This window comes from Eurytemora carolleeae, unplaced genomic scaffold (genome assembly GCF_000591075.1).
Source record: "Eurytemora carolleeae unplaced genomic scaffold, Eaff_2.0 scaffold79, whole genome shotgun sequence".
Lineage (NCBI taxonomy): Eukaryota > Metazoa > Arthropoda > Copepoda > Calanoida > Temoridae > Eurytemora > Eurytemora carolleeae.
The window spans coordinates 356034-428122 of record NW_019396020.1 but is presented as its reverse complement, the minus strand read 5'-3'; the positions used below and the strand labels follow the sequence as shown (position 1 = coordinate 428122).

The 72089-nt window shown below is 32.9% G+C and overlaps 2 protein-coding genes and 1 pseudogene across 3 annotated transcripts; 1 reads left to right on the top strand and 2 right to left on the bottom strand.

The window, feature by feature from the left end:
* Positions 1–32378: 32378 nt before the first annotated feature.
* LOC111703061 (melatonin receptor type 1C) lies at positions 32379–56579 on the top strand. 2 transcript variants are annotated; one of them, XM_023475283.1, is made up of 8 exons: positions 32379–32795; positions 43265–43341; positions 43522–43641; positions 45714–45841; positions 47082–47228; positions 49652–50382; positions 50852–50987; positions 53210–56579. In XM_023475283.1, exons 2-7 carry the CDS (start codon positions 43297–43299, stop codon positions 50962–50964), a joined length of 1284 nt encoding a protein of 427 aa, XP_023331051.1. In that variant the 5' UTR covers positions 32379–32795; positions 43265–43296; the 3' UTR covers positions 50965–50987; positions 53210–56579. The 2 variants fall into 2 exon arrangements, with proteins under 2 accessions (XP_023331051.1, XP_023331799.1); XM_023476031.1 differs by lacking the exon at positions 32379–32795 and adding an exon at positions 32961–32985.
* Positions 56580–58614: 2035 nt separating this feature from the next.
* On the bottom strand, positions 58615–66619 carry LOC111701391 (lysine--tRNA ligase). Its single transcript, XM_023473041.1, has 10 exons — positions 66503–66619; positions 65526–65623; positions 65282–65390; positions 64465–64581; positions 63566–64284; positions 62713–62802; positions 62341–62467; positions 61216–61306; positions 59259–59424; positions 58615–58785 (listed from the first exon to the last, which is right to left on the bottom strand). The coding sequence occupies exons 1-10, from the start codon at positions 66593–66595 to the stop codon at positions 58659–58661; spliced, it is 1737 nt and encodes a 578-aa protein (XP_023328809.1). The 5' UTR covers positions 66596–66619; the 3' UTR covers positions 58615–58658.
* A 311-nt stretch (positions 66620–66930) lies between these two features.
* LOC111712781 (dolichyl-diphosphooligosaccharide--protein glycosyltransferase 48 kDa subunit pseudogene) lies at positions 66931–68181 on the bottom strand (annotated as a pseudogene).
* Positions 68182–72089: the final 3908 nt, after the last annotated feature.

The following is a 72089-nucleotide window of genomic DNA, read 5'->3' as shown; positions in this document are numbered from 1 at the left end:
CTTAATCATTGATTTGAAAGAATCAAGTTAACAGTTACAGGGAACCATGAATGCAAAGAAACAGACAGTTTAAATTTTGTAAACCCGTCTCTGAAGCCAATTCATTTTTTAGTTAACCCTGTATGTATGAAAACAGAAAGATATTCGACATTTTGCTCATTTAAAGGGACAGTAAAGGAAAAATGAAAGGGGGTATAGGCTGAAAGCTAATCACTTTAGCTCTTGATCGCGACCCATGAAAGTTTTATCTGATGTTCCTGTCTCGAGAAATTGATATAAAACTGTCTTATAATTATACGAAAATTCATATATGCAAAATTTTGAAAATCTGAAACTTAAATCACGTGACCAGAACTATCACCAATGACAGAACAGTATACTGGTCACGTGTCTCCGCCTGTATCACGTGACCACTTTACTGCACTGCCATTGGTGGAATTTCTGGTCAAGTAATACGGACGTAAAAATAATATTATGAATGAAATCTATTGAAAATAGAAACAACAAATATAAAAGTAAACCTAAATTACAATTAGCTTTCTCTGGGATATAATCTTTTTCAGATTGGTTGCTGTTTTTCTGAGCATGGTCTGTTTAAACCTACTATTTCTATACGAAATTGTATATATATGCATTTTCGTATAAGTTTGAAACAGCTTTATATCAACTCTCGAGTTAGGAACTTCAGATAGGCGTCTCAAGGGTCTTGATGAAAAGCTAAAGTGATTAGCATTCAGCCTATACCCCCTTTCATTTTTCCTTTACTGTCCCTTTAAATGACAAGGTATTAGAAGTAAAAACCTAAGGAAACCCACACAAATCGTCCAGGCAGTCTAACCCATAACCTTGTCAGACACCAAACCTACGCATTCTGACTGACAGTCGAACATATGAATATATTTTCGGATACATGAACAGATTTCGAAGCAGGATGAAAAACTTCCATACCTTCCATACCACCCAGACAATTCAATCCTTGGCAGATAAACAAACCCACAGTCAAACCAATCTTTTATAATATCTTTTTTAATCAGAAAAGATGTGTAATGTATGTATATAGTGGATACAAACATTTAAATTTTGCATGCACATTCAACACAGCACAACCCACACTTGCCCATTTGCATCACATAAAATACAAGCCTTCATTTACAAGAGAATAGACTTTCAGCATCTTCTCTTTAGAGTGTATTGCTTTCTTCAAAGAGACTTTTACGATACCTCCACATCTTGCGTTGGAGTTATTTCATCCTTTTAACCCATAAATACATGCCAAGTCGTCAAGATGTTTAAATGTTTGAATGTCAGTAGAAATTGTTTGTTTGCTTCTATTGGAGTCTAGAGGGTATTCCTTGACCCTAAACGTTTGGAATGACCTCCCTAATGGAGGGGAGAATTCACGGGATAGTCTGCAATTATTCTGATTACAGCATAAACATCATGAAACTACCAGAATACAGAGAAGTTTATCTTTTATGAAACTACGAGAATAAAGTAGAGTTTATTCTTTTTGAAACTACCAGAATACAGTAGAGCTTATTCATTATGAAACTACCAAAATACAGAGGAGTTTATTCTTTCTGGAACTACCAGAATACAGAGAAGTTTATTCTTTATGAAACTACCAGAATACAGAGAAGTTTATCCTTTATGAAACTACAAGAATAAAGTAGAATTTATTCATTATGAAACTACCAGAATACAGAGAAGTTACTTTAAGAAACTACCAGAATACAGAGGAGTATATACTTCATGAAACTACCTAAATATTCATTCATTCATATATTTATTCAACTAAAGAGGAGTTTATTCTTTATGAAACAACCAGAATACAGAGAAGTTTATCTTTTATGGAACTACCAGAATACAGAATACAGAATGTTTAGAAGTTTATCCTTTATGAAACTACCAGAACACAGAGAAGTTTATCCTTTAGGAAAATTATCAGAATACAGTAGAGTTTATTCATTATGAAACTACCAGAATACAGAGAAGTTTATTCTTTATGAAACTACCAGAATACAGAGAAGTTTATTCTTTATGAAACTACCAGAGTACAGAGAAGTTTTTATACTCCTTTCAATGTTAGAAGATAGGGTAGTGTATACTACATTATTTATGAGAAGAACACAGATATATGAATATTCTAAAACCATGAAAATATGTAAGTTATTAAACGAACATTTGACTGTTAAAAATCTGAACCCTAAACTCTGAATAGAGAATTTGATTTTTATCTCTAAAACTCTATATTAACATAATCCTGGGTGTAACCGGCTCTATACCTTCAAATATAATGAATACAATATACATCGGTCTAGCAAGTTTCTTATTCTTGAACCAATCCATTGTCATTGGTTTCAAATTAGTATTCAGCTACTTATATATTCCTTCATTATCTTGGCTCTAATGATTTTGTATTTTAGCATATTCAATACAAAGGAATTAACTGTACACCTGTAAGGCCTGTAAATACCAATTGTATTTTAGTATTTCAATGAGGATTTTTCTTACTCAATTTAAATCTTCGTTCTGTAGGGTGTGAACTGCTGGATATAAGCGCGTGTGTTAAATAAAAGATTTGTTCCCAGTTATGAATAAAATGAAGTTTATGAAGTTTACGACTACACAGACTAAATATGCAAACTATCTACCGAATACAAACTTTAAAATTTCCTACAATAACTTTGCACAAAAATCCTAAGCGCTACAACTACCCTGTGAAGTGTACCTAAATGCCTAATCATGAATATTTAATTTAGGTTGTAAAATACCTTTTTTTCTCTGGATGATTAGCTTCTCACGGATTATAGAGAAACCACCCTTGAACTGTATTCTGTCTACGGAGAAACTTGGTTTTTGATAAGGTCCCATAACTGGTTTATTCTGGGCTGAATTAAAAAGCGTACATTTGGTCGTCAATGGGTTTAAGTAATCCGTGAAATTGTAATTTAGAATTTATGTAATGTATGTATGGATTTTTTAATATATGAAAATAGAATGACAAAGTCGAATTGTACAACTTGGAACCTAATATTGATAATGTCATACCAAATACTAAATTTGAGGGTTTTCATATTGCTGCAGATATAAAGAATTGTGTTCAATTTATTACATTATAAGAAAACTCCCTGAAGGAACTTAAGGAGCTCTTTATTTATAACCCATTATTTTGGAAACCTGATCGGTAAACCTTTGTTATTTCAAACTGTGAATATTTTATTTTGTTAAATTAATAGTTAGTTTGAAATGTCAAATGTCTGCAACATCAGGTTGAAAAGATGTATCGATTTAAAAAAAATCTTCAGAAGAGTAATCTGCTGTTGTCCGATATTCCATTCATTTATGATTCAGAGAAGATGGACTAACAGTTGAGAAAGTTCTAGAGCCCATCTATTACGTTGATTTGATGCAATGGATCTGATTATTTGCTACAAACTCTAATTCTAATTCTAATGAACCATATCCTTTTGATATTTGAAATCATGAAATTTGCTTGATCAAATAATCAAAGTTAAAAATATCTAAAGGTTTACACCATTAGATTGCAGAGTTAGTTACAAGAAAATTAAGTTTGTTGCGAGTAATCAGTACTTTTCGTTTGATTCTTAGTTTATATTTGTTCTTCCTTTACGTTACCTAAAGTAACGGTGAGTTACTAAGAAATGATGAATATTCTAAAAATCAATATTTGATAAACCAAGAAGGAGGAATCTGAGAAGAAAACCTTGATTTCCAAATCCGTTAAGTTGAGATGATGGATTAGTCAGCTTCTCAGGGTGGTCCAATCCACAACAGAAATAATTCTTAATCAAATAAGATCAAAGGAACTGAGTTTTTGCCACAAACTCAAATTTGTTAACATCCTGATAGTGTACACCTTTGCTATTTCAAACTTAGATTATTAAATCTAACAGAATTTATAGTTTGAAATATTAAAGGTCAACAACATAACTGCAAAGATAATTGCCTAGATAACTATTTTACTTTGTATTAATTTTGGTATTTAAGTGTAAAAACGAAAATTTAAATAAAATTGTACTCTTTTCAAATATCTCTAGTAGATGAAAATGTCGAAGAAAACAGACATAAAAAAGATCCGTTTGCGATTTTACTTTCTTAAAGTTTATTTGATAACGTATTAAAGTAGCCCTTTACCAGGATCCAAAACCAGAGAAATTACTACATTTCTGTTTTATCTATAAATATTGAATACAGATTAGTCTGGTATAGATGATGCAGCAAAGAGAGATGCGTGGATAATTCCTGACACTTTCTACATATTTTAGAAAATTATTAAATTTCTAATCGTTCCATCAAACCCTAAACTAACAAGATGTATACTTTTCTGCTCCTAGTCCTAGACTAGTTATAAATAGATATACTATTATATATATATATACCTAGTTAATAATATTTCCTTCATTTAAATATTTAGTATGCTATATATAATATATGCATAAGGTTGGGAGGGTTCAATTGTTTTCAGTCAGGAGAAGTTAGACTCTACTAAATTGAAAACTGTAAATTCGTTCAGATATTTATTTTTGCTCAAAGTTTTTTTTATGAAAACTAAAAGTTAGATTTTGTTCTTTATGTAAATATTCTAACAAATATCATTTCAAGGTTGCATTCCTATATTCAAATCATTCTTATTTTATATTTAACTATTGTATTTGTATTAATTACGATTTGTGTAGTTTTAGTTTTATTTTTGTATTTGCTTCTAAGGTTTTGACCTACAAAATCAATGAAATTTTCATTTTATATATAATTAAACATGGGTTCCTTTAAGAACAATTTTGTTTTGGAACCCTTGGTATAAGAAAGTTTCCAGAACTGCTCTGTAAAGTAGTTGTAAATATTTTTTAAGATTGTTTAACTGTTCAAGCCATTTTTTATTTTTGTGAATCTCTAAGTCGATATATTGGCTGATTTCTCTCTCAATCCCTGCCATCAGAATCAACTTTTCCGGGTTTAACTTTAATTTTCTCCATCACGACTTTAAACACTAAGCCATATAACAGACCCATCCTAGATAATATCCCACCATTCATTTTCTACAGATCCTTTCTTCTAACCCTTCTCCAGTAATCTATCCTACAGTCTGCCAACTAGTGAGCATAAATACTAACCGGGATAGAAAGCGCAATTAACAATCCTTGAGCATGAAGCACGTCTCTAAATATATTTTCTTGTTTCTAATCTCTAGCGAACTGTTGGTATGTTGAGCCAATTTATATCTCAATTTGCAGTTGTCTGTTAGTAGGTCTGGTAATATCGATAATTAGAATGTTATTTCTTGGTTCAGATTATGGATTTGAAATATACAGGGTTTAGAGACATTCTGTACATTTAAGGAACCTCTATCTGCTTATCAAAATATGAATACAAAGGAACTGAGTTTTAGCCACAAATTCTGATTTTCTATACCCTGTATCTTGGCAACCGGACCCAATGTCGTAGACCTTTGATATTTCAAACCATTAATTATTTTAGACCAAAAAATCTCAGTTTAAAATATTAAAGGTCTACCCCATCAGATTGCAAAGATAATATAAATAAATATTAGAAAATTTGAGTTGGTGGGAAAAACTCAGTTTCTTTTAACTGTTTAAGAATGTATAATGTTCAAGAAGAAAAGTCTAGCTTTTGTAAAAATAATTATTATTGATTTTGAGTTCAGCATAAAAGGAATTGAGTCTTTGCCACAAACTTGAAACTCTAATTTTCTAATCCCTTTACCCAATGTCGTAGACCTTTGATATTTGAGTTAGATTAAATAATTTAAGTTTGAAATATCTAAGGTTTACATCATTAGGTTGGAACAATATAGGAATTAGAAAATTTTAGTTTGTGGGAAATACTCAATTCCTTTATTGAAATATATGTTTTTGGCCTGCACTAGATTTACAAATTATGAAACAGCTAATTAGGAAATCAAGACATCTACTATTAAAATTTGTTTTACAAATTTTTTTCAACCGAATTTTAATATGTTTTCTACATGTTTTTTTTTGGTGATTTTTACATCTGTTTATTCGAGGATATATATGATGATTAGAAGATCGAAGCGTTTTTTATAGTCTTTATATCCAAATTGAATCTATAAACTATCCAAGAATATCCAAGGATATATATTGTATGTAAATAAAGCTGGAACTGTCTATATTTGTAAGAATGAGTAGTATGAAACAAGAATAGATGTATCGGATACTGTCTCACCAGGAGGTCTGGAGAAATTACAAAGTTTCAACACGTTTCTCTCCCAGTCTTCTCCTAAGGCCGGAATTAATTAAATCTTTAAACTATGTTTTCTAGTCTTCTAGACTTTTAAAATACATTTCTTATTCTGTCATTCTTATCCTGTCATAACTCCCATACTCCCCGCTCCTTACACTGTCCTATCCCCCACCCCTTTGCCTCTTATCTTTTCATCACTTCCCTCCCTGACATGCCCTAACCCCTTTCCTCCTTATTATGTCATGCTCCCACCCCTCCAATCCATATTCGGCCATGCCCCCCATCCAATCCTTATCCTGTCATGCCCCCCCCATCCAATCCTTATCCTGTCATGCCCCCAACCTTTCCACTTCCCATCATACTTCCTTTCTCTCCTTATCATATTAGACCCCCCCCCCTTAAATCTATATCCTGTCATGCCCTTACCTCTCCAACCCTTATCCTGTCATACCCGCACCCCAGCAATCCTTATCCTGTCATGCCCCCGCTTCTCCACTCCTTATCCGGTCATGCTCCCCCCTCCACTCCTTATCCTGTCATGCCCTTACCTCTCCAACCATTATCCTGTCATACCCGCACCCCAGCAATCTTTATCTTTTATCTTTGTCATGCCCCCGCTTCTCCACTCCTTATCCGGTCATGCTCCCCCCTCCACTCCTTATCCTGTCATGCCCCCCCACCATCCAATCCTTATCCTTTCATGCCCCGAGTCCTGACTGTTATCTCTGTCATGTTTCTACCCCTCCAGGCTCCATTCCTTATCCCGTCCCTAGCCCTTCCATTTCTAATCCTATCATGCCCAGCCTCCTTTAATTATATAAATACTGTTCCGTTCCCTCCAGGATCTATTCCTAATCATGTAATGCACCATCCCTTCTCTGCTCCTTCTCTATCATGCACCATCCCTTCTCTGCTCCTTCTCTTATCATGCACCATCCCTTCTCTGCTCCTTCTCTTATCATGGCCCCAAGTTTATCTTATTCTGTATTTTGACTCCCTCCCCCGTCTCTACACACTGTTACACCCTGTCCTACTTTTATAAACTTGAATTCTGCCACATTTATGATTTAAACTATTAGCTTATGTTCACGAACTCCTAACGTATCGATACAGCATCACTTGGTTCTCGCCCGTTTTATGTATATATATATAAACTTATATATTTCAGATACAATAAAAGAGGTACCATTCATTATTTTGATTTTTCTGGATAAGGGTGACCGACTGGAAAGAATAAGTGCTTGCTCCCTTTAAAATAATGGAATGATATGAATACTGAATGAAATAATATAATGTATCCCTGAGATACTGGACTTTATGGAAACCCCTTCTTGGTTTAAGATGATAACCTCTAGATAACCTAATAAACAAAGCCTGATAAACCCATAATCTCAGCCCATATATTTATTTGAAACATTTGTATTGTTTTCGTCTACTCAATTTATTAAACAAAATAACGATAAACAAATAAATGTTTTATGAATAAAGGTTTGTTGCTTTATTTTACATTGACTCTAAAATCTAGGAAAAATAATTTCTATTGAATCATTACATATAAATATATACTGTATTTACTGTAAATGTCACATCAATTTCAGAGCTTTCAGCTGTCACAATTGCAAGCAACTAGTATACAGAATATACACGTTTAGGTGGCTGAAGCTCTCAGGCCTTGTAGTGTGTTCTAGCCGCGGCGTGGCCCAGAAATTGTTTTGACACAACCTGTTCACCAATTTTTAATCTATAATGGAATCGTATTCTAGGTCAAAGCCTATATTGGAATTGTATAGTGGATTCTAAAGTGGAATCGTATTCCAGTGGAATCTAGAGTGGAATCGTATAGTAGAATCGTATTCTAGGTTAAAGCCTACAGTAGAATCGTTTACTGGAAATGTATTCTAGGTCAAACCCTATTTTGGAATCGAATGGTGGATTCCAAAGTGTAATCTTATTCTAGTGGAATTGTATTCTAGTGGAATTTTATTCTAGTGGAATTTTATTCTATTGGAATTAATAGTGGAGTCGTATTCTAGGCCTAAGAAAAAATATACATTTCTGACAAGATTGTCCCCCGAAAGAGCCGATCCAACTGAAAATACTCAGGCATGAGGTTGCGTGAATTTCTAAACTCAAAAATGGAATAAGTTAATCCTAAAACCTGAATTAAGGTTCATTAATTTAAATCTATTTTGACAGAAATCAGCTCCCCCCCTGGACTAGTGGAGATATTGCATGTTATATATTTGATCAAATCTTTGTTCTCAAGCTTACGATTAATTAGATATCTGTCAATACATTGACAAGTAATAAGAAGTCTAAGTTTAAACCTCAGTATTTACAAGGAGGTCAAAATTAAGAGGCGTTAAGTTTTATAGAGGTATATGAGATGAAAACAAAAAAAAAACCCTCAACCCCCTCCCCCTTTCCCTTCTCATAGTTGCGCCTATACTTTGATAAAACCGTGTAGTAATTAAAAACTGAAAACCTGTCAACCATCTGCACCTTCAATCAAAGCTGTTTTTGTTTTTGTTGATAACGCCAACAAGTAATGTTGCTGATACAAGCACAAGAAGGATTATTATCAAATTTAGTTAGTTACTACATCACGGTAAACGAAACTAGTTAGTACCTATACCAAGCTACAGGTAACTAGTTAGTTACTACATAACGCTACATGAAACTAGTTAGTTACTACATCACGCTACATGAAACTAGTTAGTTACTACATCACGCTACATGAAACTAGTTAGTTGCTACCCCACGCTACATGAAACTAGTTAGTTTCTACATCACGCTACATGAAACTAGTTAGCTACTACATCACGCTACATGAAACTAGTTAGTTACTATACCACACTATATGTAACTAGTTAGTTACTATATCACGCTACATGAAACTAGTTAGTTAATACATCACGCTACATGAAACTAGTTAGTTACTACCCCACGCTACATGAAACTAGTTAGTTACTACATCACGCTACAGGAAACTAGTTAGTTTCTATACTACACTATATGTAACTAGTTAGTTACTACCCAACGCTACATGTAACTAGTTAGTTACTATACAACGCTACATGAAACTAGTTAGTTACTATACCACGCTAAATGTAACTAGTTAGTTAGTATACCACGCTACATGAAACTAGTTAGTTACTATACCACGCTATATGTAACTAGTTAGTTACTGTACCACGCTACATGTAACTAGTTAGTTACTATACCACACTACATGAAACTAGTTAGTTACTATACCACGCTACATGAAACTAGTTAGTTACTATACCGCGCTACATGTAACTAGTTAGTTACCACGCTATATGTAACTAGTTAGTTACTATACCACGCTACATGTAACTAGTTAGTTATTATATCACGCTACATGAAACTAGTTAGTTACTATACCACGCTACATGTAACTGGTTAGTTACTATACCACACTATATTCAACTAATAAGTTACTACATCACGCTACATGTAACTAGTTAGTTACTATACCACACTATATTCAACTAATAAGTTACTATAAAACGCTAGATTAAACCACGAGATACCAAGCAAGATACTAGTTACTTACTAAATCACGCTAGATTTTACTTTCTGTCAATCTTTTTTTGCCAAATATCTAGATACCGTTTAAGATTGTCACTTGTTCTGACATAACTGCTTTGACAAATTTATCCCCCCCCCCTCCCCCCAATACTTGTGTTACTAAAGTGCTATATATATCTTTTCGTTATTTAGTTAAATTCAACCTTAAACTTTAAACAACACTTCACAAACATCTTCTTTGTTGAGAGTTTTATTTAATTTAAGTTTTGCTTGATCAATTAATAAAAGATGAAAACCATCCGTAAACTTTCTTAAATTCTTTTGGAAAAAGATCAATGTATAGTAAGTAATATATGTAATATGAATATTATATGTAATTCTTATAAACAAAGATATGTGAGTGCGTGGTTTATCATCCTAGACGAAAAAGTTTTGTAAACAAAAATATTTGTCAACAGGACGATTTCAGACACAATACACGGATAAAAAGTGTTGACTGTTGATGGTAAACAACTTTTTCGTTCCTTGCGTACTGCGTACTGCGTATATCTATTTATCGCTGTTTCTAGATTATGAAAATTAATAAGGTCAAAAGTACCTAATTTTTCAGCATATGCTGATATTAGTGTTTTAACACGATTTTTTTCAAAGTTGGTTATTTTAAGAGATGTTGGTGATTAAATATTTTAGGAAAAGAAATTCTTTAAACTTATTGAAACTTATGAAATCATTATCTCCTTTCATTTATAGAAATGCAGATTGTTGAAGTTTAGTTTGGCAAAAATCAGCAAGGGACAATATAGTTTTATGAACAACTAGCTCAAGTGCCCGGTGTTGCCCGGGTAATTTAAAAACACTTTTGAAAAAAATGAATTTTGAAAAAATAATTTTTTTTTTATTTTTTGTAGAAAAATATAATTTAGATATAATGTTATTTCCGGAGTAGTCATGGTTTCCTTCAAAATATTTCAGTTTTTTGTCCAGCCATTTGGCCAACTATAGAAATATATATATGAGCGAAGAGCTTTATTATATAAAGATTAAATTGCAGGATGTATATGCAGTTGCCAAAATTCCTCTCTGGTTTATTAGAATTCAGAAATGTTTTGAGAGTTTTAATGTTATAAAAATATTTTTAATATACAATCTCCAAGAAATATGCTCTTAAAAATATCTAAAAGGTTAAGTTCGTATATTTATTATATAATATTCACGTAATGACATCATATAACTCTTTTTGCTGTTCTATGTACAAATTACAATAAACACAGTTAAACGAGATATTGTCTTGTCATACATGAACTAAAATTAAAATCTAATGTATAATATACACTTAACAGGGTTTAGAATATGCTTGTCCTTTTTAGTTTTTTACTAAAACAATATTTGAATAAAAGATTTACTTTTATTTATTGAAAAGTTAGTGAAAAAAAATCTGTTTTTCTATAAATTAAAAACTCCTGTAAATTAATTGCGTGAAATATTTTAAAACAAACTAAATGCTTCTACATTATTATAAAAAAATTATTTTAAATTAAAATTCATCTGCTGTGTTTTCAGTTTTGTAGCCAGGTTAAGTTTTCAATAAAAGTCGTCATTCTCAGCACATCTCCTTACTTTAAAGGAATAGAGACGTAACATACCAATAGCTAAGCATGCCTGGATAATACTAGGATTCAACTTTAATAACATGGATTATATACAGGATAAGGATAGAATTAAAATCAGTTTACTAGGGCGTATACTAGACAAGGAATTAAATATACCATCTACCAAACACCTTTCTCAGGCAACAAATTAATTTGAAAGATATATATACGCCAGGGCTTGATAAGATAGACGTCAGAAATTTAAAAGTTTGAAATCATGAATTTATAAAATATACGTCAGGAATTTACAAAATAGACGTCAGGAATTTACAAAATATAGACATGTGGAATTTAAAAAATAGACGTCAGAAATTTACAAAATAGACGTCAGGAATTTACAACAAAGAAAACAGGAATTTACAAAATAGACGTCAGGGATTTACAAAATAGACATCAGGAATTTACAAAATAGACATAAGGAATTTACAAAATAGACGTCAGGAATTTACAAAAAAGAAAACAGGAATTTACAAAATAGACGTCAGGGATTTACAAAATAGACTAAGAAATTTACAAAATAGATGTCAGAATTTACAAAATGGAATTTACAAAATAGACGTCAGGAATTTACAAAATAGACGTCAGAATTCACAAAATTGAATTTACAAAATAGACGTCAGGAATTTACAAAATTGAATTTACAAAATAGACGTCATGAATTTACAAAATTGACATCAGAATTTATCAGATAGATGTTTAAAATACATTATGACTTAACATGACGGACGGCAAGACTAAAATATGGATGACGTGATTTTGGCAAGATATACGCCAGGACTTTGCTAGATAGACTTATAAAGATGTTGAGATGTATTAGACATAAAACCTTCATGTATCTAGCTAAAAAAAATGTTTCTTCACATTTACCAATTATCTTAGTCGTCAGTTAGCCTAATCAAAACTATATGATCGCCACAGGCTACTTGGACTGAAATTTGTGATTTTTCCCCATGCAAATATCTGAACATAGACAGTAAAACAGGGGTACCACATCCCGTTTTTCAAATTTCTGTTTTAAAGTACCCTTTTTAAAGGACTTTTCAGAAAAGGTCGGAAAAATTTCCACATTTTACTCCAAAACCCTAGGAGCAATTCCAAAACCCTGAAAGCAGCCACCCCTCCCTCCGTCAGGACTTTACGAGCTGGACGCCAGAACTTTACGAGACGGACGTTAGGGCCTGGCCAGGACTTTACAAAATATCACATACCTAATCTACAAATTGGACCAAGACATTTTTTCTAGGAATTATGATATTCACTCAATTAATCTATAGCTAGAGAAAATGCAATACGGAATGCAATAAACTAGGAAAATGCACTTGTAAAATTTACAATTGCAAGAGGTCATGATGTTAAAAGATACAATCAAGGAATTTACACGATGCTTTTAGAAGATCAAAAGCTTAAAACTTCTGGACATCAGGCTTCTGAGAATAAACCCTGCACCTTGTCAAATCAGAAACAGCCAAACCGGGCACGCATACAATTAACAAGAATAAAATAATTATTTATATTTAATGCTTTCTGGATATTTTGGTTGTAGTTATCTACGAAATGTCAAATTGTATTGTGAGCCGCTAATTAGTATGGGGTGTGTCCAGTAAGGTTGGTTGTATCTCTGTGACAGGGCAAATATACCAGATTTATATTGGGTGTAAACTTGTAATATTGTTAATATAAAATAATTCCATCCCACCCCATTGAGAAAATTTCATAGTTTAAGAATTAAAGAGTAACACTATTTGAGTTTTCTGTAAATTGTAAAAACACATCATTGTTAACCATTAATTTAAAACCTCTATAAAATGTCGTCTTCAACTTGAATCTCCTGTCGGAGACAGCCAAACCAAATTTTCAGCCCGCATTTCCCTTTGTCCTCCTCCGACGGAGCTTAAAATATTTTCGTTGTTGTGAAATCATTAAAGTTAAGCAAAATATTTTCATAAGAAGCATTAGTGAATTTCGTTTAATATTCAACTGTAATTTTTCAGAAGTTAAAAAAAAAACGTATTTCAATACTGATCAACAATAAGTCACCCCCGACCATCCTTAAATAATTCGTAAGATTTTTTCTACTATTAATATTCATTATAACATTGTACAAGTAACCATGACCTATAATTTATGTTATTTTTTAGGAAATAAAGATTTTGTTATCGAATTTCTGAGACGGGGTTACTCTGTTGTGTGTATTTGTGCGGCCTATCGGGAAAGAATTGTCCGGGGAAAATAAACATCCCCCACCAGAATCCCAACCGGCCTATTATCCTGATTTGTCTAGCGTGTTGCTGTTTTCCGTCAACAATCATATACAAAGAAGGGATTGAGTTATTAAAACAAACTTAAATTTTTTAATTCCTATATATTTGTAACCTTTAATATTTCAAACTCAGATTATTTGATCTAAGAGAATTCATAAATATTTGCAAGAACTCGGTTCCTTTGCCGAAATGTGTTTACCTTTTCATTCCTTTCTTTATCTCTTATTAGTGTTTCACGTTTACATTTTCTAAATTATTAGTTAGTTCGTATAAACTTTAAGGTTATCATGTACACAATTCATTGAATATTTTAATTCGGAAAATAAATGATAGGATGATAGGAATATTGATATTTGAGATTACTTGATCGAGGATAATGATTGTATTCCTTGAGTTTGATAGTTGAATTCCTTCTCTATGTTTTTTGTATGTGAGTTTACGGTATACATTGAACCAAGTTAAATTTTAACCCTGATATTCTAACCGTTGAGCGTATTAAATTATCCACCCTGAGCTAAATACAGCAATCCTTTCATCCCCTACACTTTTCATACTATAAATACACACTAAAATCATCCACCCTAAACTCCTCCTATTTCCTTACAGGGCTCAACTCGCCTTATAGAATCCTGTAAAAGGAGTTCCAAATAAACATGAGAATCAGAGGACGAAATTATATCCTTCTTTGATAGTAATCCAAAATTATGTTGGAAAGTATTTAAGAGTTTTTCAGATGCAATCAAACTAACTACGTTATTGGAGGCAGATATGTAAGATTTAGAAAATTTTACTAATGAATTTAAATTGAGCTATACCATTTTAATAGCTAAGTTTGACAAGTCAATTTTGCTTTGTTTAATCGGATTTTAATAATTTTACAGAAATAAGTTTTATATAGAATGGAAATGCTAAGCTTAGTTTCATGTTTTAGGATAACTGTTTCTTCATATTTATCGACCCCTGTCTTTAGCTCTTGCTCCGTATTGACGTAAGAAATGCATTCCTTAACCTGACAAACAAATTTGTTCACCCTGCCAGAATACCAAGTTTTGTTAAAAGATGAAAAACAATCCTGGCTCCCGCAGCTAGAAATAATTCAAAGTTTTTCTTCCAGTATTTAGTTCGTTCCGTGGGTCCACGTCTTCCAAAGTTTTTGTTCGAATAACCACCAGGTTTTAAATATATGAAGCGGGTGGTATACAAGCGTGCTAAGATATAATGATAACGGCTTATTCAACATATTTAGATCGTAAACAAGTATTTAGTTTTATATATGCTCAGTGCTAAGTTTTTGCTCAGTGCTCTATGTTCTGTATACTCCCAGCTGTTTTTGCTTTGCTCTATACTTTTTACTCTCTGCTCCGAACTCCCTTTAGGTTGCTCTTTGTTCCTTGTTGCTCCTCCATCTGCTCTCTGCTTCACCCAATCTACTTATCTGCTCCCTTCTCTCTACTCTCTAGTCCTGGCTAAATGTTCTTTACTCAATTCTCTATGCTCTCTGATCAGCTATCCGTTCACTACTTTCCTTTATTTCCTCCACTCTCCACCAAGCTATCCATTCACTACTTTCCTTTTTTTCCTCCACTCTCCACCCAGCTGTACTGCACTCTTCTTCCCTCTATCTACTCTCTACTCTCATCTATCTACTCCCTGCTCCCCTCTATCTACTCTCTACTCCCCTCTATCTAGACTCTGCTTCCTACTATCTACTCCCTGCTCCCCTATATCTACTCTCTGCTCCCCTCTATCTACTCTCTACTCCCCTCTATCTACTCACTACTCCCCTCTACTCTCTACTCTCTACTTCCTTCAATCTTCTCTTTACTCTCTACTTCCCTCCCTTTACTCTCTGCTCCCCTATATCTACTCTCTGCTTCCCTATATCTACTCTCTGCTCCCCTATATCTACTCTCTGCTACCCTATATCTACTCACTCCTACCCTATATCTACTTTCTGCTACCCTATATCTACTTTCTACTCCCATCTATCTACTCACAGCTACCCAATATCTACTTTCTGCTCCCCTCTATCTACTCTCTGCACCCCTATATCTACTCTCTGCTTCCCTGTATCTACTCTTTACTCCCCACTATCTATTCTCTACTCTGTACTCTCTACTTCCTTCAATCTACTCTCTACTCTCTACTCCCCTCTATTTACTCTCTGCTCCCCTATATCTACTCTCTGCTCCCCTATATCTACTGTTTACTCCCCACTATCTACTCTCTGCTCCCCTATATCTACTCTTTACTCCCCACTATCTGCTCTCTGCTCTTTACTAAATCCACTGTACTCCTTGGTTATTATGTTGCCCAATATTTTTCCATTATATCATATTGGTGTATTGGATAGAAAAAGAAAATACTAAAAGTAAAAACAGATCTATGGGGAGACCATATTGTCGGATTAGATTAGATTCTAATAAAGAATATAAAGCTACATAATAAGTTGATATCTATATATAAATTTGGCTTGTTTGTCTGTTTTGGTGTTTGTTTGTTTGTTTGCCTGTCTGTTTGTATCCAATAAACGTCAAAACGGCTGAACCGATCGGGCTCAAATTTGTTGGTACCCCAAGGAAGGTTTATGAATGATTGAAATTTTAAATATTTGTCTGTATCAAAATTCGATCTTCATTAAATTTTTTAAAATTTTGAAAATCCACGAAATTTTTTGTGAAAATCCGCGAATTATTTTTGTTTTGTTTTACGATGTACACAAAGAGAACATATCCACAATTAATTTAGAAGATGGGCGCGAAGCGCCCTCTAAGGCTAGTAACATATACTTCACTTTTCACAAATAATATTCCTTGAATATTGAAATATTTTTTTAAATCGTAAATGACAGTTTTCACAAAAGCTTGCTGCGGTCTTTTGAATTTAGTATCAAATCACTATATAATTTGAATTGCTTGATGAATAAAAGAAAAAGAAAATTCAAAATTCGTAATTTTTCTAAAATATTGAAATTGAAAGCTGTAGAGCTTGTGAAGTTATTGCTTATAAGAAATTTTGTTTGTGTTATCTCTAGAAATGTTAAGTTTTGTTAATTATATTTTCTTTTTCTTGTTCTGACAAGAGAACAAGGATTTATTGTTTGGATTTTAAGTTGACTTCCTAAATCTCTTAAGTACAAATTTTGTTAATTAAAGGGACTGTTGACGTTATTCAAAGTGATTCTTAACATATGAAGATTGCACATGTATCCTTACACGTCTGATCGATGATAAACAAGATATCCTTATTGGTCTAGCTAAAAGTTGATTATTTTTAATTGTGGTTTCTCTATATAAATGATTTGCAAATTAATATGGAATTCAATACGATATCTTCCTTATTGTTATTCAGATAAAATTTTAAAAAGTACCGTTTAGGATACAACACCAAAATACTAAACTCTTTTTATAGACTAGAATAAGGACCAGGATCCTAAGCTTCCAAGGTTTAGGATAAACACCAAAATACTAAACCCTTTTTATAGACCAGAATAAGGACCAGGATCCTAAACTTCCAAGGTTTGGGATACAATGCCAATAAAACACTAAATTACTGAACCTGAGACTGAGACCTACCCGGAGAGAAACGGATGTATAAAGTAAAGAATTTAATCTTGGCCACAAACTAAAATTTTCTAATCCCTATATTTTATTCAATTTTGAGAGAATTTTTATCCCGCATTTTTACTCACAATTTCATAATCTTGGGTTCCTTATTTGTTCCGAGGCAAATAAGTAACAATTAATACCGGCTAAACAGATTTCCTTTAATTTCCCGGATTTTTACTTTTTTGTTTGTTTAAGGTTTAAATTCAAGATTTTTAATCCTGAACCCTAAACAAAAAACATAATTTCCCAAATAGATATTTGCAACGTGGTTTTGTAAACTTTTGATATCTTAATTAATTTTGATCTTACAGAATTCGTTGTTTGAAATATCTAAGATCTACGACATTGAGTAGCGAAGATAAGAAAATCAGCATGTATGGCAATGACTCAATAAAATAGGGCGGATTTTTAAATCCGGAATTGACTATCTTTCTATCTCTATGTTTCTATGTTTACTGATTGCTCTCAAAATTGTTATCTCCAGTTTGAATATCTGTTAAACAAACGTGAACAAGCTTTAACAGTCATTACACGAGATTTAACTGGTTTACACAATACACGCTCAATATTATTCAAAATACTTTATCTTTCAACAATAATGAAGAAAATGTTTATTTGAAGGCGGGTAAAGTTCATTTTTACTTGACTTTGTAAAAATACCATCAAATTTGTATTTTTAAAATGAATTTTTTTTAACCATCAGGGGTGTTTTTTGGTTTCAAATTTAACAGTTTAATTATATATATTATAAAGCTCTTCGCTCATATATATATTTGTAAGCATACATGTATGTAGATATATATATTAATCAGCCATAGCCGGCCAAACGGATGGACCGAATGGGCTGACATTATTTGAGGGAACCCTTGAGTTCCCCGAGGGTAATATAGGCTAAAAGTTTGAGTTTTTTCTTTCAAAATTCGGATTTTTATTCAGAAATCGATTTTTAAAAGTATTCGATTTAAAAAGAAGTCCACGGGCAACGCCGGGCACTTCAGCTAGTATATGATAAACTCAGAAACAAACATTTTGAAAAATTACTAAAAATCATCTTTTGTATGTGTGAAAATTGGTTCGAAAGGAAAGGCTTGCCCTGGCATTGAATTCTAAAGATAGGATCTGTGCTCAATTTATCTAAGCTTATTACCCAGTTGTCTTACTGGAAATATACCAACGTTTGTACGGTTTAAGATCTGTCTGATAAGACCTAATTTATATATATTCATATCCACATCCTATATCCTTTATATATAACATCTTGAATATACATAAATACTTTAAAATATACTTCCTGTATCTCTTTGCTGTTTTCTGTAGAAAGGAATTGAGTCTTTGCCACAAACTCAAATATTCTAATCCCTATATCTATTCAACCTAATGTTGTAGACTTTTGATATTTCAAACTAAGATAATTTGATGCAACAAAGTTCATAGTTTGAAATAGGAATTATAAAATTAGAGTTTGTGTCAAAGACTCAACTCCTTTTTTGTCTCCTTTTTTCTAATCTTTTGTAATGTGATAATTCTATAAATAATAAATAAACATTAAAAAAGGATTTGGTGTTTTAAAGTGTGCATTTTCAAAAATTGTATGTCTAAGATCTCAGTTTTAAGTATACAACTGTTGTCGATTATCATTTATTAGATCCTGAGTGTTTGAGTTCAATGTGTAAATACAAACTTCGCGTCTGATGTTAGCTTGTATGAATAATGAATCCGAATACGGAATTAAAATTAGAATTTAAAAATATTAATTGAGAAGATTAACAAATATTTTTCATGTCTATTCTACAAAACAGATCGGTCCTATCTGGCAAACACAGATAAGATAGTAAGTACAGATAGGGGTTTGTTATTTTTTGTCTTATCTGTGAAATCTGTAGCGCAAAATACGGCAGTAATAAACTGTCAAACTAATGTTTTTATTCCGTTATTGATTGGAAATATCGACATCCGTAGATGAGCACTGATTAAAAGAGTCATTATAATGTTTAGATTTATTCTGTATTCATGTTTCAGGGAGTTTGTTAGATAGATGAGTGTTATTTAAGTATACAACAATCTTTTTAATATTCTATTTGAACACAAAAATAGATACGTCTGAAATGGTCATAGGTATTGAGTCTTTGCCACGAACTCTAACTTTCTAATCCGTATATCTTTGAAACAAAATTGTGTAGACCTTAATTATTTCAAGAATTTTGTTAATATCAAATAATCTAAATTTGAAATGGAAAAGGGTTTACTCCATCAGGTTGTAAAGATCAGAGGCTTACACAGGGGGGGGGGGGCTATGGGGGCTTAACCGCCTCCTGGATCAGTAACATCTATGGTTTCCTGGCCGCGGTTTTTAGGCCCCAGTGAGTAAAAGATTAATTGAAAAATTCCTGTTTACGCCCCTGGCAAAGATATAGGGTTGAGTTTATTGCGAAAACACAATTTCTTTCTGCTAAAGTAAAATAAAATTATTTTTTAAAGTTTTAGCTTACAAATTTAATGTTTTGATAGGCGGATTAAAATTACTTTGTTGTCGATGGCTTATGGACTCTAGTATTTGAGATATTAAAGTAAATTTTCACTTTAGAACTAGTAAGTGTAGTATTCATTATTCAATTCAAAGTTTTTAATAAGTTTAACAGATATTATTTAAGAAAAGGTTTTTTCATATAATTTTCTGAAACTCTTTCTCAGGACGTACTTTTTAAACTTTATCATTTTTATTTAATTTTTCGTCTTTCCGCTATTTTTTTTTTGCTGAGTCACCTGCGTACTAGTTTAATATCGGCGTAGCGTATGTGCAATATTTTCTTTGGAATATATGGGGTTTGCGATTTAACAGTTCGGTTCTTATCCCAGCAAGCTGGGACAATCGATTAAAATTTAAACTTTTAAATATAAACTGTTCGCCTTTTCTCTTTTATACTTTTTCGTCGGCATATGGAGTTTAAATGAAAAAGTAGAAAAAACGACTCGTTAAGATTAAAGATGGTTGAATTATAGAAAAAATTGCTATTGAATTCAAATTAAAGAAACCGAACCTCTTGTTAGTTCAAAGGGGGGGGGGGTTGTAAATGTTTGTGTGTATGAAGGTGTTTGTGCGTGTGTTTCCAATTATTAAATTTGAACCGGGCAATAACGTAATATTTGGCGAACTGCGGGGATTCTTCATTAGAACAACCCTGAGGAGATATGATTAATTGATTGCTAGATCTCTTTAAACATATTATTCATCAACGGATAATTAACTCAAGTATACTCTGCTCAAATATCTCATAAATACTCAATCCAAGATCATTTCAGATCATTGGGATTATATTGTATCATCTATTAATCTGCTTGTCTGGCTTAAAACGTCAAATCGGCCAAACCAAATGAACCCAAATTATGCTTGGGACCTGACATGGCCCGAAAGGCGGTTGATTTTCGTTTAGAGTCTTTATCAATCTGAACTCTACTAATGAGCAAAGTCAGCAATACAGATTAATTACAAATATATTTAAATGTCATAAATCTACCTCTGTAATGGTATATAGAGTTCAAATATGTCTAGTTTACTGTTATTCTCTGCGTACATAAAGTAAATGATGGAAGCTTAAACTAAATTATACATAATGATATCCTAAACTTGAATTAGACAATCAAAAAATGATCAAACAACAAGATATAGAGTCGGGGATGTCAGATAATATACAATATATATTCACGTATTTTTTAAAGTAGTTCATTTTTGTCGGCTTTTAATTGTGTTTTATTTTAAGAGCTAATCATTAATGTATATATTCTGCTTATGTTTATGTTTTCTGTTTGTTTTTATGTTTGTGTGAAATTGTAATGTTAATTGTATACTGCATGTGTTTAGGTTTAGTGTACTACTTGTACTGCTTGCCTTTATGTTTGTGTGTTCTGCTTATGTTTATGTTTGTGTGTACTGCTTATTTTTATGTTTATCTTCAGTACTTTTTTATTTGTGTGCTGCTTGCGGTTTAGATTTTTGTGCATTACTTATTTTTGTGTTTGTGTGTACTGATTGTGTATTTGTTTGTGTGTACTGATGTGTATGTGTTTTATGTGTACTGATTGTGTATATGTTTGGTGTACTGCTTGTGTTCATGTTTGTGTGTTCTGATCGTGTATATTTTTGGTGTACTGCTTGTGTTTTTTTTTGTGTACCGATTGTGTATATGTTTGTTGTACTGCTTGTGTTTATGTTTGTGTGTTCTGATCGTGTATATTTTTGGTGTACTGCTTGTGTTTTTTTTTGTGTACCGATTGTGTATATGTTTGGTGTACTGCTTGGTTTATGTTTGTGTGTACTAATTGTGTATATGTTTGGTGCACTGCTTGTGTTTATGTTTGTATTTAATACTTTTGGTTATGTTAGGGTGTACAAATATACTCTTTGTTTGTATATGTTTATCTTTAGTAATGAAAAGGAAAAAAGTTTAGATATTTGAGAAAAACACTTTCGAATCTTGGCTTGGATTCTCCCCCAACCCCCTCTCTACGGGCCCATCCCACCCTGCGCTGGTTCATCCCCCACTTAAATCTTGTTAAATTGGGCAAATTGAATGAAAATGCAATGAGGCTTGTTCGTTAAAAGTATAAATGTCTGTTTGCTTGCAACATAAATTTGCATTTATTGGATTTCTATGTTTTATGAAGTTTATAAATAAAAAGGTTTCTTAACGCGGGACAAAACTGCTGAATGTGTTGAAAATGTAAATTTTATCATTGGCAGATATTATGTATATAAAAATCTAAATTATGTAAATATAAACAAATTTATTCAGCAAGATGCCACAATCACAAACCTTACAAAGACAGGAGAAATTTCAAACTTAAACAGAAACCTATCCAGACCTATACCAACCTATTCAGACCTAAACTAACCTATCCAGACCTAAACCAACCTATCCAGACCTCAACCAACCTATCCAGACCTCAACCAACCTATCCAAACTTCAACGAACCTATCCAGACCTAAAAGAAACTATTCAGACCTAAACTAACATATCCAGACCTAAACTAACATCTATCCAAACTTCAACGAACCTATCCAGACCTAAAAGAAACTATTCAGACCTAAACTAACATATCCAGACCTAAACTAACATCCAGACCTAAACTAACATATCCAGACCTTAACCCACCTATCCAGACCTAAACCAACGTATCCAGACCTCAACCAACCTCTCCAGACCTAAACCAACCTATCCAGACCCAAACCAACCTAAACCAACCTATCCAAACCTAAACCAACCTATCCAGACCTTAACCAACCTATCCAGAACTAAACCAACCTATCCAGACCTAATCTAACCTATCCAGACCGAAACCAACCTATTCTAACCTAAACCAACGTATCCAGGTCCAAACCAACCTAAACAGACCTAAACTAACCTATCCAGACCTAAACCAACCTATCCAGACCTCAACCAACCTATCCAGACCTCAACCAACCTATCCAGACCTCAACCAACCTATCCAGACCTAAACCGACGTATCCAGACCTAAACAAATCTATCCAAATTCAACGAACCTATCCAGACCTAAAAAAAACTATTCAGACCTAAACTAACATATCCAGACCTAAACTAACATATCCAGACCTAAGCTAACACCCAGACCTAAACTAATATATCCAGACCTTAACCCACCTATCCAGACCTAAACCAACCTATCCAGACCTCAACCAACCTCTCCAGACCTAAACCAAACTATCTAGACCCAAACCAACCTAAACCAACCTATCCAGACCCAAACCAACCTAAACTAACCCATCCAGACCTCAACCCACCTATCCAGACCTAAACTAGCATATCCACACCTAAACAAACCTATCCAGATCTAAACCAACCTATCCAGACCTAAACCAACCTATCCAGATCTAAGCCAACCTATCCAGACCTAATCCAACCTATCCAGACCTAACCCAACCTAACCTAACCTAAACCAACCTATCCAGGTCCAAACCAACCTATCCAGACCTAAACTAACCTATCCAGACCTAAACTAACCTATTCAGACCTAAACTAGACCTAATCCAACCTACCCAGATCTAATCCAACCTATCCAGACCTAAACCATCCTATCCAGACCTGAACCAGCCTATCCAAACCTAAACCATCCTATCCAGACCTAAAAAAACCTATCCAGACCTAATCCAACCTATCCAGACCAAATCCAACCTATCCAGACCAAAACCATCCTATCCAGATCTGAACCAACCTATCCAAACCTAAACCATCCTATCCAGACTTAAACCAACCTATCCAGACCTAAACCATCCTATCCAGACTTTATCCAACCTATCCAGACCTAAACCAACCTATCCAGACCTAATCCAACCTATCCAGACCTAATCCAACCTATCCAGACCTAAACCAACCTATCCAGACCTATAGTAAACCAATCAAGACCTAACTCAACCTATCCAGACCTAAACCAACCTATCCAGACCTAAACCAACCTATCCAGACCTAAACCATCCTATCCAGACTTAAGCCTACATTAACCTTCTCCAAACATCGACTTATACAACGACCTAAGAGACACAGATTTATTTATTACTTATTATTATTTTGTATTTTGTGTTTGAAAATAAAAACTATAACTATAACTATAATTAATTTGAATATTTAAATACAAAAGTTAAACACCATGCCTTTAACAACCAACCGGGGCAATAACTACCAATAATTTAGTTTAACTTAAAAGTTTAAGAGTTCAAGAAAATAAAACATCTTAGGTTCTTAGGTTCAAAAAAAACAACAGCACATCTTTAAACACCAGAAACAGACTAACTTTATAAGCTTGACATGTAAACAAGCAGACCAATACACAGCTTCACAAACAAACAAACAACCCAACAACTAAAACTCTTCTAATCTCCTGAGAAGTTATCTATTTTAATATAAATAAAGTTACTGACAGCTGGTTTATCATGAGGTCCGACAGACCATGAAGGGTCGGAACTATACTATGTAAAACTTGTCACAACAGAGAAAAGAAACGTTTTTCTTCTCTTTCCAACACAAAAAACGAGCCAATAAAAATTACAGTGAGAGACAAGAAAAATTGATCTAGTGTTGTCATTATTCTTTCTTTCAATATGAAGTATATTGGAAATGTTCTATTTATCAGTTTTTTTATTTACATTTATTTCGTTAAAAAAGTAAGATATTGTTAATTAAATCTATTCTCTAACCTCGATAAAGTTATAAGAAAAAATACAGAATCTTTAGCACATATTTTAATGAAAATAAAAAGCAAAGCCGACAATTACTCCACTTTTAAGCAGTTAATCACGGTATGTAAAATCTCAACATTGACGGAGTATATTCAGTTTTATGGGAACAAAGAAATTTTTAAATAAACAATTTTAACAAATATCCAGATGCAATGAAAATGCAATTTTTTCTGTCATTCATATCTTCAATAGTTTCGTGTAATTTCACAGTAAAATGAAGAAAAAAGATTTCGGTTGGTTGGTTATTATATTTGGTTGGCAATTAAACTATTACTACATCTAACTCTGCTGTAATTGTCTGTATAAAAACTTTATTGGTAATGGTTATCTTTTTAGCACTAGGCGTTTATGCAATTACGCCCTTATTAATAATTTTTGCTGATTTTTAAAGTTTTTCTCTCCTATTTCTTTTATTGAATATATTATCTTTGCTAAAATAAAAGAGCGACCAAGCCACTTTGCAAATTCATAAATCCATAGTTTTTGCAGATTTATTAAAAGTTTATTTCTATTTCTTCGAAATCACGTTTTTGTACTTTATCTGTAACTATAGAGGGAGACCAAGCCACCCTATACCTATAATTATATTTTAAGTGTATAAGTATTCTTTTGTTTTTAATAAAGTATTTGAGAAGAAGGTAATGGTTATCTGTCATCTTAACTAAATCAGAAACTTTCTAGTTTAAAGTTAACAACAAGCATTAACCTAAACATATCATATCTGAATAATCAAAAAATAAAATGTTTTCTACAACTAGTTTTCTTTAAGCTTAGTGTGTTTGTTCTTTTTTCCATTAAAAAGAAACATCGATTTCGTCAAAACCCAGAATGACACTTTTTCATAAATTGAAATCATGTATTATTTGCCCGATTTTAGTACTACTACTAAAGAGGTCCGAGAAAATAAAAACATATATTTACATCTTGTATCCTAAGAACTGACGAAGACAATTTTGATTTATTAAATAAATTGAAATTTGTACAAATTTTTAAATATCTCCGTCAATTTGAAAATACAAAAATGATAGACCACATTTTGAAAACCTCAAGATCAGGCGTTTTCGATATTAGATGTTTAAGCTGGAATAATACAATAATTTTGTTCATGAAAAAAGCCGCATGAATCGAAGACGATATAAAAGTCGTCACTGAATTCCCATGTTTATTGGGGCACCCTGTATGCTTCTGGGACCGAATTTATTGAATTTGAACTACATGGTGTCCCACGAAACATGACAGTTGGTAAATAGTTTTAAATGCATATTCTTTGCATCTAATTTGTTAAGTTGTTTTGATGACGAATCACATAATAAAAAAAAAATATGATAGTCATATATATATATATATATATAGTAAACATGAAATAGATTTCAAAGTAAAATATAGTTGAGTGAAGGATGTTTAAACGAAATAATTGCTGCAAAAAGTTTTTAATATCTATTACGGAAAAAGACATTTAAAAATTATTCACCAACTGTCATGTTTCGTGGGACTATCGCTGAACTATTTACCGCCGGTTCAAATCTTAAATCACTTAAGTAATTATTATATTTATAAATATTAATGATAAGAGTAGTGATATTGTATAATGTCGTCTTACTTGGTGTGGAACGAGTAATGAAGATACAGGGTTATCTACAAAGGACAAGACTGTTAGGGCGACCAAAAACACTTAAATATGACAATTCCAAGGTTAAATTATGATATTAGATATAGTTATTAAATGGCTTATTTAATGATTTGGCTAAAACAAATGCAATTGCAGGGAATTGTGAATATAAGGAAAAAGTCAATATAACTTCCGTACAATCGTCTCTGAAGTCTCATCTTTTTACAGACAGATAAATTTGTTCATTTTATGTTTACATTTACTTCTATTTATAACTAGAATCCTATATCGTGGTAAGAGACCTGTGATGGTTCAGAGTTTTCAGCAAAAAATCAAATAATATCAGGATTTTTGGAATCAATAGTTCAACTATAGACTAAACTTTAAAACATCTTAAAAGGAACTGTAAGCGTAATTTAAAGTAATCCTGATCACATTTTTTTCTTCTTCATTTTCTTCTTTTAATCGAACTTTTCTCTCTTTCTTTTCCTTTCATCTCTTGTGAGTTTATTCCTTTAAACTAACCTTTCTCCGTTTAAACAACGAAAATAATTAGAAGTCATGCATTTTCTACTTTTAAGCTTCAGAATTGTTAAATGAAAAATCATTTTCAGAGAGAATTGTCATTTATATTAAAATTATGGTTTTGGAAGTAAATATGCAAAAATGCAAATTTACATAAATTCATTAACACGAAACACGAAATGAAACAATTGACAATAATAAACAGGGGTAAAATTTTTTATTTATAAAAAAGGTTGATATATCTTTCAGTTTGCTAAATTAGGTAACAAATTAATAGATTATATAAATCCCTGATTCAAATACGCACTACGCAGTGCTTTCTAACAACAATATATCGTGACGCACCATTACTTCTACCTGTCCTTTCTACCTTCATTGTACCACCAAATAATCAACCCACCCTCGATCTACTTTATAACTGTAACAGGGGAGTGGACATTTTTAATTTTTCGCCGGACCCCCCCCCCCTCCCCTTTTCTCTAGAAGGTTGTGATAGGATCAATTTTTATCACTGCAAAATAAATTGCATTTTACATAATCTACAGGGTGTCCCAAAAAACATGGGAATTCAGTGACGAATTCGATATCGTCTTTGTTATGAATTAGCATTGTAATACCTAATTTCAAAAGCCATAACATTATTATGTCTGCTAGAGTTTATTTAATGAAAAGGGTAAAAGACTACAAAGATGTGTCTATAATGTCTCCGCAAGATGAACAGTGAATACGGACAAGTTTACTCTGTTTGTATGCTGTAATTTTCTTGTTTTACTAAGTACAACCGGTTGCAGTCAAAACATAAACAAACAAAATGTAAACATAGCAGACGAAACTCTTACAGATTACAGCTTTCTCAGTAGGTATCACTATACTAAATCGAAGAATTATTTGAAAAGACGATATCGAATTCGTCACTGAATTCCCATGTTTTTTGGGACACCCTGTATCTTAGATTTCTTCGTCTTTTCAAACTTATTAGAACCATAGATAAATAAATAAACATAGATAGCTTATGTAGGCAAAATCACCAAGAATTGTACAGTAACTCATACTCCTAGGGGTCAAAGTGTACTTCAATGATTTGGGTGGTTTGGCGTTTTAATGGATTTCATAATAGAGTGTAAAATAGGGGGAATGGAACTATTTGAACAACAATATTTCACTGAGCAATATATCATATTGACGAGAACTGAAGAAGGACATGAGAAGGACTAAACTAAGTTAAATTTCTCTCTACAGAACTCATGTACACCACAAGTACTCAATGACATAAGAACAGCCAATGTTCACAACCGACCTAGTTAATCTACAGAGCGTCCCATATCATATTAGATTATCAACAATCTTTAACGCCAAAATACGCACATAATACGCGAAATATCTAGCATTTTCTGCCAAAAAAATTTTCTATTAGCCTTATTAAATTTTTTAAAATGATTCATTCTTCTTAAATTTTCTGATTTGTCCCCCAAATCGTAATTTAGACCCATTGACGCGGTCTAATTTGATGTGGGACACCCTGTAAATAATAGGAATATCTTTAAAACATCTCTGTACATTTATATCGTTCAAGATGAAAAATGTCGTCTTATGCGCAATCTATCTTTATCTATGACTCGAACTAGAAATATAACTATATATCAAATTATCTGGAACTAGAACTAAATCTATAGCTATTAGAGCCAGAGCAAGAACTTGAAGCAAATTAGAACTAAAAGACTTGAACTATAACGGTTCGAGCTAGAGCTAGAAGAAGAACTTTGTGAAACTACTAGAACTAGAACTGAAACTAGAACTTTTTTATAATATAAAAAACTAGAATTTTTGAGTTAGAAATAACATATGTATGATCGGACTAAAACTATATAAGCTCTAGACCTAGATAATTAACTTCCAACACTGTACTAGACCTATATAACTGAACAAGGTTCTGTTTTATATCTATTTATATTTCTTATGTCAACATCATAACATTGTAAACTTCTCTTTTTACGGGAAAATATAAACAATCCTGAGAAACTAACTTGAGTTCTTGATATCTCTTTAAATCTATAATATGTACTACTAACATACGTGAAAAGTATATAAATATACTTCTATCATATCGTTATAGATATCATTGCTCAGAAAATTATTGCTTTATCAATGCAAAATCTATATATCATCAATTCAGAAAAGTAACCTAGCATAACCAAACCCTTGGAAATCTTTAAATACAATTAAACTGTTGGAAAGCATCACAAATGTTCTTTTTTGAAAATGTTAAAGCATCAAAACTGTCCGCGTCACTGATACAGCTGTGCAAGACAATATTTGTAAAATTCCAGTTTTTCCCTGTTAAAATGATTCTTTTATTTTGGAATATAAAACCCTTTGGTATATTTTGTACTGAATAATGGGGTGGAAGTATAGGGGGGGGGGGGGTAATTTATGCCGGTCACATATTTTAAGTCACAGTTCTAAGTCACAATTACATCAAAAAAACATCTTTTGACACAGTGGTCCCCAAAAGACAGCTTTTGATACAAGGGTCCCCGGAAACATATTTTGATACAGTGGTCCCTAAAACTTATCTTTTGATACAATGGTTCCCAAAAAAATTTTTGATACAGTGGTCCCGAAAATAATCTGTTGATACAGTGGTCCCCCAAAAAAAAACTGTTGGGGGACCCCAAAAAAATCTTTTAATAAAGTGGTCCCCAAAAATCTTTTGAATCCTTCCAAAAAATCTTTCGAAACAGTGGTCCCCCAAAAAATCTTTTGATATAGTTGTCCCCCAAAAAAATATTTTGATACAATCGTCCAAAACAAAAAATCTTTTGATAGTGGTCCCCCAAAAAAATTTAATGATACAATGGTCCAAAAAAAATCTTTAGATACAGTGGGCCCCAAAAAAATCTGTTAAACCAGTGCTCCCCCAAAAATATCTTTTGATGGTGGTCCCCAAAAAAAATCTTTTGATACTGTGGTCCGCCAAAAAAAATGAAGGAGTACAAGTAAAACCAAAACTTGAGAAGCTACGAAGACACAAAGTCGTAAAAGTAAAATCAAAACTTGAGGAGCTACGAGGTCTCAAAGTCTTACCAGTAAAATCAAAACTGAAAGAGCTACGAGGTCTCAAAGTCGTACCAGTAAAATCAAAACTGAAAGAGCTACGAGGTCTCAAAGTCTTACCAGTAAAATCAAATCTGAAAGAGCTACGAAGTCACAACGTCGTACCAGTAAAATAAAAACTAAAGGAGCTACGAGGTCACAAAGTCGTACCAGTAAAATCAAATCATTCAATCCAGAGTAAATTCAGCCTTGTTATGTTATGTCTGAGAAGCTTAATAAGTCATAACTTTGGCAAAGACTTATTCCAATGCATGTTCCAAATCGCAGTTTTAAGTCACAATTACATTAAAGTCATACTTTTGAGACCAAATTATGTCTAAGGCACTATCTTAATCACAATTCTAAGTCACAATTCTAAGAAAAATTCTTACTTTGGAGACATGCTAATGTCTGAGACACTTTCTAAGTCACAATTATGTCTAAGACAGTCAAAAATATCCATTAAACACATTCTAAAACACTTTCTAAGTAACAAATATGTCTTAAACACATTGTAAGACTCAGTTCTTGCTCAAAACTTTGGCTGAGTCATGTCTTTTAGGCTTCATTGTCTCAATTCTAAGTCTGAATAAGGTCTGAAACACCGTTTCAGTCACACTTATATCTAAGTCACAGTTGTCTGGCTTAATTATATTCAAGTCCCATACTAAGTCTTAGTTCTAAGTCAAAATAATTTCAAAGTCTTACTTTTCAGACCAATTTGTGTCTAAGACACTTTCTAAGTCAAAATTCTAAGTCACAGCTTTGTGTTAGACACTTTCTGAGTCACATTTTTTTGGGCTCAATTATGTATAATACAAATTGTATGTCACAGTTCTAAGTCGTAATTACCTCACAGCCATACTTTTCAGACCCTAAAATATCTAAAATACTTTCTAAACCATAACTCTGAGACAAAATTATACCTAAGTCAATTCATGTTTTGCAAGGCTTAGCCATGTCTAACACACATTCTCAGTCACAAGCAAAATATGACTAAGCCTGTTTTTGGAGTCAAATTTATGTCTAAAACTCTTTCTAACTCTCAAATTATGAGTCACAATAATTTTTAAGTCTTATTTTTCTGGTTCAATTTTGTTTAATAGTATGACTTAGATACAATTGTGACTTTAAATATTTAAAGTCATCATTGTAACTTGAGTCACAAACATATCTCAGTTCTTTTTTAGACTTTATGATGTTAAGACAGATTCTATGTCACAACTCTAAGTCACGATGTTTGTTGCCTAGTCAAAAAGAATGTCAAAGTAAGCATTCCCTATCAATGTTTTTTTCTGTTTATATTAAGATTTAGATTTCCAACAGTCTTTTTTTTAAAGTGTAGTACAGCGTTAGAAAAGGGACTTAGAGTCCATTAACATCTAATTTGAGGCCATTAACTTTTTGCCATTTTCAGCAAACTACTGAGAAATTTGGCAATTTGGATATCCTGAGTCATTTTATCCAAAAAGGAGGGAGGGGGGGGGGAGTATGGCATCTGTACTTCTTCCTCTCTTGCCAAAGCTTGCCCTTTCTAAGGTTTTTCTTAAAAGCATCAAAAATGATTTTTCATCTTTTTTACAACTGATGAGGAAATATATGTGGTGTTAAATTCATCCGAAAAGGACAAGGAAAAGCAATGCTTCCTAATTCTTAGTTTATTAAGTCATAATTTGACTGAAAAGTTCATATTTTCTCTAAAAGAGTAAGTAAAGCATCAAAAGTGATTTGCTTTTGATGCTTTACTACACAGTCAAAGCATCCAAAGTGTTGAAATTGAATGACAACGGAAATAAGTATACATCTAATTTGAATAATTTAAATTCGAAACATCTAGACTCAATTTACAAAAAAAATATATAAAAACTAGCCTTAGAGGGCGCTTCGCGCCCCTCTTCTAAATTAATTGTGAACATGTTCTCTTTGTGTACATCGTAAAACAAAACAAAAATAATTTAGCCTTAGAGGGCGCTTCGCGCCCATCTTCTAAATTAATTGTGAACATGTTCTCTTTGTGTACATCGTAAAACAATACAAAAATAATTCGCGGATTTTCACAAAAAAATTCGTGGATTTTCAAAATTTTCAACAATTTAATGAAGATCGAATTTTGATGGAGACAAATATTTGAAATTTTGATCATTCATAAACCTTCCCTGGGGTCCCTAGATGTCCCACAAAAAATTTGGGCCTGATCAGTTCAGCCGTTTTGACGTTTATTGGACACAAACAAACAGACAGACAAACAGACAGACAGACAAGCCAAATTTATATATAGATTACGGTATCAATTTAGAGGAAAATTTATATTTTTAACCAGAAAGGAAAGCACAAAATCTTGTTAATTAAATTATCAGTTTACTTTTTTAACAGCACATGGTATGGTATAATTTTCTATTTTTTTCCGTTCTGGTTTTTAGTTTAACTCTTATCCTATTCAAAGAAATAAATTGTCTGGTTGCCTAGAGAGAAAGAGAGAGGGGTAGATAACCTTTCTTCTCTCAACATCTCTCTCTCCCTCTCTCAGGTTCTCTCCTCTTGCTAAAATCTGGTATCGATCCTCCTAGCCGGCTCCCTGGCCTCTCACTATAGAGGACGGAGAAACCACTCCCTACGGAGCTCCAGAATCCATCTTCTCTCCAATCCTAGTTTCTCGTCCTGGCTCCAAACATTACAAGTAATATTGTATATGTAAAGGTTCACATAAAAACACAACTACAACGTTGTGTGCATCTGGCGCGTGTGTCAGAAGGATAATTAGAGACAGAGTCATTTGTTAGAGTGAGAGAGAGAGTAAGAGAGAGAGAGCTACGCTAGCCGGGTAGAAAGCGTCAGCTCCTGGTAGCGTCCACACCCAGTACTTACCAGACCCTAGTCACTACCTCCCATCGGACCTGGAGTTTAAATCTAAACAAAAACAACAATAAAACTGTTCTGTAGAAAATATGGTGATTTGGACACGTGAATCCAGTGAATAAATATTCTCCGTCTCCAATCTGATTTAAGGTGAGATAATTGAGTTTTATCTACGCAAACTATGTTTGTTTACATGTTTTATGCTTCAGAAGACGCCGGATATTACTTTGGTTTACAGTATACACTACACAACACATACATCCACACAGATACATACATCTATATAGAACTGCAGATCTTATAGAATATATTCAAGGAAAAATAGATCAAAATGTTCATGGTAAATATTTCTGATATTTCTGAAATAGATTTAGTATAAAAAAACAAGCATTTATTTAAAAACTATAAAATGTAGAATGTTAAATTTCTGAGTCCGTGTTTTCGAAGTTGGTTAAGGTTTTATGGAGCTGGGTTGGATTAGTTTGCAGAGAAATTTTATTTTTATGGTTAGCAGGTTTAAACTTATGTTTGTAGTTTTGAAGCAAAATTTACTATTTCAAAACTTTAAAAAGTAAATTGTTAAAGTTTTTTTAATAGTTGGATATATTAAAGCATAAAATTCAGGGTTCCAAGATTGAAAAGCTTGTGGTCCTGGGATATCCCGGAGCAAAAATCCGGTGGACCTGGAACTGAGTTTAAACCCCAGTTAAAGTATACAATCCAACCTTGCAGCCAGGTTCAGTGGAATATATAATACCGGTTTCTCCTTCAATACTGTAACCAACAATTATCCTTTCAGACACTCTGCCATGGTCAGATTTATAGGTTAATATAATGGTCTCTAGTTTCTGCAGAATATACTCGCCCAATTCTACAGATATCCGGAGTAAATAAGGTTTAGTAAATTCCCCAGAGTTCCATGTTCTACTTTATTGGTTAAATTCATGTAAAGAACAGATAGGGTTCCAGAGAAAGGGTTAGAAGTAATATATTCTAATAGTTTATCCTAGTGGTCCACTGTTTCTATTCTAAATATATTCTTATAGTTGATCCTAGTGGTCCACTGTTTCTATTCTAAATATATTCTAATAGTTAATCCTAGTGGTCTACTGTTTCTATTCTAAATATATTCTAATAGTTGATCCTAGTGGTCTACTGTTTCTATTCTAAATGTATTCTAATAGTTGATCCTAGTGGTCCACTGTTTCTAATGTAAATATATTCTAATAGTTTATCATAGTGGTCCACTGTTTCTAATCTAAATATATTCTTATAGTTGATCCTAGTGGTCCACTGTTTCTATTCTAAATATATTCTAATAGTTGATCCTAGTGGTCTACTGTTTCTATTCTAAATATATTCTAATAGTTGATCCTAGTGGTCCACAGTTTCTATTCTTAATATATTCTAATGGTTTAACACAGTTCTAAATATACCTAGAGTGAATATATTCAAATATATATAGGTTAATCCTAGTATTCCTATTCTAGATATATCAAGAGTAAATAACAAATATATTCCATTACCTTATCCATGTTGTGAACTATTCTTATTCTAAATATGCCGGAATCGAGAAATTATGTAATGTAAATATAGTATTCTGCATATAAGTTAAATCTAAAAAATAACTGTCATACATCAAGAGGAGAATGCTTAACTTTTTTTCTTATTAACTAAATATGATTATTTTTTATTGTTAAGTATGAAAAGAACTGATTAATTACCACAAACTTTAATTTTCAAATCCTTTTCACTTTTCAATCTGATGATGAAAACCTTTTATATTTTATACTTCAACACAAGCTATAATTTGAATTTCACGGTGTAATTGCATCAGGTACTCAAGATATTAATATTAGAATGATAGAGTTTGTGACAAGTGTTCAGTTCCTTTATTCGGTATTTTATGAGAGTGAGTGATTAGCCCCCCCCCCCCGGCCCCCACCACTCTTATAGTTTTACACTTCAATGTCCGAATTTTATGAATTTACGCCGTGTCTAAAATCCCCCAAAAACCGGTTTCAATTGAGCGCCGGCTTAAATCGTGAAAATTTTAAGTGGAACCAACAAAATTTGAGCCGCGGCTAAATTTTAAACCGCGGCTCAAATTCTTTAAATTCGGCCTATAACATTTTTTTATAATCGCACAATGTCACCCACCCAGTCTTAAAGTAAAGTGGAAAGGAATTGAGTCTTTGCCACAAACTCGGAATTTATAATCCCTATATCTTTAAAACCCAATGTCGTAAATCTTTAATATTTCAAACTTATATTATTTCATCTAACAGAATTCACAGTTTGAAATATATAAGGTCTACGACATTGGAATCCAAAGATATAGGTTTAGAAAAGCAGAGTTTGTGGCAAAAAATCAAATCCTTTATGTTTGTTTTCTGTTTGTTATCCTGAGCATTGAATTATGTTTCCTTAGTTTCCCAACCTTACTAGGATTATCGATCCTGCAAACTCGTCTCAGCTCCGGCTTTTCTCAGCTTCCGTCTGTATCCTGGTACGATTATCACACAGGGATTATAGCACAGAAAATAATCAATATCAAACTGATTACAACAGTGATATTTCAATGAGGATTTTAATTCTGTGTTGTTCCTCGTCTATTTTAATCTGTTTAATCTTTTAAGTGATGTGTCAATATTTAGAGATGAATAGACAGATTATCAACCCTGAATCTGATACAAACAGATCCATAAACTTAACCACGAATACGTAAAATAATTGACTTCTAAAAACAAGAATTGCCTTTGAAATTTTTTAACAACATATTTTAAAATAAATTTTTTTAATACAAAATTTAAAAAAAGAGCAGTGAATTTTTTTCTCCGAGTGTTATATCTTGTTTTTATCTGACCATACATCTGTTTTCTGTTCCTCTTTTGTAGATCTACGCATTCTAATCCCTTGTAGACAAAGGAGATATACGTTTTGACACATATTTCTGCTTTTGTTTCTCCCTAATATTGTGATATTTCCCAGAGCTGCAGCTCTCTTTTTAGCAATTTTCTTTTTCATACTATTCTTTACTTTGATATCTTGGTGCCAGAAATATCAAATTAAGTATAATAGAAAGTTACTGTATGTGAGTAGATATCAGATGTATTTTCAGTTTTCAGTATTGTTTTCTGATCCAGGAATGTCTGACTCAACAACTGTTGAAGGTTAGCTTCAAAAACAATTATCTTCAATATTCTTACAGGTTGAAAAAATAAAAGTCACTGAAAATTCTGAGGATGCCCATTGTCAGAATTCCACCTTAATAATGACAAATGGGATAAGAAAGGTTAGGCTAGGAGTGGGTATTTTAAGCAAAAGAATTCTTGATTCTTGTAAGTTCATCTCGGACACAGTGCTTCAGAATACGGCCTCGTCTACAGCAATCTTTTCCCTTGATGCTTATACATAGAAACAGGTTCAATCGAAAGAATTAATGTCTTTCCAATGAGTTCGGATACTTAATAACAGCTAACCAGGCTTGTTCTTAAGGAGTATATCTAAAGCTGCCAGTAGCAAAATCTGGATCCAGCTAGGTAAAAAACCTCCATTCTCCAGGTTAATACAGCGTTAAAAGATTAATGCAGGCCTCCAATGTTTCTTGTAGTTTCGTTTATTTCTTTTCCATTTGTATGCAGGGTGTATGCTGGGGATATACACCCCTGGCTAAAGTTTCTCTAGTTTGCCATTTTCTCTCTCACCCTGTATCTCTGAGTACTTTAAGAAGCGCCGAGCCATACCCAGTTGAATCGTCTTAAAATAAATTATATAAATTCAAAATGAAAATGTGTACGTCCTTTTATACTTCAAATTAAAGAGAAAATAAAAAAATGTCTGCAATCTGCATGAATTATTTATGATGATTGATTTTTAATTATTGTCTAATGTGAGAAATACTTAGAAGGGGAAATGATTTGACGGGTTATTATTCATTACCTGTGTTCCTGATATATGCAGAGATATTTATATTTAATATATAATAAATATCAGTAGTTGATATTTTATGTATCATATGTCTGTTTGGTCTTTAAATTAAATATTTTTCCTGTGCTTAGAATTATTCTACTTATCATATAGTATTCCATGAATACTAAATAATAGATTTATATCCGCCTTTTCCACGAATTCCAAGTATTTTTCGTTGTAACTAGTTTTATTTTAATCCATGTAAAAGGTATTTTCATGTATTCTATACATATATCTTTATATTTATTTCCAGAGAAGTAAAACTGAACTGAAGTAGGTTTCAAAGTCTTGAGTTCAAGATAATCTTAAAGCTAAGCTGAAGTAGGTTTTAAAGCTGAGTTCAAGTTAACTTCAAAGCTCATTAAAAGCAGTCTTAAACCGTCTACAGAATATATAGGAAAAGCTAAAAACTGTAGAAAGGAGTTGAGTCTTTGCCACAGACAAACCTGTTGGGATTAAAGATGTGTCGTAATGCTTGATCTGTCTCCAACCCCATTCCCTTCAACAATTTATTGTTTAAATTCCCTTCCTTAGATTTCCCCAGACCAAATACTGCCAGGGGAGGGGGGGGGGGGGGATGGTCGATTTAGGGGGAAATAATAAAAAAGATCAATACTCTACCGACATGATTGTTAATTATCAAATGTAAAAATCCCCTGGATCGATATAGTTCCTTGTCCTTTATTATTTATTTATTCTGTTTTCTTCTTATTTATTACATGAGGGTAGAGTAAAAAAGGATAAATAGATTTGATTTAACCATGTTTATTAACTGAAGAGGAGCAATCCGAAATAATTTGTATTAATAAATATGAAAACTGAGAAACTGCTCTGATTATTGCTTTATAGTTTTATTTATGTATACATATAAATTACGTATCAAGGTTCTAGGAAAATAAATGAATTTTAAGTTCATATGACGTTTCTGATGAATCTAGGAATTATGAAGGAGGTTTTAGATTAGAATCTAGGATTTACAAAGGAGGTTTAAGATTAGAATCTAGGATTTATAATGGAGGTTTTAGTTAAGAATCTAGGATTTATGAATGAGGTTTTAGATTAGAATCTAGGATTTACAAAGAGGTTTTAGATTGGAATCTAGGATCTATGAAGGAGGTTTAAGGATAAAATCTAGGATTTGTGAAGATGGTTTTAGATTAGAATCTAGGATTTATTAATGAGGTTTTAGATTAAAATCTAGGAATTATGAAGGAGGTTTTAGTTTAGAATCTAGGAATTACAAAGGAGGTTTTAGATTAGAATCTAGGATGTATGAAGAAGGTTTAAGGATAGAATCTAGGATTTATGAAGATGGTTTTATATTAGAATCTATGATCTATGAAGGAGGTTTTAGATTAGAATCTAGGAATTATGAAGGAGGTTTTAGTTTAGAATCTAGGAATTACAAAGGAGGTTTTAGATTAGAATCTAGGATGTATGAAGAAGGCTTAAGGATAAAATCTAGGATTTATGAAATGGTTTTATATTAGAATCTATGATTTATGAAGGAGGTTTTATATTAGAATTCAAGATTTCTGAAGAGGTTTTAGTTTAAAATCTAGAATTTATGGAGAAGGTTTTAAATTAGAATCTAGGATTTATGAACGAGGTTTTAGATTAGAATTTAGGATTTATGAAGAAGGTTTTAGATTAGAATCTAGGATTTATGAAGGAGGTTTTAGATTAGAATTTAGGATTTATGAAAGTGGTTTTAGTTTAAAATCAAGGATTTATGGAGAAGGTTTTAAATTAGAATCTAAGATTTATGAAGAGGTTTTATTTCTATGATTAAAAAGTGAGGTTGAGGTTCAAAACTATCATTTGAATTAAGATTCTAGATTATAAATTAGTTGATGTTCTCGTTTTATACGTCCCAGGTTTGTATTCCTCCTTTTCCTTGTATCTATTCAAGTATCGTGATCCGAATCTTAAACCTCACAGTGAGTTTTCTACTGATAGGATAGTCTATTGCTCAGTGCCAGTATAAATCTATTATCTAACTATGAATAATGATATTATAACAGGATCATTTATTATCTGCACTCTTAATCCAATCATTATCTATGTATATATGTAATATGTTTACAAAACAAAAAGCATGGATCCATTTATTTTACCAGTTATTACCATCTAAATCTAGGATTGTCTACAGTAAGAATTCGTCTATGCTTGCATTTGGACGGTTTTCTTCAAAACGTTTGGAAGTACGGCAGTAAAGAGAATTTTAAATGAATTTGAATTCTCTGCTTGAGGGTTTCTTGTCTTTCTCTCTCTCCGATAGAATCCGTCCTCCGTTTTTATCATGAAAAGTTTACACTCAACCTTCTCTGGGATACACTAAACATCCTCTAGGATATACTAAACTTTCTCTGGGATAAACTAAACCTTCTCTGGGATAAACTAAACTTTCTCCGGGATAAACTTAACCTTCTCTGGAATACACTAAACATCCTCTAGGATACACTAATTTTTTTCAGGGATAAACTAAACCTTCTCTGGGATATACTAAACGTCCTCTAGGCTACACTAAACCTTCTCTAGAATGCACTAAACCTTCTTAGGAATTAACTAAACCTACTCTGGGATACACTGAACTGAACCATTCCTAACATATTCTTAAGTATACAACCCTTACTGATAATATTCACTAGGATACAACCCTTCCTGCTAAATAATCTTCAGGATACACTTAACCCTTTCTGATATCTTTAAATCCTATATATGTTCTCATCGCCATCAGTTTTGAAAATAAACGCCAACGGTTACAAGGAAGAAAATATACGCTTTTCTTGTTCGTAACTTTGGTTGCTTTCTACCGTTGTAACCAGGCATATTAAAGCAATTAGTTAGTTCCAGGTTTTATATTAATCTGATAAAATTTAAGTTTAATCAACCTGTATCATGCAGTTAGTGAAATTAATTCTAATAAAAGATTAGATTTTATATATATGTGTACTTGCGGACTGTTAGCAGATATAGTAAGGGAAAATTATAATTTTAAGTGAAAACGTAAAGAAAAAAATAAGAGGACTAAATCAGTAAGTTTTGAAGAGTGAGTTTAGGTCAGGACTTATCATGATTTAAAATAAGTGTTGACCAGGAATTTTTTAATTCGGTCAGTTTAATATTTAGTTTTCGGGAAAAGTAAGAAAATGCGAGAAAAAACTATGACGTTTCACTAAAACCATTAAAAAATTATTAAAGTACTTTTTAAATTATTAGGTCGTGGTTAAACTTTTTAATTCCGTTTTCATAAACCCCAACCACTCCTTTTAAAACCATGAATGATGATTATTATTATTATTGTTATGTCTGAAATAAAAGCCAACCAAGCAGAAACAAATAAATATTATTTTAATGGATAATCATCTTTTTCTAGACTTTATATCGGGGCGCTGGGTTGAGAAAAGAACAGAAATCCCGGGTTTTAAGATATTTCATCGATTTATACTTGTCACTTTTAATCTCGGTTTTTGTCATACTTCCGGGAGTTAATATACAGACAAGAGATTAAATGTTGGTAAAAATTATCATTTTATTGAAAAAGGGAATTGAGTCTTAGCCACAAACCCTGGTTTTCTAATCCATATATCTTATGATGTAAACCTTTGATATTTCAACTTAGGTATATAGGGATCAGAAAATCTTAGTTTGTAGCATAGACTTTATTTCTTTTTGTAAAGGAAAGGGCAAACTTTCTATTTTTAAAGATATACTATTCCTGTGTAGTGTGTATTGTATATTGTAATTTAAAGATATATTATTCCTGTGTAATGTGTATTGTATATTGTAATTGTTTGGTTTGGTTAAACTATTGATTATAAGCGAAGTGTCCGTATAACAACTAAAGGATTATCTGGTCATTCTTAACTTTGTTTCCTCGTAAAGTTTAGAGTTCAAACACATTTTTCCCAAAGCAATATATATTTAATGTGTGTCCCCTCATGAAAAAGTAAACTCAAAATAGCGGACAAACATGAAATTAAAGCTTTATGTAAATAGATCATGCTGTTAACATTTGTATACTTCCTTAAAATTATTTGATCAATTAAAAAGTATTTAAGACGATGACAAAAAATCTATATAGAAATAAATCAATGTCTATTGATAGCATCTTTCTAAAAAAATACTGCAAAAGTACCTAAAATCATTCGTAGGCTCGCATTTTGTGGGGTTTTGCTTAAATTATGTGGTTAAATTAAGTTAACCAATCTTAAATATTAAAGAATTGAAACTTGTAAATTAATGTTTTAAATTAACTGTTGGGACGGAGACCAGTGAATGTATAGTTAACATTAAAAGTAAACTGTTAGTTTAGAAAGGAAGGGGGTCATATTCATTTCTGTGTAGGACAGACTGGGGAAATGATAGAGGGGGGGGGGGAAGTTGCTTATGGGGATTTAGCATACCGATATGTGACTACTGACTATACCGGGGGAATATTATAGAAGTTTAATTGATACTAACGTGGTTCATAGTATTTACACATTATACATTATACACTATATACTATATACAATATACATATTCATTCTCACATGAAATTTTTTTTTGACAAGATCAATCTTAGAGCCATACAGATGGATCAATTAGAATAATATATCGTTTATTATCATTTTCTTTAGATAAATATTTCTTTTATATAAACAATCTTTCCTCAAGTTTATTTATAGATATATGTTAATATCATCATAACTTCAGAATTGAAAAAAAAAATTTTTGTAATCACGTGAGCTTTTTAATCAGATGGTTAAGCTTCAATTATAATCCTAGCAGAACTAATTGTTTGGTATATCAATGTCTACCATACCAGGTTACAAAGATTAAAAGATTAAGAAATTTGAGTTGGAGACGAGTAATCAATTCCATTGTTCCAACAAAGTAATAAACTGTTAGAAATGAAAAGTAACGTTCTTTGAAGAATTCTTACATCTTGTTTTTTTTGTGTTAAAGTAATTACTATGGAACCGGAAAAGTAAAAAGCAAAAAAAACATTGTATCGTTAATTACATGTGTTTGCCAATTTCTCTTAACATTTTCATTTGCCTGTTTTTTTATTGTCGGTGTATTATCCTTAAATCAAGTATGCAGTAACGTTCTTTTTATATTATATTAAATGCGTATACTTAAAAATATTATTACATATATTGAGTATCATATATATTGTATTTACTTCATATTACGCAGAAGATTAATCTATAAATTTCTCCCCGACGCGGCCCCCTCGTCTTACAATGTTCCCCTTTCTTTACAAATTCATATCTTTAGCAGGTATATTTTTTATCCCATTTGCGGCCATTTAAAAAATTGCATATTTCTAAATAATTTTTTTTAAAGGAAAGTTCTACTTTATAATAATAAATATACCTTTCAATGTTCAGATTTTGATAATATTTAAAGGGAGTAAGTAGAGTTTTTTTTTTTTAACTTTAAAAAATAGATTTAAACCTTTTTCTTCTTTTAAACAGAGTCCAAAACTAAAGAACGAAAAGTTTTGACTTAAATTTTAAGTTCATGGTTAAATGCCACTTCTGACTTAATTTAAACCTGAACTTTAACCGTGAGGTTAAATATTTAACCCTGTGGTTAAATATTTAACTCGCCGAAATCGACGAGTTAAAATTTAAACACAGGTTTAAATTATCTAGAAATCCTGCATTTTCCCTATTTGTCTATTATTCAATCATCATTCAGTTGCAGTTGAGGAAGCGGCATTCAATTTTACGATTTATTTAAAAATGAAAACCTTGTTAAAGAAATTTCACGTTTTAGATAAATTAATTTCTGGATGTAAACCCAAAAAACGGTTGTATGTTTTGTTTTCAGTTACGTAATAACAGCTGATTAGCGATGGTTATGTAATATTCTCCGTAAATCCTTTTCTCTGATTGGTTCAGATTTTCCCGGGAAATTCAAATTTTTTAACACCGCTGGGCCAAAATAACTCCCAAATATTTCACAGATAGTTAACACCGCTGGGCCAAAATAACTCCCAAATATTTCACAGATATTTAACACCGCTGGGCCAAAATAACTCCCGTTGACTGTGAGTTAAGTGTACTAAATATATATGTGGAGAGCGAAATAGACGTTGGAATTTGTAAAATGTCGTTAAATCACGATGTGGTTTAAATCATTATTCTTCTTTCTTTACACTCAATTTTACTTATTTTTACTCCTACATATTGCACTAATTACAAGATCTACACGTTGTATATAGTTGAGACGGTGCGCTTGTTTATTTGAATTAAGGAACAAATGAGAGGAAAAAATATAAACACTGAGTTCTTACATTCATTATACATGATTGAATTACATTAAAACTAAAAAAGTATGGATGTAATTATAAAATATGTATATATATACATTGACAGTTTAGTGAACATATTTTATCAATAAGTCAACAAGTTTCCGTCGGTTCTTTGATGTATCTAACTTTAAAATAATTCACTGTTTACACTGTCCCGCTATATATAATATACATACAGTACTGGATTATCATTGCACTGGTGGAAAAGTATAGAAATTGGCAATCCTTGTCGAATTATAAAGTTATATAATGTAAACTGTACTATATTTTATACTTTTATGAAATACTAAACTATTAAGATATTTTCTGTATTAAATTAATGAAAACATATTTTAAGGTGACGTGACGTGAAGATTTCAAAGTTCCAAAATGTCGAATCCTGAAGAAATGGACCAGACAGAATACGATTACGAGGTAAACTTTGATACAAATCTAATTATTATAAATGCGCATTATTTTGTGTAACCCCTGTATACCCCCCCCCCCCTCCCTTCTCGTCTCCCTAATCTTAATATTTAGTCTTATTATTAGAGCTTAGCAGAGCAATAATCCAAACATTTATTAACATATTAATTGATGGATTGATTGAATTAGGACTCATCTCTGAGCTCTGCAGTTCCTGCAAGCCTGGATATGGATTTTCAGAAAATAATCGAAAATAGCTCCATGAAGACAGATTTCGTAGACTCAGCTACAGATTCAAGTGTCAGCATCGTAAGTTGAATTTTATTCTAATCTGTCTAGAGTGACGTTAATCTTTAAATACTTGATCCCGATATCCAATGTATTCACTTTTAAATTTGAGGATAAATGCTTGATCCCTCAATTAAAGTTATTCCTCCGGGGTATGCTCGCCATGGGAAATCTAAAAGAAATTAAATTAATCCGTAGATCGGCATAGTATGGAGATCAATGGTTGATCCCGAGGTTCACAATACGAAAGTTCTAGCTTCAGGTTGAAAATTGTTAGGTGCGTTCCAAATAACCCACTTGGCTCAAAGTGTACTGCTATGAAGTGTACTGCAATAAAGTGGCAACTTAGAAACCTTTATTCAAGTACTGAACATTAAAGTTACGGGAAAAGGGGTGGTTTTAATTGAATGTATTTAAATTAAATTAAACATAAATATTTCAACACATTTCCATCCAGAAGGAAATTTAAAACCTTTCACATTTATTTAGATTAAAAAATTTCAATATTTTACCATATTTCGCAGATGTCTTTACATGGGATTTTTACCAGCTCTAAACTGTTGAAATATAAAGAAATTTACTTAATTGTACTTAGCTAAATATTTTCAAAATGATTTCTTGCATGACTGAGTCACTTTACTCTATAGATAAAAAATGTATTATGAAGAATTCTCTGACATTTTAAAATTCACATTTCATAGACCTAGCTGATTCAAAATTATTATAACTTCAAAGCTTTAAAGAGAGTGTTTGCGAAAAATTAAAGGGGGTATAGGCTAATGGCGAAAAATAAGCACTTTTGATTGCTACTAATCTTACTTCTATCTATAAGGAGAAAATTGTTAAAAACGACTCATGCTGAAGAATGTAGCGTCCATACAAATTCAGAAAGTTGCAATATTTAACTCGGATCGTAAAAAATCTATTTAATTCCAAACAAAACATTCATATATTAAAACCAATAATCATCGATAATTTTTCGACGCATTCGTATATAATTGATATTTCATACTATTTATTTTTTATTTTTTATAATCTGATATTTACTTTTGAAAGCATTTATTCCTGTTTCGAGGATTTTAAATAATGAAGAAGACATTTTCATATTTTCCAGGAATGTTCGAAAAACCAGCGCTAGCGAAATATTATTTAAAAAACAGAATCAAAACTATTATGAAATATTAACTATATACGAATGCGTCCAATGACTATTGTTTGTAATATCTGAATGATTTGTTTGGAATTAAATTAATTTTTACGATCCGAGTTGAATGTTGCAACTTCCTGAATTTGTATGGACGTTGCGTTCTTCGGTATGAGTCGTTTTTAACAATTTTCTCCTTATAGACGAAACAGATAGAAGTAAGATTAGTAGCAATTAAAAACACTTTTTTCACAGTAAGCCTAAACCCCCTTTTACTTTTCGCGAACACTCCCTTCACAATATTCAATCATGCTCCTTAGCTTTCAAGTTTTAAAAATCTTCTTGTTTTAAATTTTTTGTTTAAAAATTATAACATGTTTTAATTTGAAAGTTAAATATTATTCTCTTTACAAACATTAAATACTATTCTCCTTATAAACATTTATTCCCTGTGAAATATTGTATAATATAATGAAAAAGAAGTATGTTAGGTTTGAATAATAGATGTTCTTACCTGGAGAAATTATTGTAAAACTAATCAATTCCGACAAGCTCCGGATATAATGGGATTAGGATATTTTTTAATGTTTACAGAATTAAACTTTTAGAGAAATTGAGTCTTTGCCACAAAATGTGATTTTCTAATCCCTATATCTTTGCAAACCAACGTCAAAAACTTTAGATATTTGAAACTATGAATTCTGTTAGATCAAATCATCTAAAGAAATTGAGTTTTTGCCACAAAGAAGTTTGAATTTTCTTATCCCTATATCTTAGCAACCTCATGGTGTACATTTTTGCTATTTCAATTTTTCAGGCCAAAACTCAATTCTTTTGACAAATCTAAGGTTTACAACTTCAGGATGAAAAATATAAAAATATAAGAAAATTCGAGTTTATGGAAAAGACTCAATATCTTTTAGCTTTAAAATAATTTTTTCTTTATTAGATCGGAACAAGTGATGGATATATACTGGGAGATGAGAATAAGTGGGGTTGGATAACTCTGTATGTTGTCACCATTGTGATTGCAGTTCTCGGCAACCTTCTCTTTATCATTTCATCCCTGTGCACTAGGTGAGTACTCAGCTCATAAAATCTACTTTATATATATGTATAGTGGGACCCATATAGCTGTCTGGAATAAGAAGATCAAATGAATTGAGTTTTGCCACAAGCTCAAATTTTCTAATCCCTCTATCTTTGCAACTTGATGGAGTAAACCTTTTATATTTTAAACTCAGACAATTTAATCTAATCTAATATCAGAGGTCTACAGCATCAAGTTGCAAAAATATAGAAATTAGAAAATCAGAGTTTGTGGCAGAAACTCAATTCCTTTTAGGAATCTTGATGTGTAATGTGATGTTGTTTGGAAGTAATAGTTATAATAATAATAATAGAAAATTAAGTTTTTCAGTTAAATGGGTCTGTGTACACTGCACAATTGCTGTGTTTTGTGTTTATTGGACTATTTAGAATAAAAACTTCAGTCAAACAGTCGTCTACATGTTTCACAGTTGGCCCCACTATGTTTCATATCTTCCAAATTTTTCGAAGTTAATTTTAATGTGTAAGGCTGCGCTATGCTTGTCTCAAACTTGTCTTAAAAAATAAAATGATGAGCCCAATAAACTTGAACCTAATGAAATGAAAGGTTAAAGTATTTAAATATGTAAAAAATTATTATCTTTATTAAACTGTGTATCTATCTAAAAACAAATTTTTTATTTACAACTTATTCTTAAATTAAAATTTTTTAACAAAATTTTGGAAAGGATAGTGAATTTTTTCTCTGACTTGTATCTTCTTTTTAGCTGATCATACATCTGTAGATATCAGAACCCCAATTTTATACTTTTCTTATTATATCTAGACTAGCATATAACTATTTTTTCCTGATATATAGAATAGATGTATGTTACAGGACTAATCTATAACATAAATACCAGAAATACTTTATAATCTAGTATATAGAATATAGAGTAGATGGCTGGGGGAGGTTGAAAGCATCAGATTAGTGTATAAGGATAGAGTAATGGTTTTTATACCCTGAGTTCCTCGGGGATAGAACCTGATCTCTCTGGAGCCCCAAACTTATCCGTAAACAGTCTTCACTTTCAACAGTTGTAATATAAACAAATTCATTTAAATATTTGAACTTAAGAAACTTTAAACATAGTTCAATTCTGATTTAGAAAAGAAAATAATAAAAAACGAACAAACCTGAAAACATAAATAACTAAATATAAATGGTTCATGCAAAGTAAAAATATCCGGAGAGATTTAAAAATGATAAAAATGTTAAAATATTTAGACGGAGCAGGAATACCGGTCACTATCTACTATTGAACCTGAGTGTACGGGATATCCTGGTGGCAGGGTTGTGTATACCCTTCACCCTCGACTCAGAGATCATTCATCTAACCTGGAACCTCGGCCTTGAGTACTGTATCTGCTTCAGGTAAAATAACCTGATCATCAGGTTGCAACGATTTCAGGATAAGAAAATTAGAGTTTGCGGCGAGTAATTACCGCTGGGCCAAAATAACTACTAAATATTTCACAGATATTTAACACCGCTTGGCCAAAATAACTCCCAAATATTTCACAGATATTTAACACCGCTGGGCCAAAATAACTCCCAAATATTGTTGCTAAATGATAAATTAGTTAGCTTGTACAATTGAATAAAAAATATAAGTAATGTTAAAAAGATCAATAATAGTTTGTCAAAATTAGGGGAAGGGGACATTTTCTGTGAGGTTGTGAGGTATGATTGATGAGTTGACTCGTCTGCAAATTAACCTTTTTAATCAACAACAATTTATTAACTGATTAAGATTAATTATCTATTAATTATCTGGACCATTCATTTTACTAAACTGTAAACTGTTTCTCGATATGACGTTAACGGAGGGGTTGGAAGGGGGAGAGTGTCAAGGGAATTGAGTCTTTGCCTTAAACACAAATTTTTTAACTCTTGTATCTTTGCAACCTGATGGTGAAAACCTTTCATATTTCAAACTTGGATTAATTATAAATCTAGTGTCTATAAGGACATTGGGTACCAGAGATATAGATTAAAGATATAGATAAGAAAATCTGAGTTTTTGTCAAAAACTCAATTTCTTTGCGAGATTTTTGGATTTAAAAGGCGGAAATTTCAGAGCATCTCCGATGAATTTAAGTAAAATGATTCTGATTAAAAGCAAGAAAGCCTGTGAACATGAGCTGCCTGACATTTTCTATTTATGCTCTAATTGATAAATTACTCTCCGCAACAAAAACAGAATGAATCGTTGCATATTTTGCATAAAAAGAAAAAATGAAAATATTTTGCAGACAGTTTAGATTTGAGTTTTCATTTCTCCGCCTTTATCATGGAAAAGAGTTCACTTTTCTTTTCAAATCCTGTTTCCTTCATCTCTTATCTTTCAGATATTCAAATAGAATAAAATTCGGAGAAAAAATTTATTTTTGTTCACTTCCTTCCTTATCTAATTCACTCTCAACTAATTCAATTCTCCCACCTAATCCAATTCTTTCCAAACTAATTCAATTCTTTCCAACATAATCCAATTTTCTCCAACCTAATCCAATTTTCTCTAAACTAATCCAATTCTCTCCAAACTTATCCAATACTGACTAAACTAATCCATTTCTCTCCAAACTAATTCAATTCTCTCCAAACTAATCCAATTTTTTCCAAACTAATCCAATTCTCTCCAAACTAATCCAATTCTCTCCAAACTAATCCAATTATTTCCAAACTAATCCGATTTTTTCCAAACTAATCCAATTCTTTCCAAACTAATCCAACTATCTCCAAACTAATTCAAATCTTTCCAACATAATCCAATTTTCTCTAACCTAATCCAATTTTCTCTAAACTAATCCAATTCTCTCTAAACTAATCCAATTTTTTCCAAACCAATCCAATTCTTTCCAAACTAATCCAACTATCTCCAAACTAATTCAATTCTTTCCAACATAATCCAATTTTCTCCAACATAATCCAATTTTCTCTAAACTAATCCAATTCTCTCCAAACTAATCAAATACTCTCTAAACTAATCCATTTCTCTCCAAACTAATTCAATTCTCTCCAAACTAATCTAATTCTTCTTAAACTAATCCAATTCTTTCCAAACTAATCCAATGCTTTCCAAACTAATCCAATTCTCTCCAAACTAATCCAATTTTTTCCAAACTAATCCAATTCTCTTTAAACTAATCCAATTCTCTCCAAACTAATCCAATTCTCTCCAAACTAATCCAATTTTTTCCAAACTAATCCAATTCTCTCCAAACAAATTCAATTCTTTCCAACCTAATCCAATTTTCTCTAAACTAACCTAATTTTCCCAAAACTAATCCAAGTCCCTTCTAACTAATCCAATTCTCCCGAAAATAATTCAATTCTCTCCAAACTAACACGAATTCTCTCCAAACAAATCGAATTCTCTCCCACCTAATCCAATTCTCTCCAATATTTCAATCTCTAGGTTTCTTTAAACACTTCAAAAAATGAAAAATCTACTTTCCTGATCCTTCTTCTCTTAAATTGCCAGTTTAACACTTTTTACTTCTTTTAAGATTAATCTATTTATTTTCTGAATTGAAGCAAATAAATAAAAAGTATCTGCCTTCTGCCTTTCCTATTTCTGCTGGCCCCCGCCACTCATAACATTATTTGGCAACCTCGTGCGATTTAACAATTCCAGGTCAGGTTAGGTTAATACAGATAGATACGCGAGGTTAGCAAACAAAATTAGGAGAGGCGGGGTCAAAAGCACTATTCACTCAGATTTTACCTTTTTTGTTTTAGATATTTCTACTACTGTTTCCTGTTTTAGATATTTCTACTACTGTTTCCTGTTTTAGATATTTCTACTACTGTTTCCTGTTTTTCCTCCCGCTAACCGCGCTCTTCCTCTCCTTCCACCTGTTTGCTGAAAACTGCAAGTGGAACTTTTCTGAAGACGTTATCCGACCTTGGTCTCACACCCTCTACATTCCTCTCATCTGGCTTCTCTCCGCCGTGTTCGCCGTTCCCACGGTGTTCTACACCGAGCTCCGCCCCTGGGAGGAGGATCCCTACAGGAATGTTATTGCAGGAAGGCCGGAAGGTGCCGTGGTGTGCATGCACCGAGGAGGAGAGTATGAATACGGATCTCTGTTCTTCTACTTCTCTTCCTTCCTCCTGACCTTTGTGGTTCCCGTGGTTCTCCTGTTTATCCCATGGTGTGCCCTGCTGGTCCAGTCTGCTGCTTGCTGCACCCGGAAACTCAGGAGGTACGATCTTTGGCTCTCCATCATTACGCTATTCCTCATTCTCTTCTTTGAGGCCTCCCGCGCACCGTTTGAGCTGTTCAACATCTTCCACGCCCTCACCAACTGGAAGTATGGAGAGTTTCTCCCCATCAGTGAATTCCTGGTCCTTGGAGAATCCTACATAGGAGTGATGAAGTGGGCCGTCTACGCCCCCGCGATGCTCCACCCTATTCTGTACTTCTTGCTCTGTGCAGATGCTCGTCATGGACTCTGTATTCTGTTCCGCCGACTCTGCCCCTGCTGTTTATCCAAGGGTGGAGAGGATATCGAGGCAAACTCAGGTAATCTAAACTCATTTTAATTCGACCCCCCCCCCCACGAACTTCGGTTCAAGACGTTATTGACAGTATTTATTTTGTTAGTTTATGCACAAGTCAGAATTTCGAACTTTCAAGTTTATTGTTATTCTAAGTATCCAGTTAAACATTTTAAACATATGATTACCATATGCTGCAGATTAAATTCAAACAAGAATTTTTCACTGCACAGCAAGTGAGCTGGGTGCTTATTGTGTTTCATCTCAACTTGAACACTTCTTTTTATGCAAGGAGACAAATTGTAAAACGAACTTTTGTGTCATGTTAATGATCATGTAAAAGTGTTTGAAGTACTTTTTTCCTTTTTTCGTCGTTGCACAGAAATAAAAAATTATCACGATATAATCCAGATATGATCTAAGCTATTGGAGTTTAAGAAAAATTCTATACGTTTTGTAACTTCCAAACAATATACTAAATATTCTTTATTAAGATGATGAGAAGAACAAGATGCTCCCTGAGAGTTCTCTAGATGGAGACGGAAGCCAGGAACCTCTTCAACCTTCAAACATTCCTCTTCAATCCAAGGAAGAAGATCAGATGTGAAAAATTCTTAAGATGGATGAGAGGTGAGAAGACTCGGGTCTTAATTATTGGCAAAAGTTGTAAACTAATTAATTAATATCTGGGGAGTCTGGACAGATTGGGAAGATAAAGAAATAGTCCAAAAAAGTAATACTATTAGGACAGATGTTTTATAAGAGATCTCTGAAAGAAATGGTTTTATTCGTGATTGTGATTTAGTTAAGATTATTAGAAGAAGTAGAAAAATGAGTTTTAAGTTATTGGTAAGGAAGACAGGTTTGACCACTGCACAATAGTTCTAGAATTCTGACATTTTTCTCTCAACTCGGATACCTGGAAAGAGGCCAGGAAGAAGTGAATAATTTTCTTCGTTTTGGATTTGTAGATTTATTGTAAATAAAACCGGAATTTTACTTTATAACGCACAGACTTTGTCTCAACACCTTGTTTAAACCCTTGATACTTATTCTGACTCTTTTACTTTGCTAAAACTCTTTATACGCTTATATACATGTAAAAATTAGTATTAGTTTAGNGGTTAGGTTAGGTCAGATAGATAGAATCATTAATGTTAATCATTTGAAAAGGGGGGCAGGGGAGTTGGAAGTATTTGCCAGGAAATTACCGCTATAATCTTGATTTAGTTAAAACATATGGTGGTGGGGTTTAAACATATAAATTGGTTTAATTTAATCATATTCCTTCTTAACATAGTTCAGTTAAACTTCAGATAGAAATAATTTATTCAATGTTTTAATGTACTAAATTAAAGAAGAAATGGAAGAGCTGGTTTCCAGATAAAGTGTTGAATAGAACAGGATTAAGATTGAGTGAAGGGATTGAGTTAAGAGAGGATTAAATAAAATCAAGATAAAGTCGATCCAAGGAAAAGAGTGGATGTATAGATTGTAAAAAATTAGAAATTTAAACAGAAAGATTTTTTTAACTAGTAAAATGGGAAGTAGAATTTGAAAGTCAAATATTCAATCAGAAATATAAAGTGAGGTACAAATCATCTTTTGAACAAAAAATTGCAGGGTACTGGACCTTTTAAAGCTTTGATTTCTAGCAAGATTACTAAACGTCATTTGTGGGAAAAGTAAAAATGGCAGAAATGAAGCTAAAGATGGGTGATAAAGAGTCGAGCTAAAAATGAAGACGACATGAAACATACTAATGATAAATTTACAAATGAATAGAAAAGGATTGAAAAATGGATTTTAGATAATCTTTAATCTAGTATATATTGATAAAAAGAAGATAGGGAGGGAGGGTATTGTAGCGGTGAGATTCCGGAAATTTTCATTTTCCTTCTCCTAGAACTCCTAAGTCCGAATTTAATGAATTTGAGCCGCGTCTCAAATTTACCAAAAACCGGTTTGAATTGAACGCAGGCTCAAATCTTAAAACATTAAATACAATTTTAAGTGGAACCAACAGTATTTGAGCCGAGTTTCAAATTTAAGCCGAGACTCAAACTCTTTAAATTCGGCCTCTTTGATTCCCTCCTTCTCTCCTTTTAACAAATTCTTTTTAAATAGTTCGAAAACTGAAGAACTAAAGAAGTTTATATATTTAAATTTTACCACTTTTTAGAAACCTACATTTAAGTAAAATTTTTCTTGTTTCATGTGAAACAAATTCAATTCAAGCTCATCGTGACATGGAAGAAAAATATATTTAGATCTTTATTATCTTCTAACTTTACATTAAGTAGAAGAAACTTGACATACTGGAGTTTCAGATTTTCTAAATATATCTAATCCATTACACACTGTCAGGCTATTCACCACAAAAATAAATGGTAAACATACACCATAACTCACTAGCTGGGGAACCCAGCTTTTCCAGGAAATCAAAACTTTAGACAAATCCGTCAAGGGGTTCATGAGTTATGATCAGACATACAAACAAACAGACAAAAATACCTAAAATTTCTAAATCAATATAGTATGTAAAACAAAAATGCAAATAGAAATTCTTTAACGTCATTACGTTTAAGAAATTAACGTCTTATTATTTTTTCCTTTTATGTTTTAGAATTACTTGTATCTTCTCTTAAAGTACTCGATTTTTTAAATGTACCATGCAATAAAATTGAATTGATGCAATTATCTTAAATCTTATTTTCATCCATTTTTGTTCATTCACTTTAAGTCTATACTTTATACATTTATTTAGCATTTTCCCTTTTTAGTTGATTCAGGGCATTTCGCTTAATGTATTGCCTACTAACTAATTGTGTATAATTTATTCTTTTTTTCAGCGAGATACCCTGTATGTGTCATTGAAGAAAGTTCCCTGCAATCACCAGGATTAAACTAATGGATATCTCGGCCGTTCCAAACCTTGTTTCAGTTTTAACAAACTCTAGTTCAACCCTTCTCCTCCTCCTCCTGTCTAGTGTTAGCTAGCTGCAGTCCTATACTATTCCTTATCTCTCAAGCTTTAATCCATCTTTACCTTTTAGTAGCAGCTATCGTTATCCCTTCCTTAACGTATCCTCCTCTACTACCTTCTTCCATGGACTGAGAATGTTTCAGTTTCAAAGTAAAAAAATTGCTCTCCTTCTCTGAAAGTTCGAACCCTCTTTCTCTCATTTCTCTCTAACAGGATTGCAGGAACTCTGAACCTCCCTTCGAGGATTATAAAACATCCACCAACTGTGGCCAGGGGTATCCAAGCCTCCATCAACTGTGGCCAGGGGCAACAAGGCCTCCCCCAACCAAAGCCAGGAGATCCCAGAACCAGAACTTAACCAAATGTGACCAGGGGCAACCTGACATAAACCAATCTTAACCAGGGGCAACAAGACATGATCATTGATCAATATCTTGCTATGAGCAAGCTTTACATTGGGTTAACACACCAAGGATCTTTTCGATGAGAGCTAGAAAATCATAAACCTTGGTCCAGATAACCCCAGGCATTAGGAATCTCAGTACCCCTCCTCCCCCTTAAGCCGGTTAGAGTGATCTCACTGTGTATATATATATAAGTTATGTTAGATGTTCAACGTTTAAAAATATCTAAAGACATTATATAAAGCTTGCCATTATTACGTACAATGTATGTACAATGTATATATATACATAAGTTTAAGTGAAGTAAGTCCTGGATACCTGGATAAGATAGGAGATATTCGAGATAAAAATTCTTTACAAGAAATCTTGAAACTCATTGATTTGGTGACAAATGTTGATCCCTCCTCTCTGTGGAAGCTTGTTGACAATTCGTCCCTTGGCTGGCCTAGTAATGATATGGTGCCCGGATTCATGCAAACGTATCTAAATGAGTCAATGCATGTGTCCTAGATCTGGCGGGTTCTGATGCCAAGAAAATTATATGAAAGCAGATCTCAGGGTCGGAAAAATAACCGAGGGACAACTTTTTAGCTTATTTACGGAAGAGCTTTACATCACTTTCCATCACAAATTCATAAAATTTGAAACTTTCCAGTAATACAAACATCTATAGAATTCAAGCGAGATTTTAATACTTTCATAAACGAAAAAACAATTCAATAAACGCAAGCATAAATAAATATGAAAAACTAAAAACAAAGAAGAAAGTTCAATTTAAATTATAATACTCAAATGTTGGCCATTTTTTTCAATATCCCCGAAACCCTGTGTTTAGCCAGTGTTAAATCAAATGTATATCTGTGTCTCTAAATTAAGATTCTAGTCAGTACTCAGTAGACAACCAAATCCATACATAACCTATACCTGGAGAATTCTGGGGTTTATGGAATGGAAGGGTACTTCAGAAAAGTACTAACATTTCTCCAGGTGTACAATTATGGAGTACTACAGATGTACAATTGTGGAGTAATCCAGATGTACAATCTAGGAGTACTCGAGATTTATAATCTAGGAGTACTCGAGGTTTATACTATAGGAGTACTCGCGGTTTATTCTCTAGTAGTACAGGTGTACACTCTGGGAGAACTAGAGGTTTACACTCTAGGAATTTACAAGGTTTATAATCTAGAAGTACTCCAGGTGTACACTGAGTACTTGCAAGTTTATATTCAGAAAGTACTCCAGGTTTATTGTCAATAGGTTAATGTTCAAGGAGTACTTCTGGGATTAAAAAAGTACATTTACTATAGATGCGATCCTTATTGTCATGATGATAAACATTGATTCAAAATTTCGTCTTTCAGAAGAATTTTGAGGGCAGAGCATGTTAAAATTATTCAAAACTGAAATTTATCAAAATATAATCTTTTGTGAAGAAAATACATGTTTTGTAAACAGTATACATATTTGTTTTGTACACAGGATACATTATAGTTTATGAAAAATGTTTTCCAAGAAGAATGTTGGTACATTTTAATCATTCTGTGAACCTAATGTTTGCCAACTAATTTTATCCCCCCCCCCTTCTCCTCCTTACAATCTGGCCAAAAAAAACAAGATTTTATGATGTAGATTTTAACCCGTGGAATAATATTTAAAAAGATTTGTAAATATACGCACCCATTCTACTTTTTACCCTATATATTTTTCCAATTTATTTACAAGTACAATTTTGTATGAAACCTAATCATACTTTGGGAAATGCTATTTTCCTGTTTCTCAAGATAAGGTTCTCTCCCTAGGGAACAGCTTCATTTCAATATTTCACAAGCGTCCTATATCTAGATACACTGTACACTTACAGTTCTTTGAACCAGATTCTCTAATCCGGGATACAGGCTTTTTTAATCAAGGATACATGAGAAACTCATTCCTATTTCTAGGATTCAGGTTTCTTCAGTCCATGATACATAGGATACTGATTTTATTCTAGGAAACAGGTTTCTTTTGTCCAGGATACATAGGATACTGTATCCTTGTTCCAGGATACAGGTTCCTTGAGTCAAGGATACATCGGATACTGATTCCTTATTCTAGGATTCAGGGTTCTTTAGTCTATGATACATAGGATACAGGTTTCTTTTGTCCAGGATACAAAGGATACAATCTCCTCATTCCAGGATACAGGTTTTCTTGGTTTGTGTATCTTTGGACAAGTTGCAAACTAAACCTAGGAAATAGTTTCGGGTCTAGTATTAAGAATAGTTTGAACCTTGAATATAGGGTTCTGTATCCAGGGTTCAGCTTGTACTAGATAAACGACATTTTACAGTTTATACACGCAAAGTGTTAATGATATTATTATAGTTCAAAATAAAACTTCGGTAATTTTACTTCAAATTCTCACTTTACTAAAAAATAAATTTAAACTTTTTCCACTATTTATATAATACTTAATACGAGTTTTGTAACGTGCATGTTCTAACTGATGGTTTTTACATCAATTATAATCAAAGTCATTTCAATAGAAAACTTAAAAAATCCTCATGAAATTTCAGCATTTTTAGAACTTTCATGAACAGGGTGTCCTCAAATAAATGTCAAAAATATTGTGATCACCCTGTTTTAAAACTGATGTGTAGTACAAACCCAACATGATAATTTATAGCATAAATAGGAGTGTCCAGAATGTACATTATTATTTACTATGAAATTATCATGGTATTTATAGATATGTAGTCTATCTGCTTAAAAATGAACCTGCTAACATATATGTTGATTGGATAATAGCTTTTTTTCAGTATGTGTTCAATAAATTTGTGTGTTCTCGTCTGTAATTAGATTAAGAGAGAGCTGAGATTTGGGATTGTTAGACTATATATTTGAATTAATAATCTTCTATTTAATCCATCGATTTGTTTATACAAGAACTAATAACTATTTACTTTTTAGTTCATTTAAAAAATGATTCCTAGATTAATTTTAAGAGTTGTACAAAACATTACTGTTAGGTCTACGAAAATATAAGAAATTTAAGAATTTGTAAACTTGTCAGATTTACTGCAAGTTTAACATATATTTTATTGAACTCTTGAACTCTAAACATTTTCTGTCTGAAAGTTCGTATCTGTTATTAAAATTACCTATTCATCAAAATTTTTCTAAAATATCCAATAAAGATAAATTTTCACGTATAAATAACTTTATCTATTTATCTTACAGTGACCTAGACAGAAGGTCAAATTCACGCGACATATCTGGTGCAACTTTGTGACTTTGTAGCTCCTATAGTTTTGTATATTTAGTTGCATACTTATCAAAACTGTTTTATTCCTTCTCAATAGCTCTTCAATAAAAGAAGTTATGCATGAAAACATAAAAGATTTCAATCTTACGTTCAATTTACTATAGTTTGACGTGAGATATGAAAACTCTTCTATTTCACTGAAATAAACTTCTCTATTTGTGACCTGTCCGATCTTTAATTTGTTCTATGAAATGTCCGTTTTTATCATAAATGCAATGTCCCAACACCTTTCATATGGTTGAGAGGAACCAAGAATGTTCTAAGTTGATAATCCTGTTTAGGTAAACTTCAATACTTAACAGAAGCATCTCTAATAATAAGTTTGTAGAATTTCCTCCTGTTCACCAATATTTCCTCTGTATATTCTCGGATATAAAAATCTAGAAAATTTTGTTTACACTCAAGAAACTAATCTTGATTCAGTTTTTAGTTAGATATCGTTTATCTATATGATATATACGGAAACAATGGAGTAAATCAAGACCCCTGGAAGAACTAAGCTCAGAGGGACAAATACAACTATGTTCGTGGATCCTATTCAATTATTAGAAGTAAAAAGAGTGCACTCTCAGCTTAGCTAGTTTGATTTGGGACCAAGGTTGTGGAATAAGGTTGGTTACTCTCGATGCGCTCCCGTGTACGGAAAATGTCGTCTCCTAAGATAGATAGATAAAATCTAATATGACGTCACTGTCACCTCTATAATCAGTGACGTCATTTTAGGTGTTTAGCACGAAAGTCAACAACCTTTTTTTATGTGACAAATCTTTGTTACCCGGATGGTTAAGTACAAAATATTTTTCCATTTTTTTATTTTATGGAGATGCAGTTTTTTCATCACTGAGAAGAATGAGGAAGAAAAACAAGTTTGTTCTCTTTTGAATAAAATTAGGATTTTAATAAAAATGCCAGAAAAAAAATTCATCAAATAGCAAACAGTAAAATCTATCTTAAATAAAGTTGAAAAAAAAGTATTAATAAAAATATTTTTTTTTAGATAAAGATTGTAAGAAGAAGGGGATAGGCTATTTTCTTCATATTGAGATAAAATTGAAAAAAAAAAACTATTTCCAGAAATATTGGAAGATTGGTTTCTTCAATTCTTAAATTTACAAATAATAGAAACTGAAGAAAAGTCAAGTAGCACCTTATATAATTTATATTGCAAGACAAAAAAATTGAGTCTAATCCCTCTACCGTAGACCTTAAATATGTCAAACTAAGAATTTTTAGATCAAAAAATTAAATATAAAATACAGGTTAAAAAATTTCAAATTTTAAACCGAAGAGAAAGCCCCCAGGATGAATTTGAAATAACGCAGCTTTCCCAATTTTTACTATTCTAATTTCTCAATGTTTTTCCCACCGACACGAGAAATCCCGTCGATGTAGGTGGTTTTTAAACCTTTATTATTGAATAAATGCTGCAGATTCTAATCGCAATAAATTCTCTGTACAACCTCTGAAGATTTCTTAAGTAATGAGAAAGCTCTCCGACTCTGTAAACTCTCAAACAAACATTTTTACATAAAAAACAATTTAAAAAATTTAAAAACGAGATTAATTCAACAATATATTTAAATCTAATGTTGAACGAGTCAGGTTCAGCTCTTTGCTTCTCCGTTCTCCTTTGGTTTCTCGTCCTCCTTGGGTTTATTATCCTCGGGTTTCATGGCAGGGAAGAAGAGAACCTCCTTGATGTTGTTGCTGTCGGTCAGGAACATGGACATTCTGATCATAAATAAATATTTAAATTTTAATACTCAATTGAGTTCCGGCATTATTCGGAAGGTTTTAAATCAAAAATTAAATTCTTCCCTAGGATTTAAATTAATTTGTAAACTTCAGACAGACAATGCAATATTTGACATTATTGAACCAATTGCAAGGATTTTATTCTCTCAAAAGTTGGGTCAGACAGAAATAGATTTATAATTACTGACAGAGCATTCAAGAACTAAAGTTGAATCAACGATAAACACCCTCTATTTATGAAGGACTAAAAATATTATCTTGCAACAATTATCAATATTCTCTTTCAATTGTGCGGATATAAAAATAATTAGGAAGAACTATTTAGTACGAAATGTTGTTTGGACACTTAATAAAGGGACGCACATGGAGGACATACAGAACAATGACATACATAAATATATCGTAGCTTTCTGTAAATAGTTTATTCGACCCCTAGGTTAAAATTTGACCTGTCTATCCCCATTCCCCATCCTCCGGTTGGTGGAAGCCCATACTCTAGTGCAGTACAGAAGTTTTCATCAAGGAACATTGCTTCATCATCCCCACTAGCCTTATCCTTAGCCTGCTGCTCAAACCTAACCATTAGAGACATATGTAGGGTTGTTAATCCTTTTGGTTCGGTTTTTAAAACTTTTAATAAAACTTCAAACATTTCAAAGTTCCGTATTCTTTAATAAACTTTGCAATATTAATATCCTACGTGAAACAAAAAAAAAGACGTTCGTTTAGGTTGGTTTTTGGTTTGTTTGTTAGCACATATTTTCTCTCAACATTTGACAAAGTGTAAAAAAAAAAATGTTTTGAACTAACAATTGTGAAATTTGTAAAACGTCATACAATTGGAGAGACTGAAGTTTTCATTAATAATTGGATACTACTGGAGAGTACCGGAGGGTTTTAAATCCAGTAGAGAGAAAATTATTTCTACTGGAGAGCTTTTAAATTTTTCTACCGGAGGGTTTTCTATTTCACTGGAGTAAATTGCATTTCAAAATGGGGAGGATTTGAGTTTTTACAAAGACAAAAATTCTATTGGAGGGTTTTTTAATTCACTGGAGGAATGTTCTGTAAGTACTAAAAAGGTTTGAATTATCCCCCATAGTGATTTATATTTTACCGGGTTTTCAACTATTGCTATTATAAACACTACTGGGTAATAATTTCAGCTTTTAGTTACTGATATATCTGCAAACCTGCAAAATGTAGATAATTTTTTTTTTAGATTTTCCTGTTTACAACTAAAATCCAAGACAGACAAGTAATGTATAGAAATACATCTAAAATGCTTTTGTAAGATATGAATCACTTTGGGGAAAAATTCAAACCTGTTTTTCTACACAATCTAATCCCTCCAATGAATTAAAAAACCCTCGATCCGGTGGAATTATCAATTTAGGTTCAAATTCCAAGGCTCCCCGATATGAATAGTTTGTACTCCAGTGGAGTAAAAAACCCTCCGGTAGAATTTATATTTCGGTAAAAATTTAAAAGCTCTCCAGTAGAAATAATTTTCTCTCCACTGAATTCAGAACCCTCCAGTAGTCTCCAGTAGTCTCCAATTATTATTGAAAACTTCAGTCTCTCATACATTTTTGTGGAACCTTTAAAAGTCCAAAAATCCTCAAAAACGAACCAACATCACTAGATATACATGCATGGAGTAGTCTCTCGCAAGTCTGACTGTGCAGTGTGCATGCATTATAACTATAGGGATTTGCTTTCGGTTCAAAGTTTCAAATTGAAGTTTTTTAATCAAACATGGATGGTGATTGTATTTTTTAGATTAATATGGATTTTAAACTTTATTTTTTTTTCTTAATGCGGGTTTTTTTTATGAAGGTGCACATCAACCGTTAGGGGGTGCACAAATAAAATCCTCCACTACGCCCCTGCATAGAACTTTAATACAAAAAATTCCCCTATAAAGAAGGTGAGATATTATTGTATTTGGCAAGTATTTATATATGAAAACAGCCAACAACATTTTTTTTCACAACTATAAAGTTCACCTATTGCTTAAAATTCTTATTATTATGAATTAGTATGAACTTTAGTAGGTTTTAACAACTTTAAAATGGAAAACCCAAAAAAGCTTTATAAAACCCACTGGGCTGGTTTATTGTTGAAGAAAACCCGGTTTATTTTCCAATCTTGAACTCCCCCCCGCATATCCTGGTTTTCAAGTACCCCAGCAGGGATAGGGTTAAACTACCTCAATTCAGCCTAAAAACCATGAAAAACATACGTAACTTTAGGAGGGGGAAATGGTTTTCTAAAAAGTGGGGGATGATTTTTTTTGGAAATATACACCCCTGGGTTTCAATTCGGGACAATAAATTCGTCACTCGTCAGCCGTGAATTTAATGGAGTTTGATAAAAGTAATTGAGTCGGGATATAGAAGGAATATAATGTTTTCCCTAGGGGTATAAAATATAGTTCATACCTTTCAGTTAAACCCTTCTCGGCTCTGTGCCACTTGGCCAGTGGAGACATAACCTAAATATAAATTCTTATATTTCTGGCTAATTTAGCTTATATTTTATGATATTTCTGGTAATTCATAATTTGTTTATGAAACTGGTCGGCCATTTTGTTTACATTTTTATCATATCTATGGCACATGAAAATTTCCTTTCTGTCCTATATTTGCGACAATAAAATCTGTGAAAATTGAGGGTAGTGTTACATCGTCTATACGCAACATCCCCCCTACCGAACTTCTAACTTGCTATCTTTCCGACCTACTACTGCTGTATATTTTCTATTATTTTAGGGTTAGTTTAGGTTAAGTTAATTTCTGCGCCGAACGCCGTGACTAGGACAGGCTAGGGGGTCGGGAGCTGCGGAAATATGTCATCTGGCAGCTGACAAACCGAGTGCGAGTAGGTCAGTGTTGCATAGAGTATGTACGTAGGTTAGAAGTGTAGTATAGCGGATGTGCGTAGGTCGAAAGAAACACCATAGAATCGACCGCCTGAGTCCCACTCCACCCTCAAGGTATGACCCTGCTCGGTTCTTAACATTAAATTCATGATTTCATTCACTACTTTGGAAGCTTGGCAAGATAATTGAATGATGAAGAATAAGGTTTTAAATTTTTATGAATCGAAACATTTAAAACTTGGGAATAGAGATAATTTGTTACCGCGGACAAAGTGATACGATGTAATATTTTGCTATGATATCTTTTTGGAAACACTCGGATAACCCTGTGAGTGGGACCCAGTGCTTAGATTCCCTTTCATTTGATTAGGCTGAAAAAATGGATCTAGGTCATGAACATTTCAAGAATTTAAAAATTATTTTTCTTCTTTTTCTCCCCGCTTATTTTTATATTAATACTGAACCATTCAGAGAACATTTTAAAATCTCGCTTTTTAACAGTTCAAATTCTAAGTTTGAGAGCAAGATGTTGTTTAATACAGTTTTGTTGGGTCCGGATCCGTGAATCCGCATATTTTTGCGGATCCGGATCCTAAGCACTATAATGGGACCTGAACTAAAGACCTGTGAGTGTAGAGTGTTGGTACCTGAGGGTGCTCTGTGATGAAGGTTGGGTTGATGCAGGTCTCCTCTAGGAAGTCTCCGACAAGTTTATCCAGAAGTCTAGCCGCAGTTCTTGGAGGAGGACATTCAACACCTTTAGAGACACAGATCCTGAACAAGATATAAGTAAGATCTATATAAAAAGTTATTATTTGGTACATTAAACAATCTTTTTACAGTAGATTAATCTCACCGCACCGCGCTGAAACTATAGGTCACGTTATGAAGTAAATGCACAAACGTCCTTATACACACAAAACAAAAATGTGTTAGCAAACATACAAGAACAAAAATATTTGTGCTTAAGACGGGGGAGAAATTCAGAATTGAAAACTGAGAGATAAATAAAAACTAACTTGTCTAGGGCTAGTCTAGCCTCCTCGGTATGAAGGTTCTCCGGAGAGGGGAGTTTACACTCAAGAATACGCTCCAGGTCGGGGAACATTCTAGTACCAACAAAACCTTTATGTAATCAATCCCAAAAACAGTGCTTAGGATCCAATTACGTTTGATGTGGATCCGGATCCTGGATTCGAGCTGGAAAAAATGGATCCGGATCCAAATCCAGATCTGGATCCTGAATCGGATCAAGGTCATGAACATCTATTTAAGATCTACTGATTTTTTTTTTTAACAGAAGAAGAATTTTTGAATTATTCTTCTTTCTTTCTTCGCTTATTTTCATGCAACAGCTTGATAAATCATTTATAGTTAAGGACATTCTTGAAAATCTCTCTTATTAGCAGTTCAGATTTGAGTGAGCAAAAGATTTTTTGTTGCAGTTTTTGGTTGATAATTTTCCCTTAGATCCGGATCCTAAGCGTGATCCGTTTCATTTTGATGCGGATCCTGATCCTGGATCCACCATGAAAAAGATGCGGAACCAAAACCGGATCTGGATCTAGCTAATTAAAGATTCATATTTTACAGATAAAGGGTTTGCCAGTTCACTACATTTTTGCCTAGCATGTAGTACAAAATTAAAAGATTGAATTATGTAAAGGCGGAAAATAGTTTTATACATAAGTAAAACAATCCATTAATCTTGTTCTCCCCGTCAATCGATTAATACCTTTATGAAATTTTTCCTTTTAATCTTATTTGTTAAAAAAATCCATTTCCTTCTTAAAATCTTACATTTCACGGGTTCCTTTATATCGGAGCGGTTTTTTTCTATTTCGAATTGTTTTTAATTGAAGGTTTAGTTCCCTGAGACGTTTGAAGGGAGGAGTGAAATCAATCATTTTAGCTTCCCCCTCGGGACCATCAGGATGGAATTCAACCAAATAAGTTCCAAAGATTGCCTTCACCATCCCGGACATAAGCTTCTCGGTGATCTCTATCAAGTCGTTGTAGTCAGCATAGGCCATGTAGAACTCGCAGGTAGTGAACTCAGGGTTGTGCGTCATATCGATACCTTCGTTTCTAAACTGCTTTCCGATCTCGTAAACCCGATCTATCCCTCCAACCACAAGCATCTTGTGATATAACTCAGGAGCTACCCGCATATATAGATCCATGTTTAGGTCGTTGTGGTGAGTCCTGAAGGGTTTAGCGGTCGCTCCTCCGGGGATCATGTTCATCATCGGAGTTTCTATCTCAAGGAAACCCATCTCGTCGAAGAACCGTCTCATGTAGGAGATAATCTGAGCTCGGACCTGGAACTTCCTCTTCACCTCGGAGTTGATGATAAGGTCAAGGTATCGCTGCCTGTACCTGGTCTCCTTATCCTTGATCCCGTAGTGTAGATGAGGAAGCATGTGAAGACAGGGAGCAAGCAACTCTATCTGTTTCGGTATCACGGAGAGTTCTCCCTTCTTAGTTCTACCGGGGTTCCCAACTATACCAATAATATCTCCTCGCCTCAGCTTACCGGTATCAGTGGCAAAATCAGCTTCAGATTTATACGCGTTAGCAGTCGCCATAACCTTTAACATATTCATAGTAAAAAGTATTTACATTTATCTTCTAAAAAACGTAATTTGAAAATAGAAACTTAACTTATTGAATAGTTTAAGAAAAGTTGTCGTTTTTTTGGCACTATTTATCTCAGTCACTTACTTTGAAAAAGCACTCAATTTCTGTTCATTTGTAAAGCTATTAGATACCTGTATTTTGACATCTTCACCTCTAACATCGTAGAATATAAGTTTAGCTCCAGATTCTCTGATAGCATGAACTCGTCCCGCCAACCTCACTTCAACATCTGTTAATGTTTCTCCGTCCTAGAAAATTCAAGTTCAATAATGATTTTCATCTGGGGAAAAACTTGAAAATAGAAAAATTAAGATTAAAGATGAAAAAAGTAAATTCCAAAAAATTAAGTGGACTAAGGGGGGGAGGGATTCTGAAAACTTTAAACCTTAGAATACCAAACCCCTTGAAAAATCATCGGTATATTTATGAGGGTTTAAGTTCTTTCTTTAAAACAATCTAAGAAATGAAGATTTATCAGAAACCAAATGTTTGAACTACGGTGCATATTCTTACATATAGCTTACTCCCTCCCACTTGCTATTTAGAACGTTAGTTGAATTTTACAAATATTTTTATGATCTTATCGGGAACGTTTGAAGGAGAATTCATCTGGTCAAACTTTTTTTTCTTCGTTTTTTGTTATATTCACGACATTTTTGAATCCTTTTTTATGTTTAAGAAACGAAAATTAATTTTGTTCTTTTTTGATTTTTCAAGGCTAGTTTTGGGGGCGAAAATTGTAACATAACTAAACTTTCTTTCATTTGTCAAGAATAAAATATTTTTTACTCTCTTCATCTTTCCTCCTTCCATATTTTTCTCAACCAGTTTGAGCAAATTTTGATGTTTGAAGTAAGAATATGCACACCCTGTATTAACATGTTTTAGTAATATATAGTTTCCTTTCAAAGAAACAAATAAATTGTCTTTATTACGACATTGCATTACCTTCAAAGATTCATATTGACTGATAAAGTTTGTAAGAGAAATAGAAACATGAAACTTGTGAGGATAAGGATGAGGACCTGAGCTCTTCAGTTCTTCTATTGCACCAGACCTAGAGCAAAACATTTATCATCAAGTTTACTTGCGATACGATAAGAAATAAGAATAATTGAATAATTATTAATCATACAATCATAAAAAGATTTTTTTCTTCAAATTTTCATTATCTTTTATAAAAACCTCTAACCTGAGTTTGAAATATTCGTTTGGACTAATTTCTTCCTCGGCAACCTTTGGTTTAGCAGAACCCTTGGCAGGTTCAGGTTTATTCTTCTCCTTCTCAACCTGAATAATATATATACTAAATTTATTATATTCCTTGGCAGGTTCAGGTTTATTCTACTCCTTCTCAACCTGAGATGAAATTTAAAGAATTTGACCCGCGGTTTAAATCTGTCAAAACCCGGTTTTAATTAAGCGCCGGCTTAAATCTTGAAAAATTGTATACAATTTTAAGTGGAACCAACCATATTTAAGCCGCGGCTTAAATTTAAACCGCCGCTAAAATTCTTTAAATTCGGCCACTGAATATATATATATACTAGGTTTATTATATTCCTTGTCAGGTTCAGGTTTAATCTACTCCTTCTTAACCTGAACAAATATATATCCCTTGTCAGGTTCAGGTTTATTCTACTCCTTCTTAACCTGAATATATATATATATATATACTAGGTTTATTATATTCCTAGTCAGGTTCAGGTTTAATCTACTCCTTCTTAACCTGAATAAATATATATTCCTTGTCAGGTTCAGGTTTATTCTACTCCTTCTTAACCTGAATATATATATACACCAGGTTTATTATATTCCTTGGCAGGTTCAGGTTTATTCTACTCCTTCTTAACCTGAATATATATACTAGACTAGGTTTATTATATTCCTTCGCAGGTTCAAGTTATTCTTCAAATCAAATCTCAAATCCCAAATCAAATTGTGAAAGCAAACCAAAATGGTAGATTTAAGTTTTAAAAATGATTTTAAATTCCCTATATGAGGAAAGTAATGAAATCTAAAATCAAACTAAAATGTACAAACCAACAGATCACAAGACAAGATATTTTTAAAAAACATTTCTTGGATCTGGGAAACGTTTAATAATTTCAACTTCCTTCCCTAGTCCATATTACGAGTTAGATCCAGATCCCAAAATAATGTGGTTACCTTCTCTGCAGCTTTCTTTTCAGCTTTTAATCTTCTCTTAAGTTCACTCTTGGAGATAGTTTCTCCCTCCATCTTAGTCTCAGTATCACCCATATTCTACTCTTTATTCCTTCTGAAATACAACATCTAGATAAACACTAAACACATGTGAAAAACATAATCCACTTCAACCTCAAAGAGCGGAAAAATTCAAAAAGTGCCAAAAGAGTAAATAATTTTCCTAAATGGTCTTAGTTTTTGAGCACACAGAAAATAGGTTTAATTATCACAGACATTAAAAGCATTAAAAGGAAATAAAACAGGGAGGTAAACCTTTAATTCATTACATAAAAAATATTTTTGTTGTTGCAATTGTTAGTTACTATTTTTAAGACAAAGCTTGCATAATGAACACGCGAATACGGGTTTGAGATCTTTGTTCTTCAAGTTTATTCGTTCTTAGACTTTGTTTCTTCCTTCATGTGGAGGAATGCGAAGGAAAACACGAATACTCCAGCCATCATTGAGAACGCACTAGCGTAGTATGGATAGGCTGATGGTATAAACCTCTCGTATTGATTGTGTTGGAGTGGGTGGACGGATACCTGGGTCACTGTATTAACACTAGTTAGACCCAGCCTTGAGTAATCAACCTTGAACTTGAAAACACCGTACACGTCGGGGATCTTAAACTTTGCAGTCAGCAGTCCGTTCTTGTTGATCATTCTCTGGCGGACGAAAGGGTCAATCCTGACAAACTCCATCTGGACGTCGTCGGCCTTGTAGGGAACCCAAGCACCGTTCACATACTCGGACATTTTGATCGAAAATTCGCAATTTTCACGAATTGTGTAGAAGGATGGGGTAGCAGCTTCTCCGGCTAGTTTGTGAGATACGGAGTCTATCCTAATAACTCCGGTTTGATGGAAACACCATGAGAGAAGAGAAACAGTTAGTTCCTGGTTTCCTACAAGTTTACCACCCTCCTCGCTGGTAAAAAATACATCAGAGAGAAACTCCATAGATCCGCTCACAACAATTCTGGCATTATTACGAGCCTGTAATCCACCAATTAGAACCGTGTTCTTTCCTACAGCATGAGGATAGTCCTTGATCAATTCTGTCGGATTGTGTGAGTAGGACGAGGAGGATCCAGATAGAATGGTGAAAACCAAAGGATTTGCAGGATCAGTAACCATGCCAAGACCTCTGTAGAGTAAGGGGTTAGATGATTTGCCAACTATTTTCTCTGACTTAATCAGATTTGCCGAGTTTGCAAGAAGTAGATTGTGAAAACCTTGATCCTGAGCAGAAAAGTGAAGATGATCTATAACAGTTGTACCATCCTCATCGAGTTCTATTCCACATTCCGCCGTTATATCCCTTATAACATTTCCAGTTTCAGAGTCAGCGACGATAAAAACATTACCACCATCATCGATGAACTCAATAATAGAATCGGCGGTCAGACCTCCTCCGAGCTCTTCCGCTCGTGGAGCTAGTAAAACTATATCCTGGTATAAATATTCTCCGTACTTCTTTAAACTCATTGTTGAATCTTCGGCTATCTTAATATCAGTATTAAACCCCAGATCGGTCAGTTGTTTAATGAACAAGGAGTGGGTTTCCAGTATAGCAGAATTATCTAAAATAACAAGAACATTCCTGCTCTCAGCCCCGTCAGATGACAGAAAGAACATTGTGTAAAACAGGAAAAGCTTTAAATCCATTTTAGATAAAATATCTGAAAATAAATGCATATTAAACTAAGAGCTTTAACGAATTATTAAACTTTGAAACTACATGTCCGAAACCGACAAAGAACTTAATTGTAATTTTGATATTTATAGGAATCTGATGCAACTTGAATTTGTTCTCAACAAAACCCGCCATGTGGCAGTGAGCACAATAACAGGAAAATTGAAGACGACATAAGTAGAAAATAAAACGGGGAAAACTATCCTGCTTGAACTACTCTCGTTTGGACAAGTTCATTTAAACTATTGTTCGGTTGAACTACTGCACGTGGTACCACGTGAATAGTTCAAAGTTAAAACGGGATCATTTCATGCTATTTTTTTGTTCATTTGAACCATTATATATATGCATTATAGTTCGAAAATAACTTTTAAAAATAGTTCAAATGAACCAAAAAATAGTTGAAATAAACCAAAGAAATTGCTCAAATGGACAAAAAAATAGTTGAAATTATTATAAATATAGTGATCAAATGGACAAAAAAATAGTTGAAATAAACCAAAATATTTCAAATAAACGAATAAATACTTCAAATGAACAAAGATAGTTCAAATGAACAAAAAAATAGATTTGTCTACAGCCACAGCGCTCGGCCCAGTGACATAACCAAACCTATAAATATATACTAATTTTGTTGAAAATTGTTGAAATTGAATTGAAGGTCTGTCGACTTCCCGCAGCGCTCGATTCAAGTGTGCGACTCATTTTTTAATTTCAGTATTTAAAAATAATTTTCCTAACTGCCAAGCTATTTTACTGTTTTTCTCGCCATTTTATAAACCTTTCGGTGAGTTATTTAATTCTTTATAACTTCAATGGGCAGTCACTCAAAAATCGGGATTTTACGCGTTGCTAAACTTGTTAACTAAAATGTCCAAAGCTCAGCGTCTTAAAAATTATTTAACATTTGTTTTTTATTATGCAATCTTAACATCAATGGGCATCTTTTTATGAAAACAATTTTTTTAGTTGCATTATTTGGCAAAGCCAGAGGAGTTGAGAAGAAAATTGCACCAGAAACGGTTTTTTAAATGGATTTTTTGGCCAATACCTTATGCATATTTCCCTCTAAACTTGCCAATAAAACATTTTTTAGGCCATTTCTGAAACGTCAAAATATTTTTTAATAGTGTTCAGTTTGAAAACAAAACAAAATTATGTTATAACTGCACTCCCAGATGGAGCTGACAAAGGATGTAAAAAACAAGCGATTTTTCTAAATATTTGATCATCAAAACAAAAAAAATCGAAAAAAAATGTCAAATACTAAAATTTCGTATTTGAGCTAGTTTTATCCTATTGCTTCCTAATACATGTGTCGCACAACTGGGAATTTTTTCAGGGCCACCCTACCTAGCCTGTCATAGCCGCAGCGCTCGGTCTAGAAATTGTCCTAACCTAACCTAACCCTGAAATAATATTTATTTTAACAATTTTTTTGTTCATTTGAACTATTTTATGTTGATTTGAAATATATTAGTTTAAATGAACAAGTAATGTGTTGATTTTAACTACAGGATATACGTCATGTCAGTAGTTCAAATGAACAATAGTTTAAACGGGAGTAGTTCAAACAAGTATTCACCCCTCAGCAGCAATTTTTAATTGATGTGTAAATAATGTTACTTCAAGATAATGAGAAAAATAAAATTCATAGAAATAAAATACATTAAAAATAAAATTTAAACATACAAATGAATTTTAACATTTAATTTAATCTATTCAGAACCAAAGGAACCCGAACCAAAAGATCCAGAACCAAAAGAACCTGAACCAAAAGAACCTGAACCAAACGATCCAGAACCAAACGATCCAGACCCATCCGATGAACCATAGGATGATCCGTCTGATGAACCGTTGGTAGAATCGGAATAAGAGGATCCAGAACCGGAATAAGATGATCCAGAACCGGAATAAGATGATCCAGAACCGGAATAAGATGATCCAGAACCGGAATAAGATGATCCAGAACCGGAATAAGATGACCCAGAACCGGAATTAGATGATCCAGAACCGGAATTATATGATCCAGAACCGGAATAAGAGGCGCCAGAACCGGAATAAGAGGAGCCAGAACCGGAATAAGAGGAGCCAGAACCGGAATAAGAGGAGCCAGAACCGGAATAAGAGGATCCTGGCCCAGAATATGAACCCCCGGAGCCGGATTTTGAGCCATCCTCAGAATATGAACCTCCGGAATTATTCCCAGATCCAGAACCTGAGTAAGAATTTTCTTCACTTCTGAAATCTTCTTGATCATCCGGAGAAGGAAGGTCTACTTGTTCTGTAGCACCGGAATTATTCCCAGAGCCAGAACCAGAGTCAGAATTTTCTTCACTTTCGAAATCTTCTTGATTATCTGGAGATGGAAGGTCTACTTGTTCTGTAGCATCATCATTTTCATTTTCTCTAGAACCGGAATTAGAGGATCCAGAACCGGAATAAGAGGAGCCATCCTCAGAATAAGAGGATCCTGCCTCAGAATATGAACCCCCTGAGCCGGATTTTGAGCCATCCTCAGAATATGAACCTCCGGAATTATTCCCAGATCCAGATTCAGAATCAGAATTTTCTTCACTTCCGAAATCTTCTTGAATATCTGGAGAAGGAAGGTCTACTTTTTCTGTAGCATCATCATTTTCCTTTTCTCCACCTTCCCTTCCTCCTTTTTCACCTCCCCCGCCACCTTTCCCTCCCATTGGTCCAAACTTCTCAAACTTAGGAGCTTTCCAGGCTAAATTGAAATGGGTGAAACTATCAAAGATCCCCCTCTGATGTTGATCATGTTCGTCTTTGTCATGATGATGATGTTCTCCTTCTCCGTGCTGATCATGAGAATCACCTTGAGTTGAATGATGATGTTCCTGCTGATGATCCTGAGATCCTTCACTGTTTTCTGATCCTTCTCTGTGATGTGGTTGTTCATGGTCCCGCTGATAATTACGTTCATCATTCTCTCTCTCCGTTTCCTGATCTTCTTGATGAAACCTTCCTTGATCGTGTTGATGGTTATAATTTTCTCCTAGATGGCTGGCTTCCCATTCCTTCTTTCTTTCTTCACGTTCCCGTTTCCGTCTCACTAAAAATAACGATAAATCATTTCTTTTTTCAAATTTTAATTTTGGCTCTACTTTTATTAATGATAAGAAGGTCTGGTTTGTTTATTGTTTATTCTATTTATACAGGGTTATACACACACAGGATGAGACTATAAAGAAGAACTAAAACTCTTAAAATGAGACAATCTCAAGGTTGAATTGTCTTATGCACTGAATATAGTCTTTTAATATGATTTAGCTAAGAAAGAAATAGGATTACAGTTGCCTAGAATTATGAATACAATGAAACAGACAGTATATATTTCGTTAAGTTGTTTCTGAAGTCTCATCCTTTGTGGGTAACCCTGAATATTCTATCGAAGTAAATTCTTTAAATAAAAAAAACTTATGAAGAATGTTTAAACTAACGTTTAAGTCTAATCTTTACATGAAAAAAATAATAATTAAATATATCGCAGACCGAAAGAAGAAAACTTAAAGACTTACATATTCTCCGTATCTTCAGATAGATGAGAAAAACTATTAGAAGAACTACTGCCAGAACTGCGAAGGAGGCAAAGATAGGTATCCAGGGAACCTGTACTGGAACCTCAGGACACACGTCTAACCCCGTCAGGTTTAGATAGAAGGGTTGGTTCCAAAGTCTAAATTCCTTCCTAGTATTGTATAAGTGAAGAGTGAAGGATGTGAGGCTGATAAATACCATGTCAGGGATGAATCTGTCCTCTGGTCTTCTTGGTAAACATTCAGGCATAGGTATCCTAGGCAGTATACAATTTAGTATTTTCAAA

Excerpts from the sequence above, each read along its gene's own strand:
- LOC111701391 (XM_023473041.1), bottom strand. The coding sequence starts at position 66,595 with ATGGGTGATACTGAGACTAAGATGGAGGGAGAAACTATCTCCAAGAGT. Across the intron at positions 62,803-63,565 it reads CCTCCCTTCAAACGTCTCAG|AATGTTCCCCGACCTGGAGC; the intron begins GGAACTAAACCT and ends TGTTGGTACTAG. Across the intron at positions 58,786-59,258 it reads TGGGGAATGGGGATAGACAG|AATGTCCATGTTCCTGACCG; the intron begins GTCAAATTTTAA and ends ATTTATGATCAG.
- LOC111703061 (XM_023475283.1), top strand. The coding sequence starts at position 43,297 with ATGTCGAATCCTGAAGAAATGGACCAGACAGAATACGATTACGAG. Across the intron at positions 45,842-47,081 it reads ATTTCATCCCTGTGCACTAG|ACGGAGCAGGAATACCGGTC; the intron begins GTGAGTACTCAG and ends TAAAATATTTAG. Across the intron at positions 50,383-50,851 it reads GGATATCGAGGCAAACTCAG|ATGATGAGAAGAACAAGATG; the intron begins GTAATCTAAACT and ends TTCTTTATTAAG.